General features: G+C 36.6%; 2 protein-coding genes across 4 annotated transcripts; both read right to left on the bottom strand.

Annotated features, from left to right (window-relative positions):
• Positions 1-20,240: 20,240 nt before the first annotated feature.
• LOC103707713 (photosystem II 5 kDa protein, chloroplastic-like) lies at positions 20,241-20,851 on the bottom strand. The gene has a single exon (XM_008792310.6). The coding sequence runs from the start codon at positions 20,763-20,765 to the stop codon at positions 20,424-20,426; it is 342 nt and encodes a 113-aa protein (XP_008790532.4). The 5' UTR covers positions 20,766-20,851; the 3' UTR covers positions 20,241-20,423.
• Positions 20,852-27,300: 6,449 nt separating this feature from the next.
• LOC103707829 (folate-sensitive fragile site protein) lies at positions 27,301-67,729 on the bottom strand. Of its 3 annotated transcripts, XM_039119649.3 has the most exons (11): positions 67,510-67,729; positions 67,355-67,422; positions 60,598-60,679; positions 58,468-58,551; positions 55,984-56,023; positions 52,976-53,021; positions 45,719-45,777; positions 39,386-39,453; positions 30,620-30,703; positions 30,427-30,494; positions 27,301-27,573 (listed from the first exon to the last, which is right to left on the bottom strand). In XM_039119649.3, exons 1-11 carry the CDS (start codon positions 67,563-67,565, stop codon positions 27,491-27,493), a joined length of 738 nt encoding a protein of 245 aa, XP_038975577.1. In that variant the 5' UTR covers positions 67,566-67,729; the 3' UTR covers positions 27,301-27,490. The 3 variants fall into 3 exon arrangements, with proteins under 3 accessions (XP_038975577.1, XP_038975578.1, XP_038975579.1); XM_039119650.3 differs by lacking the exon at positions 52,976-53,021 and having other exon boundaries at positions 45,719-45,772; XM_039119651.3 differs by lacking the exon at positions 55,984-56,023 and having other exon boundaries at positions 58,500-58,551.
• Between the last annotated feature and the right edge of the window lie 4,360 nt (positions 67,730-72,089).

Here is a 72,089-nt window from a genome sequence, read left to right as displayed (position 1 = left end):
ATCTTTATCTCTTCTTTTGGCTAACAAGGAGGGGCGTGCGCCCCTCCTCTTTCTCCCACGCACACCCCAAGGGGAGGGGCGTGGGCCCCTCCCTCAAGTTCATTTAAATCTACTATTTAAATAAATTAAAGGGAGTTTTAATTTGGGTCTAGAGCATGAGTCCAATCCTAGTCAAAATAGGACTTGTATGGACCTATTTCAATTTCCTCCCAATCCTAATCTAATTAGGACTTAATTGAACCATAACTCTATTGAACTCTTCAATCCTAATCCAATTAGGAGTCATAAAATTAATTAGATTAAATTTAAAATTAATTAGGACTTAAGAAAATCCTAATCTAATCAGGACTTATTCAAATTTCAGCCCTAAGACAATTAGCACATTAGAAATCCTATTCCAAATAGGATTCTAATTTAATTTGAAATCCTAATCCAATTAGGACTCTAAGGATCCTACTCCAAGTAGGACTCGTGATCAAGTCCAATTAATTAAATTTAATTAATTAAATTAAATTGCAATTCGATTGCAATTGTTCCTTCTTCCAACCACTAACTCTTAGCGGGTTATCCATTTATCAATCGAATTGATTATTTGTGATTCCTAATCACATTCAACCATCGGATCGGTCAATACCTCTAATGTGTGTGACCCCATAGGTTCTATTCTGATTGGTAGTGAGAAATATTGCGATCTCTATCACAATATCATTGAAAACTCCTTTCAATGGGTTGAAACAATTTCAACTCAACTCATCAGGGTTTATCGACCATCAAGATGATCCCTGTGAGTCTCACCATCCACCAGTGACACCTAACAGTATGTAGTGGCCATCCAGCAGAATAGAATGATGAACCTCTAGGTGCAGTTATCGTATGATACAGTCCTTCTATCGTGGATCCCTACAGACCGGAAGTCATGGATAACTCGTCAAACCCCGTCGTCTGTCATATGTCTAGATTTATTCGACTTGAGTTCGATAGTGGAAAACTCTTTCTCCACTTTATATTACTGCCCTGGCCAAGGTCTTAGAACTCAGTCTAATAAATCACATAGGATCACTCCTCTTCTATCAAGGTCGATAGATTCCATGTAAGTGCATACCCTACTCCTACAGTGAACTTACTGCAGCCAATCTACACTACAAGGACCCATATGGCTAGAGACCATGTATACGTGTAGTCAAACTACAATAACCTCACTGTGAGTAGCCGAAGTACCGCAGGTCAAAGGACCAGTCATACTACTGCAACATCAAGCAAGTCACTGACGAGTGGATAGACATCCAAGTGACTTCTTGTCTTGGTCACGCTCAGTACCCTTGTTCTCTAACAAGCACCTGCACTATCACTTCAGTGTTCCTACACTGTGGACTCGAGTCTCGTCCATCCAGAAGAATAGTGATCTGTGCACTGATCGGATCGATCACCGTCCTCGTGATGATCCATTGATCTGGAGCATTTAGAAATTAATCACCAATGATACATGGCTCAAATTCTCAACTCTTGAGAATATGTATCATCATCTTATTAATTCCTTGGACGATTCATAGACACATAAACAATATGAATGAAAAAGATGCCCATTTATTATTCAATAACAATAAAGTCAAGTACAAATTTATGTCCTAGAATTAATAATGTGTCCGCCAGATTGGCTTCTAGGGCATACATCTAACAATCTCCCACTTGCACTAAAGCCAATCAGACATATATCTAAGTCCCATCTTCTCAAGGTGGGCTTCTGTCTTCTGCTGATTTAACTGCTTAGTGAGTGGGTCTGCCACGTTGTCCGCGGAGTCTACTCTCTGCACCTCGACATATTTCTTCTCGAGGTATTCGCGTATGAGGTGAAAGCGCCGCTCTATGTGCTTGGACTTCTGATGAGAACTTGGCTCCTTAGCAAGAGCTATGGCGCCATTATTATCGCAGTAGAGTGTGATGGCATCCGATGGCATTACATCTAGCTCTGCAATGAATTTGTTGAACCAGAAGGCTTCCTTTGCAGCTTCAGAGGCGGCGATATACTCAGCTTCCATGGTAGAATCAGCAATGATCGGTTGTTTGGAACTCTTCCAATTTACCGTACCACCATTGCACAAGAACACATATCCAGATGTAGACTTTCTATCATCAATATCTGTCATAAAGTTTGAATCTGTGTATCCTTCTACCTTTAACTTTGATGCTCCTCCAAAGACCAAGAACAAATCTTTAGTTCTTCTTAAGTACTTAAGAATGTTCTTCACAGCAGTCCAGTGCCCTTCACCTGGATTCGACTGATATCTGCTAGTGACACTCACAACAAGGGCTATATCAGGTCGTGTACACAGCATGGCATACATGAGGCTTCCTATTGCAGAAGCATAAGGAATCCTGCTCATGTGTTGAATCTCTTCAGATGTGTTGGGGCACATCTTTTTGGAGAGATGAATCCCATGTCTAAGGGGTAATAGACCCCTCTTGGAGTTTTCCATACTGAACCTCTTCAGTACCTCCTCTATGTACATCTTTTGTGATAGGCCAAGCATCCTTTTAGATCTATCCCTATAGACCTTTATCCCCAAAATGTAGGATGCTTCCCCAAGGTCTTTCATGGAGAACTCTTTTGATAACCAGACCTTGACCGAGGTTAGCATAGGAATATCATTTCCTATCAGGAGGATGTCATCCACGTACAGTACGAGGAACACAACAACACTCCCACTAACCTTCTTGTAAACACACGGTTCCTCTTCGTTCTTGATGAACTTAAACGATTTGATCGCATCATTAAAACGAGTGTTCCAACTCCGGGATGCTTGCTTTAGTCCATAGATGGACCTTTGCAGCTTGCAAACCTTGTGATCACCATCACTAGAAGTGAAACCCAAAGGCTGCTCCATATAGATATCTTCATCAAGATATCCATTCAGGAAAGCAGTTTTCACATCCATCTGCCATATTTCATAATCATGAAATGCTGCAATGGCAAGCAATGTTCGAATGGATTTCAGCATGGCTACAGGTGAAAAGGTCTCCTGATAGTCAATGCCTTCGCGCTGACTATACCCTTTCGCTACTAGCCTTGCCTTATAGGTCTCTACCTTTCCATCCGAACCTATCTTCCTTTTATAGATCCATTTACATCCAATAGGTACTATACCTTCTGGTGGATCTACTAAGGTCCAGACTTGGTTGGAATACATGGAGTCCATCTCTGACTTCATGGCTTCCAGTCATTTCTCGGAATCGATATCAGATATCGCCTCATCGTAGGTATTGGGATCCTGTACATGTTCCCTATCTCCCATGAGAAACATTTCCTCGGTGTCCTCTACTAGTATACCTAAGTATCTATCGGGAGGATGGGAGACCCTACTAGATCTACGAGGTGGAGGAGGTACTACGTGTACTGGCTCTGTATGAATAGGTTCTATAGGATCCATGACTCGTTGCTTTTCAGAGACTCTCTCTTCAAGCTCAATTTTTCTCCCACTGCCTCTATCAAGGATAAACTGTTTTTTCAGAAAGAAGGCATGTCGGCTCACAAACACATTGTGATCCTCTGAGATGTAAAAATTGTATCCTAATGACTCTTTAGGATATCCAATGAAACGAGCACTTATGGTCCAAGGCTCTAACTTGTCCGCCTGTAGTTGCTTGACGTGGGCCGGACATCTCCAAATCTTGAGATGACCAAGACTCGGCTTCTTACCATGCCATATCTCATACGGTGTGGTAGGAACGGATTTAGAGGGAACTCTATTCAATAAATAAATTGCGGATAATAAGGCATCTCCCCAAAGAAACATAGGTAGATCAGTGAAGCTCATCATGGATCGGACCATATCCAATAGAGTCCGATTCCTCCTTTCTGACACCCCGTTGAGTTGAGGTGTACCCGGATGTGTCCATTGTGAGACTATGCCATTTTTCTTGAGATAATCCCGGAATTCCCCACTAAGGTATTCTCCTCCTCGATCTGATCGAAGAACCTTAAGGGTTTTTCCAGTCTGTTTTTCTACTTCATTTCTGAACTCTTTGAACTTTTCAAAAGACTCAGATTTGTATCTCATAAGATACACATACCCATATCGTGAATAGTCATCGGTAAAGGTAATGAAGTATGAATAACGACCCCTGGCTAGCACATCGAATGGGCCACACACATCAGTGTGTACCAGGGTAAGTATTTCAGTGGTCCTCTCCCCATGTCCTACAAAGGGTAACCTAGCCATTTTTCCTTGAAGACAGGACTCACAAACTGGATATGACTCAGAAGTCAATGGGCCGAGAAGCCCATCTTTCTCCAATTTGTTCATTCTGTCCTCTCCAATATGGCCAAGCCTGAGGTGCCACAAATACTTCTGGTTTATCTCATCTCTCGATCTTTTAGATCCTATGGCATCCACTACTTGCTCAGACACATTCACAGACACATCAATATGCAAGTGATAGAGACTGTCAATCATGAAACCACATGCAACTAATTTATTTCTGAAATAAATAGAACAGCAGTCTTCGTCAAAAGTCAAAACATGACCATCCTGTGCTAAACACGAAACAGAAATCAAATTCCTGCTAGCAGCAGGGACATAATAACAGTCTCTAAGCAATAAACTAAATCCAGACGGTAATCGCAGAGGGTAGGTGCCCACAGCTACAGCAGCAACTCTTGCCCCGTTGCCAACCCGAAGGGTCACTGCACCTTCCGCCAGCCTCCTACTTTCCTTTAGACCCTGCATAGTAGTGCACAAATGAGCACTAGAACCAGAATCTATAACCCAACTAGAAGTAGAAGAAACCGTAAGGTTAGTTTCAATCACGAGCAAGTCTAGCATACCTTCAGAAGGTGTGTCCTTTTTGTTCTTCAGGCTCTCGAGGTATGAAGGGCAGTTCCTTTTCCAGTGGCCGTTGACGTTGCAGTGGAAACATTTTCCTTTGTCATCAGCCCTTTTCTTATGAACTTCTTTCTTAGGCTTTTTGTCTTTCTTGTGCTTCTTTGCAGGCTTCTTTTTCTTCCAAGTAGACTTTCTCTTGGAACTAGAAGTCAGCTCAGCAGCCAGAACAGAGCCCCTTGAACCTTTCAAGGCCCCTTCAGCAGTTACCAACATATTCAACAATTCGGTCTTTGCGCATTCAATTTTATTCATATGGTAGTTTACTATAAACTGACCAAATGAATCAGGAAGGGATTGCAGGATCAGATCTATCTGCAGTTCCTTATGCATGGACATACTGAGCTTCTCAAGCTCCTCGAGGTTCTTGATCATAGTCAGACAATGATCGTGGACAGACTGCCCCTCACGCATCTTTGCCTTGAAGAGCCTCTTGGACACTTCAAAGCGTGCAGTGCGGCTCTGCTCACCATACAACTCTTGCAGATGAGCCAGTATTTCCCTAGCAGTCTTTATGTTCTCATGCTGGCATTGAAGTTCGTTAGTCATGGATGCCATGATGTAGCACTTGACCCTAATGTCGTCATCAGTCCACTTCTGATGCGTCTCACGCTGATCATCAGTAGGACGTGCTGGTAGCCTAGGGATATCATTCTCGAGCACATACCCTATTTTCTCACAATTCAGAATAATTTTCAGGTTTCTAAGCCAGTCTTTATAGTTGGTTTCGGTCAGTCTGTTGGTCTCAAGGATTCGGGTCAAAGGGTTTGAAGCTGACATTGTGATCTGTAGAGAGTAAAGATTTTAGTTAGACTTTGTACTTGAACTTAATTTGTTCTAGTGACTTTTAAAACAAATATGCTCCCACTATTTTCTCGAATCCCTCATACTCCCCTGATGGAGAAACGAAAACCCTACGCGACTAGGATTTTTAGTGGGTACTGCGGTCTCACCGATTTACATGCCGCCTCACCTAACAGTTATTGGTGACATATAAATGGATGAGTGTACAACTCTTGTACAATGCTTCTCAAGCAAATTGCAGTGGTACTTGGTCTCTAAGTCATGAAGACCTCACCTAACAGTTATTGGCCCCATTACTTAGTTAAGTCAGACCCACCATATAACCGCAGAAATAAAGTCGTCATTGGGTCCTCACCTAACAGTTATTGGTGCCCAACCCCACCTTTACCCCACAACATCTCATGTCTAATAGAGAGGTCCAGTCCCCCGATGCAACTTGCCCACTGTGTCCAGCCGAGACAAATCAACGCCGGAAAGACCTTAGCAACTCTACTACGGTGGAAGACCTATGGACTTAATATTGCATAATCAAGTCTTAGTGTTTGCAACTTGAGTTCTTCATAAGAGGTAATCGAACAATTGGCCAGGTAAGCAGGTGGGAGGCTCCCCTTACTCAGAGAATAAGGTCCTAATTAAGTAACCACCTTATAGGCTTGCCTAGACACCAATTAGATCAATTAATCTAATATGACTAACTCATGTTGGTTCACCCTCGACTGATTAGGGAGGTTTCGATTTAGGTCTCACTCGATCGCGTATTCACATCTCATGCAAATATAAGTCTACCCGCATAATCATAAGCATTAAACATCCAGGCATTTATCAAAAATAAAATTAAATGGTGATGATCATGGATCCAAGATGGGGTCATTTTACAAGCACATGCACGTCAATTGGTTTGATCGTCTTCAACTCTTGACTCGATCTTGATCCTCTAGGTCCAATTGTGATCAACTCCTTGATCCATCTTCAATCAACCCTTGATCTTGATCCGCGCATGTTGAGCTTGTTGATGTACATATCGATCAACCATCGACGTGCAACACACATCACAGTTTACATCCCAGATTGCTTTAAAAATTAAATAAAAATAAAAATAAAATTACAACCCTTTTCATTGAGACACGCAGGTCTCTAATACATGAATTTAAGATGCACGCAGGCATCTAAAAATTAAAACTACATGCATCACAGAACATCACAGAACATCGCAGAACATTTCAGCACATTCAAAGGGTCCATCCATGATCATCACCATACGCATCACATGCATAAAAAATTATTTTCAGATCTGTAATTTAACTGATTATATCATCTCATGACTTGCTGATCATGCATGATTTGATTCTAAACATTTGTAATCACATTATTAATGCATTAGAATCATTAATCTAAGCATCCATTAATTAGTATGCAGAAAAAACAGCAAGCTGAAAATTCTGCATACTTAATTTTCAGCAAGCATAATCCCTTAAATTTCAGATCTAAAATGCCTTGAAAAATTTAATTCTAATCTTAATCTACATAACCTGGCTCTGATACCACTGTTAGCATCCCACATATGCCATGAAAATTTCGAATAATTTTCAGATTGCAGCGGAAAAACTATGCGGGATCCGTTCATCGCATGAACGTATTTTAAAACCATTCGTTTGTAGATAGATTAGAATTAAATTATTTTAAACCATTTTAAAATCATTAAGAAGATCAGATCTTCACCTTGTGCGGGTAGATGGTCTCCGCAAATCTGATTTACATGGTATTTGATCAAGGCTCAGTGGAAGCCGCACACGCGTCCGGCCTCTACAGGTATCCACACGAAGTACTGACTCGATCGAAGCCTTTGGATCTCACCGGGGTGCTAGCTCCCTTGCAGAGATGGCTATGGATGGCTGAAGTCCTCTCCTTTGAATCAACCTTTGATTGGATTGAGAGGAAGAAGAAGAAGGATGGATTTAGGAAGAAGAAAACAAGACCCGCAGCCTTTCTCTTTTTCTTCCTTTTGGAACCAAGATGAAGAAGGAAGAGGGCATCCCAAGCTTTTCTTTTTCTTCTCTTGATTGTGGCTCAAAGGAGGAAGATGGAGGAGGGTGCTCACGGCTGGAATGAGGAGAAAACATTCATTTTTTTTTTTTCGAAATTCCATGCTCCCTTTTAATTAGTTAAGAGATAAGGATGAGTTCCTATTTTTTAGGAACTCATCTTTATCTCTTCTTTTGGCTAACAAGGAGGGGCGTGCGCCCCTCCTCTTTCTCCCACACACACCCCAAGGGGAGGGGCGTGGGCCCCTCCCTCAAGTTCATTTAAATCTACTATTTAAATAAATTAAAGGGAGTTTTAATTTGGGTCTAGAGCATGAGTCCAATCCTAGTCAAAATAGGACTTGTATGGACCTATTTCAATTTCCTCCCAATCCTAATCTAATTAGGACTTAATTGAACCATAACTCTATTGAACTCTTCAATCCTAATCCAATTAGGAGTCATGAAATTAATTAGATTAAATTTAAAATTAATTAGGACTTAAGAAAATCCTAATCTAATCAGGACTTGTTCAAATTTCAGCCCTAAGACAATTAGGACATTAGAAATCCTATTCCAAATAGGATTCTAATTTAATTTGAAATCCTAATCCAATTAGGACTCTAAGGATCCTACTCCAAGTAGGACTCGTGATCAAGTCCAATTAATTAAATTTAATTAATTAAATTAAATTGCAATTCGATTGCAATTGTTCCTTCTTCCAACCACTAACTCTTAGCGGGTTATCCATTTATCAATCTAATTGATTATTTGTGATTCCTAATCACATTCAACCATCGGATCGGTCAATACCTCTAATGTGTGTGACCCCATAGGTTCTATTCTGATTGGTAGTGAGAAATATTGCGATCTCTATCACAATATCATTGAAAACTCCTTTCAATGGGTTGAAACAATTTCAACTCAACTCATCAGGGTTTATCGACCATCAAGATGATCCCTGTGAGTCTCACCATCCACCAGTGACACCTAGCAGTATGTAGTGGCCACCCAGCAGAATAGAATGATGAACCTCTAGGTGCAGTTATCGTATGATACAGTCCTTCTATCGTGGATCCCTACAGACCGGAAGTCATGGATAACTCGTCAAACCCCGTCGTCTGTCATATGTCTAGATTTATTCGACTTGAGTTCGATAGTGGAAAACTCTTTCTCCACTTTATATTACTGCCCTGGCCAAGGTCTTAGAACTCAGTCTAATAAATCACATAGGATCACTCCTCTTCTATCAAGGTCGATAGATTCCATGTAAGTGCATACCCTACTCCTACAGTGAACTTACTGCAGCCAATCTACACTACAAGGACCCATATGGCTAGAGACCATGTATACGTGTAGTCAAACTACAATAACCTCACTGTGAGTAGCCGAAGTACCGCAGGTCAAAGGACCAGTCATACTACTGCAACATCAAGCAAGTCACTGACGAGTGGATAGACATCCAAGTGACTTCTTGTCTTGGTCACGCTCAGTACCCTTGTTCTCTAACAAGCACCTGCACTATCACTTCAGTGTCCCTACACTGTGGACTCGAGTCTCGTCCATCCAGAAGAATAGTGATCTGTGCACTGATCGGATCGATCACCATCCTCGTGATGATCCATTGATCAGGAGCATTTAGAAATTAATCACCAATGATACATGGCTCAAATTCTCAACTCTTGAGAATATGTATCATCATCTTATTAATTCCTTGGACGATTCATAGACACATAAACAATATGAATGAAAAAGATGCCCATTTATTATTCAATAACAATAAAGTCAAGTACAAATTTATGTCCTAGAATTAATAATGTGTCCGCCAGATTGGCTTCTAGGGCATACATCTAACATGGAGTCGACTCGTGTTCTTTATGGGTCGACTTGCCAATATGATAAAATTTACAGTTTTTTGTCTGTTCTCTGTGGCCATTTAAAGGTCGACTTATTTGATTCTAGGATCGACTCTTATCTGATTAGAGTTGGCTCATGTTCTTCATGCGTCAACTCACCAATAGGATAAAATTAATAGCATTTCATCTTTTCTCTAAGACTATTCTAGGGTTGTCTCGTGATCTACTGGAGTCGACTTATGAGAGCGTATCAGTTTGTGTCAGTATGCTGGGGTTAAATCATTGCAATTTAAAGGTCGACTATAGAGATAGCCCAAGCCAGAATTCTTTCTATTGTATGTGAGCATTCAAGGGTTGCTTCAAAGTTTTTTTGCAGTTGCATTTTTTATGTAGAGCTTCAGATAAACAATCTTTATTTAAGAGTTACTGAAGGCTTTCTGCTAACGTTCAAGCATACTCAAGGCAACTGATTAGTAAACTTTTTACTTAATTATTTTGCATTATCAAAATCAAACCATTAGGATGAACAATCTTCTCCTTTTGGATGTTGACAAAATCTTTGAGTTTTAAAAGAGAATAGTATAAACAAAGATAACATCTTTTGAAACTGAAAAAATATTTGCAAAATTTACTTTCAATCTTAATTGAATTTACTTCTACCACAAAGTTGGCTTTATAAGTAGTTCTCCCCCTTTTTGATATACATATTGAATCTTTCAAAATAGTTTTCAAATTATCATTTTTAGAGATTTTATATTTACTTCTCTTGCTTCCATATTTCCATAAGTAGTTTTAGAGATTTTATATTTGCCTCTCTTGCTTTCATATGTCTATAAGCAGTTCTCTCATTTGATGTATGCTATTTCTTTATATTATAATTTTATTCTTGTTTTCCATTTATTCTCCTTTGGTTGAACTTTTCTCCCCCTTTTTGTCATGATCAAAAAGGAAATGTAAGAGAGAAACATTTCACAAGATAAACATGGGGAACACTTGAACGTCCAAACTAAAATATTCATACATTAAAGAAAATTACGGCATTCAAGCATATTACAAAAGGATGGATAAAACATGTCACTTAATATGAACTTAAACTATAAATTTTCATTAAGTAATATAATACATAACAAGGTAGGGATAAGTTACAAAAAAAAAAAAAACAAGAACCAAACAAAGCATAACATTGATGAAAGGCAAAGAAGAGATCTCTAATCTTTGTCAGACGAAGAGGAGACATTAGTATAAGTTGGCATGCTTGATGATGCACCAGCTCGACGACTTCTTGTTCTACTAGAAAGTTCAGTGGTAGTGAAGGGACGAAAGAGTTTAGAAGAAGTGGACGGATAAAATGGCTGATCAGATTGGGTAGGAGGTTTAGCAGAGGTGGTAGCTCTAGAAATAGTAGAAGTGGAAGCAGTTTTAAGTTGCCCAATCAATCTTCCCATGGCCTGAAGAAGAGATTATACCCAAGGAAACTGTGGTTGTAGTGCCATGTATCTCTTCTTCTAGTAATTGGATTCCAAACTCAATTCTTTCTATAAATCTTCTAGCCTCCAAGGCTACTTCAGATATCTACAAGTTCTCCTCATTCAAAGCCTAAGCCAATCTACCTTATTCAATCTTTGCTTCTAAAGAAGCCACCCTTTCATTCAGATTGGTGATAGAGTTTTAAATAAGCGACATTTTTGCATTATGCTCTGTCATCAACCGAACCAAGTCTAATAAAGATGTAGTGTGAGGATTTCTTATGTTATCCTCCAATTTAGGAATCTTAGCTGCTAGATGAATTGCAACGGCCTGTTCAGAAATTGTCTTGAGCTCATCATCATGCAACCAGATATAAATGTGTTGCTAGCTGCCTTCAAATGGATTAGCGAAGTCTTGGCTTGATGAAAATTGTTCAATTGCAAATTGCTTCTAAGATCTTTCTCTAGCAGAAGAAGGTCCAGCTGTGGCTTCTAAGATCCTTCTCTAACAAAAGAAGGTCCTTCTTCCTCATGTTTAGCTCCTCCCTTGGTTCTCACCCAATGACCATTTTTCATGTTGTAACACGTGCAATGTAGGGGTCAGAATAAGTTATCTTACAAGTTATCTCACCAACTAAATTTACATTAAAATTTTTGAATACTTCCATGAGCATCATACCATAGGGTAAAGGAGCCTTAGTTCAAGAGACCGCTTCATGCATCCTTTGGATCATCAGAGCTGGGAGATTCATAGGGATTTCTTTGATGATATGAAATATGATGCACAACTCCCACTTAGTTACACACTCAAATCTTCCAAATTTTGGAAAAAAGATCATGCTGATAATGTGATGCAGCAATCTCATTTCTATATTGAGTTAGCTTTCTTCAACTTTGAGATTTATATCCACATCTTCTCTCTCTAGAATGCATTAAAGGGCAATCAGCCATTCCTCAAGTTTGTCTACAGGAGCGCCATGACTAGGCATCTGAAGAATACGGCCAATTACATATTCATCTAGCTCAATTACCACATTCCTCACTATTGAAGACACGTTTTCCATTTTGAACTTGAGATTCTAATAGAACTTGGAAAGGTATGGATAAATTGGTCCTCTAAGCTTGCAAAAATATTTCAATCATTGGCTTTCGATTAGCTCACCGATTGTAAAATGCTCGCTTTCCAAGAAGTAGGAATCCACGTTTCTTCTGGAAGCAATATTTCTAGAGGCAAAGGGTAGCATATTTGGGATCTTTAAAGAGGATGATTGCACAAGAAGAAGTGAAATGCGAGCACCCAAATGTTGTTGGATAGGAGATATTTTTCTATCATTTCTTCCTTCTTGTTCTTCTTTAGAACACTTTCTTCTCCGAGGGAGCATCTTCCTTGGGGCCATCAAGGGGGATTAAAGGCCATGAAACTTGGTGAGTGGGAGAGAGCGATGAAAGCAGAAGAAAGGTGAGGAAGTTTCGAACAGCAGAGCACAAGGCGAAGGTAAATTTGGAAGAGATGAAGTAGGAAAAAAAGAAAGGTCGGCTCGATTTAAAAGAAATTAGGTCCTTAGGTGTTGACCTAAAAGATTGACCAACAGTCTAGAGTTGACTTGTCATTAGATATGAGTCAGCTCCTCCATAGCATATAGAACTTTGAGATAACTCTCGAGTCGACTTAAAAACCCTCTTACAACAAGGGATCGACTTCTCTTTATCTAGAGTCGACTCCTCAGACTAAGAGTTGGCTCACCATGAAAAGTGATACATGATTTTCATTAAAATTAGAATAAAATTAAAATTAAATTAATTCAACAAAATAATCTGAAGTTTAATAGAAAGATTTTAACACAAAGGATTAGAAACTCCAAGTTCACCCCTAATCAAATATTTTAACAGAAAAGATTAGAAACTCCAAGTTCACCCCTAATCAAACAAAACATGTCTTCACTAAAGGGTTTAGTAAAGATATCAACTAATTATTTTTTAGAGCAAATAAAATCGATCATCATATCATTATTTAAACATGATCTCTTATGGAATGATGTCTTATTTCAATGTGTTAGTTCTTGAGTGTTGTATAGAGTTTTTAGTTAAATTGATAGCACTTGTGTTATTGCATCTTATGAATATTTTATCAAGTTTTATACCATAATCCTCAACTTGTTGCTTAATCCATAAGATTTGAGTATGACAACTTTCGACTGCTGCGTCTTCAGCTTCAGCTGTAAACAAAGCTACCAAATTTTGTTTTTTACTAAATCAAGAGATTAAGTTAACTCTAAAAAATTAGTAAATTCTACTAGTGCTTTTTCTCTCAATTTTACAACAACAAAATCTACATCTGAACACCTCATTAGGCTGATTGAGGATTATTTAGAGTACCATAAGCCTAGGTTTTGTATTCCATTTAAGCATCTTAAGATTCTTTTAACAGTTGTTAAGTGTGACTCTTTAGGATTAGATTAATATCTAGTATACAAACAAACACAAATTATGATATCAAGTCTACTAGCAGTAAGATATAATAGTGTACCTATCATGCCTTGATAAAGTTTTAAATCAATACTCTTACCATGCTCAGCTTTATTTAATTTACAAAAGAGGCTCATCTGGGTACCACATGTGCTTGGCTTTCTTCATGCCAAATTTATTTAAGATTTCTCTTGTATAGTTGCTTTGGCTAACAAAAATTCCATATTTAGTTTGTTTAGTTTGGATTCTGAGAAAAAATGTGAGTTCATCCATCATACTCATCTTGAATTCTTTCTGTATAAGCTTAGTAAAATTTTGACATAGAGCTTCATTAGTGGCACTAAAAATAATATTATCAACATATATTTGAACAATCAAATCATCATCATTTTTTCTTTTTATAAAAAGGTTTTAACCACAATTCCTCTTGAAAAGTTGTTTTCTATAAAAAATTTGCTTAGTGTTTTATACCAAGCTCTAGGAGCTTGCTTTAGACCATATAAAGTCTCATTTAATTTGAAGACATGATTTAAAAATTTATGATTTTTAAATTCAGGAGGTTGCTCCACGTAAACTTTCTCTGCAATAAGTTTGTTTAGAAAAGCATTCTTAACATCTATTTAAAATAATTTAAAATTTATGTAGCAAGCAAACGCAAGTAACAATCTAATAGCTTCTAATCTTGCTACAGAAGCAAAAGTTTCATCAAAAACAATACCTTCTTCTTGATTATATACTTTAGCAACTAATCTAGCTTTGTTTTTTATAATATTTTCATCTTCATTTATTTTGTTTCTATATACCCATTTTGTTCCTATCACATGATAATCTTTGGGTCAACTTACAAGCTTCCAAAAATTATTTCTTTCAAATTGGTCTTCTTGCATGGCAATTATGCAGTTATGATTTTGTTTAGCTTCTTGTGTAGATTTAGGTTCAATTTGAGATACAAAGGCTAAATGATTGCATGCATTTTTAATGGAGGACCTAGTTCTTACTCCATGCGATGGATCACCAATGATAAGTTTTTTTTAGTAATTATGAACATACCTCCATTCTTTAGGTAAGTCATGTCTATCTTGAGATTGTTGTTTTGTCTGATCCTCTTCTTCTTGATCATCTCGATTATCTTTTTCTTCAAGGCCTATTGCATCTTGTGTAGACGTGTTATTCAAGCTAAGATCCTTTATTTCCTTGTCTAATGAATCTGCATCATCATCAATAGCTTTTTCTTTCTTGATGGAAGATCATTAGTCTCATCAAACATAATATTTATAGATTCTTCTACTACTAGGATTCTTTTATTGAATACTCTATATATCTTGCTACAAGATGAGTATCGAAAAAAATAGCCTCATCAGATTTGGCCTTAAATTTTTCTAATTTGTCTTTATCATTATTGAGTACAAAACATTTGCAATAAAAAATATCGAAATATCCAATATTAGATTTTTTATTTTTCGAAAGCTCATAGGTTATTTTCTTTAATAATGATCTAATTGAAACTCTATTTAGAATGTGACATGCTATGTTGATTGTCTCAGCTCAAAAATATCTTGGAAGATGACTTTCACACAGCATAGTTCTAGCTATTTTTTCAAAGGTTTTATTTTTTCTTTCTATCACCCTATTTATTTGAGGTGTCTTAAGTTCAAATAAATTATGTTCAATGTCATTTTCATTACAAAATATTTTAAAATTTTGATTTTCAAATTCAGTTCTATGATCACTTCTAATTTAAGAACTTGCATGCCCTTTTCATTTGAAATTCTTTTATGAATTTTGAAAATGAAAAAAATGCTTCATTTTTATGTGCTAGAAATAAACCTCGTATAAATCTTGACAAGTCATCAATGATGTCGAAACTAAAATGTTTGCCACCTTGACTTGTAGCTCTAGTTAGCCCAAATAAATTCATCTGCAAAATAGTTCTAAAGGCCTAAAAGTTTAAACCATATTCTTTGATTTAAAAGAGACTCTAGTTTGTTTCCTAATTAGCATGCATCACAAATTTTATCTTTTTTAAAACTTAATTTGGGCAAAACTATAACTAAATTTTTTCGAGCTAATTTTGAAATAAGATCTATGCTTGCATGAGCTAATCTAAAATGCCATAACTAACTAGTCTCACTGATTTTGGCATTCATTACAACTAAGCATTGTATGTTTTTCAGAAACAAATGGTCTAGATTGACTAAGTATATATTTCCATGCCATCATCATTGGGACTAGAAACATTGCATATAAAAGATTCAAATACCACTTTCAAATCTTTGTCACATAGTTGACTAATGCTAAGTAGATTATGTTTAAGGCCATCAATTAATAGAACATTCTCAATAGAGGTAGAGGGAGTGATACCAATGCTATCAATTTCAATGATCTTCTCTTTGTTGTTATCGCTAAAGATGACCACCTCTCCTTTTTTGTTTAAGAGAAATGAATTGTGATTCATCTCTTATTATGTGTCTAGAGCATCTGCTATCCAAATACCATCTTCTATTTAATCCATGGGCCGTTAGACACACCTACACCACATAAATCAAGTTTTTGTCTTGGATACCCAAGCTTTCTTGAATCCCTAACTATTAGGTCAATGAGAGGCTTGAGTGGCAAGGCTCTAATACCACTTGTTGCATAGTTATATATCCCAAGAGGGGGCTGAATTGGACGTTTCGAAAACTTTAAGTGAAATGCAGTGGAATAAAACTCGATGAGTGAATGTAAGTTGTAATGAGTAATTAATAAGTAAAAATGCAAGTGATCATTGTAGACAATTTATGCAACACAAATACATTAAAATTTATAGTGGTTTGGTGCTAACCCTGCACCTACGTCCACTCTCCAAGACATCCTTTTTGAGAATTTTTACTATAATCTTTCTAAGATTATAGTCCAATTATTTTACGAGGGCTCACAATCAACCTAGTTGATTTCATTGACAATCAACAAAAACCATAATCAAGCCTATCTCCAGGCTCAATACATTCCAATTCAAGATTTGGATGGACTTTTCTCTAAGTTTCAATCTCTGAAACTTGTCACAATATAGTATAAAAAATAATATTTTAAACATAATAAAGTATTGCTCCTTAAAAATAAATAAAATAAAATAATGGAGCTTTGACTCAATTGATTGGCCTTAATTGAACTTGAATGCATCTCACCAACTCTCTTAGATGTGAACTTGCAGCTCTTAATAAATGCACTTAAATATTTTTCTCTTTGAAGCTCTCTTCTTTTTTTGGCTCTTAAATTCATTCTATTTTGCTTTTTTTTTTTTCTTTTGTTGTTCTCATGCATTTATACTACTTAGGAGTGGTTGGAAGACTCTCCTAGCTGTTAAACAGGTCGAAAGTGCTGTTGTGAGATAAAAATGGCCATTTGGATATACAAAAAAAAAATAGCCGTTACTATTGTTAGGTGCAAAGGGATTGATTCGTGATCTCTAGGAGCCGACTCATAATCTTCAAGGGTCGACTCAAACTTATTGTTGTTTTTTCTGCACTCTATCTTTCTCCTACGACTATTGTGGAGTCAACACTTTTAGTTTAGTGGTCGACATGTCTAGTGACAAAGGTCAACTCGATATCTTTATGGGTTGACTCTTCAACAGATTGAATTTTACTACTTTTTGTCTTTTTCCTATGGCCGTTCAGAAGTCGACTTGCTTTCTTCTAGGGTTGACTGTTTTTTGATTGGAGTTGGCTCGTGTTCTTCATGGGTCAACTTACCAATATGATGAAATTTACAGCTACTTGTCTATTCTTTGTGGCTATTTAGGGGTCGATTCGTTTGCTTCTAGGATCAACTCTTGTCTGATTAGAGTCGGCTCATGTTCTTCATGGGTTAACTCATCAATATGGTAAAATTTACAGCTTTCTATCTTTTCTCTAAGACTATTCTAGGTCAACTTGTGATCTGCTGGAGTCGACTTGTGAGGTGTATCAGTCTATGTCAGTGTGCCAAGGTCGACTCATTACAATCTAAGGGTCAACTTTTGAGATAGCCCAAGCTAGAATTCTCTGTATTTGCCTATGAGCATTCAAAGATTGCTTCAAGGTGTTTTTGGAGTTGTTTTTCTTTGTGCAAAACTTTGGATAAATAATCTTCATTTGAGAGTTACTAAAGGCTTTCTTTAGAGCTTTCTGTAAACATTTAAGCATACTCAAGTCAACTGATTAGTGAATTTTTTACTTAATTATTTTGCATCATCAAAATCAGACCTTTAGAGTCAACAATATCAATCTCCAAAAGTTATCACTCAAACCAAAATATGCTCATTCATAATCAGGACAAACATGCCTGGGGCAATTGTCCTTGAAAGGCAAGATCTCAAGTTTATCATTAGGAACAATATGTTGGAAGCCTAAGGTTTGTATGATTGCATACTAGCCAATGGTTAATAAGTGGAGGAAAAAGAAGAAAAAAAAAAAGCTCCCATCTCAGGGTTCTTTCAAGTTTGTCCGTGCACTTGTTAGCATGCACATAAATATTGAAACAATGTATTTTGAAAAATTACAGTAAAGCCTTAGGTTAGAGGTTCAATTTTCTTTATGGTTACTCCTAACTTACATATTCGACTAGTCTTTGAAATTTTTATATGAACTTAAATTTATGGATTGTACTCTGGACCTATTGACCCATGGCAATTCATCGTGGTAACTAATCATGAGTTTACAATTTGATTGCAAGTCAATTATGAGTCGACTTCTCCATTTTCTAAGATATTTTTCTTCCCTCAAAGACCACATTTTCTTTCTTTTGCCATTAAGGAGTTTTGATGCGAGGATTTCAAGATTCAATAGAGAGGAAAAGAGAGGAGGCGAGAGATGCCCATTGACAAAACTTCTCTTATTTCTATTTTTTATGGTACTAGTTCAAAGTTGGGAGACAAACACTAGAGGTTCTTCATATTAGGACTTGACATTAGAATTAAGATTAGTGTTTCTCCTTTAAAGGGAATGCAGAAGGTTGTAGAGTAAGAAGTAGGAGAATGTACGTATGATATAAATTGATGACAAGATCTAGTGAGAGGAACATACACCATGTGCATTAGAATTAGCCAACGAGATTGCTAGAGGTATGATCCTTTTTGACTAAGTTGATCAATACCAAGGGTGCCAATATAGAAAACATCCACCTTATTGAAGAGGCAATCTATGAGACTATGGAGGAAGGGCTCCTCTTTTCGCCAAAAGCATTGCTGAGTACATTGGCCATAGAACACATAGGTCTCCACAAAGGAGAGGAAAGGAAAGAAAAGGTAGAGGCATCGTATTGGGTCTTTCCCCCTTTAGTTATTTAATTGAAATGTTAAATTAGGTGATTCAAATAATTTGAGTGGTTGGACCCATCGGACGCCATACTGTACCGAATCGGATGGTACGAGGCATACCCTACCATACCGGTGCAATACCGATATATGGTATGGGGTCGTATTGACACTCGGTACACCAAACTAGTCTCTATATTGGGCGTACAAATAGAGTGATAGAGTGGCACCAGTACGGAGTCCCGTACTAAGATGGCATGTCTTGTTTGAACTATATATTCAAGGTTTCTAAACATTTTTTTATTAAAACTGTTTTTGGACCAATGCAACCCATATTTCTTGTTAGATTTAACAAGTTGAACTATTTAGACCTAGATGGGTCTCAAACACTAGTCATGGCAAGTGGATGTATATATTTACATTGCCTTTAATGTTTGTATGAGAAGAATATGCCATGCCCGTCAAGCTCTAACTTTGTCATTGCCATGCTTCAATGTCATTAGTAGGAAAACGAAGTCATTAACAACACTAAGTGAGTATTTGTGTGCTCAACAAAGTACGGATAAGAGAGAACAAAATCCTGCTCCTAAATCATCCTTTTTTTCTCTCTCTTTTTTGTTATTTTTTCCTTTAAAATGAGCCACCGAAAGAACTGCATTATTCCTCACCCAGATGATGATTGTGGATAATCATCCACTTGATTAACTATAAATGTGTGCCAATCACCCTAGTCTACTTTGACAACTCCGCCCTCCCATCAAAATCCCATAAGATCTTCCGGCATCTGCTTTTGTTTTCTTAAATACACTGCAATCAAAATTGATTGGAAATGAATTTTCAGCTGCAGAGGTAACAAAACACTAGAAAATAGGGATAGTTAATCCATTTCTCAAGATGATTTAACTTTCCTCCGGCTTCCCCATCTCTATGAAATACTCCGGCAACTCCAACTCTCCGGTGTATTTTCATTAGAGAGGCCTCATCAGAAGACCTTATGGAGGCTGCTAAGAACTTCCAACATCCAAACAGACCCGTAGCAAACTCACCATCCTGCATGCAAGGTAACTCCAGAAGCAACTTTAAGGGAGAAAAATCGACACCAATGTAGTGGGCTCTCACTCAACCCATTTACTAACCCAACGGGACCTAAACGGGTGAGCCACAAGGAGGGATTTGGTCTCCATTAGTAAATATATTCACCCGTAGTCAGCTTTTACTTTAAGAGAGAGAACTTTCCTTTAAAAAAACTGTTAAGAGAGAATAAAGAATCTCACCTCCTAAAATTAAGTGAATAAATCAAATTAAATAAAAAATTATTAGAATCTCTTATGACAGGAATCGCAGCTATACTAACTCTGAACTTTTTTTTAAAAAAAAAAATCCGATTGACCAAATCCATCCATCATTATATTTCAAGATCCAGTTTATTAAATAGAAGAAAAAAGAAAAATCATCTTCCCAAGAACAACAATGTCTTGATAGATAAGCAAACATTACTGAAGTTCAATATATGTGACAACATACTGAGCCATTCTTAAGTGAACGAGTCCCACAAAGCCTCAGCTCATATTTGACTAAAAGATACACATATACTACAAACAATGGAGCCTTATGATCACATGCCCACCCGATCAACCACACGGCGTGAAAGAAGTGCCTCACTTGTGGCAAATCCTCGCCGTCGGCATGGTCACGCAGATCGGAGCGTAGAGCTTCCTAGCCTCTGGTGTTCCCCGCTTCGGTTCCTCGCCGGCGATCGCCGTGCCTTGACTGGTCCCAATAGCACATACTGCGGCAGCGGCGACCGCAAGCATCGCAGCCCTCCTACTGCTTCCCTTGTCGTCACGGCCATCGCAGCCGGCCGGCTTTGCCATCTCTTGGCCTTGGGCCTTGGCGGCCGCCTTGGTCACGACGAGGTTCCGGCGATGGCTGACCGACGGGGGCAGGTCAGCTACGCTGACGCCGCCCAAGAAAGAAGCCATCATCGTGAGTGATGCCATCTCCTCTCCTCCTCCTGTTGCAGACTCTCTAACAAACTAAGAAGGAGTGGGTCGAGGGTTCTGATCACAAATGGTTGATGGATCCACGCTTGCTTGGGTTAAGAAGTGCATGCAGCCACTGGAAGGTGGGGCTGAGAGAATGCCACCTGTTATCTTATCCTTATTACGCTTAATCTATCCAATGGATGGAAGCCACGTGGCATTTCATTGGCCTTTTTTGTATCGTGGTGGGATAAGACTTAAGAGGCGTTGGAGGATAACATGATAATAGAGTCCCAATGAGTTGGAGTCGGCCTGTTCTTGAAACAAGCCCAACCTGTTTATGGGCTACTTCGTTGTTCTACAAGTCAGACGTCACTTGTTGAACGAGCCCACTTAGGATAAGGCCCACATTTGCTACCAAAGCAGGAGGGCGAATTGGATATGATTTTGGACCTCTATGAGGTCTCAAAGGTTTAGCGTTTAGATATGCAGGCTAATTGTTAGGTTCATTTGCTCATGGAGATGCGCTGGATTCAACTCAACGGCACCACTGCATAGTTTGTGGAAGTTTCTTTTGAAAACTTTAACAATTTAGAATCTGTTTAGATATTCATAAAAAAGCAGGCTGAAAATTATGTAGAAATTATGTAGCCCAACTCCTCCAACCAAACATGCCTAACTAGTATAAAGAACAATATGCTACTCGATGTAGATCAATCATGCTGGCCTATGACACATAGCAAACACTAAATAAATCAAGCAACAATAGTGAAAGAAAAAATTTGGAAAGGAAAAACATATTTATTCGAAAAAATGCCAAAATAATGAATACAGTTCTTCTCTCAAAGAAGCCTCACATCTCTCTCAAAAAAAAAAATTCTCCCAATCGCTTCATGTAACTCTCCTCCCCTCTTAATAAAACCGTTCATTCTCTTCTACTACAAAATAAAAATAACATCTTTTACTAAAAGATAGAGACATCATAATTCCAAAAAATAAACTCAAATATATTAAGCCTAAGGCTCAATGTAACTTAACATGGACCTGAATCCTAAAATTATTAGAACTAATGGCTAACTAATAAAAATTCTAATACGATTACGACTTGGCAATAAATCTTAATAGTCTCTCTCATTGCAAAGTTTATATCGATAATGTTACACTTATCGATAGCATGAAATAATACAGTAGCCATTGCTATTATTACTGTTGTAACAGCTATATGTAACAACTTATCAAAACAATAATTGAATATTAAAACTTCTTTATTAGCTTGAACAATAATTTTTTTATCGGCTTGCTCCCTTTGATGCATATGTTGAAATTGATGATATCCTCCAAGACTTTCTACCGTCACTATGCTGAGATTTCATAAAGCATCTAGTTCATCCCAATAAATATCAAGTTGCCAACTATAAACACTTAAGTATTGGCCATTACCTGTACATAAATAAAATCAGGAATAAAACTTTTGCGTTATCTACATGTCCATGTATCTGCATAAAGTTGGCTCCTATACTTGAAATCAAATCCTCATATATAATCTTCTATTTGTTTCAAATTTAGAGTAGCTTCAAAATTAACTAATGTACCATGAGTCATGTCAAATACCAAAAGACAATATGAATCATTCATATCAAGCATATCTTCTTACTTTTCGTTCTTCAAAACTACAAAATTAGTCAGCTCTTTGTCCTCATGCCTAACCAAATCTCTCCATGAAACATCCACATCTTGAATAGATTCAGCATAAGGTTTTTCTGCATGATTTGATTCCTCAGTATAAAATAACTATAGCATCTTTTGACTCTTTTTGAGCTACCTCAACATTACATGATTCTTCAATTACGATATCTTCTGAACTTGATACGGTATCTATCTAATGAAGCTCCTCCTACTCCAGATCATTATCTTGACAATTGATTTTTTGAGTTAATCAACATTGTCATGATTTACAATTTCTTCTACACTTGATCTAGCCTCTAACTAATTATGTTCTCCCTGCTTCAAATCTGTCTTTGAACCAATTATGCTCTTCCTTGGAATTTTTGGAGAAGTCTAGAACCAAAACTTACTCTTTAGGCAATTTTTATTTGAGATGTCTCACCTTGTTGGAACTTGAGTGGGCAGCTGCAAGAATATCCCACATTTTCTTTGTCTCCTCTATATCTTGAATATGCTAATAATTATCTTCATCCACATTGGCTATAGGTGGCATCACCATATTCCTCCCGTTCACAATCTCTTATAAATCTTACCTGGTAAATAATACTTGATGCAGGCCTTCCAATATGCATAATAGATGTTTAATTTTTAATCCCAATGCTAGAGATGATAGTAGTATCAACCATAATGATTCACTTTTTGAATCACAAATAAAAGTACATACACTTGTACCATCGCACAATGAATTATGGCCAGCTCTTCAAACTACAGCAAATTACTAACATACGAACCACCAATCTCAAACATATGATTCTAATATTATGTAGAACGGCATGCTACTTGCTGTAGATCAAATGTGCATGCCTAGGATATAGAACAAACACCAAATACATCAAACAACAATAGTGGAAGAAAAATTTGGAAGAGAAAAATAAATTTATTCAAAAGAAAATAAAGATCGAAACAATGAGTTTACCTTCTCCCACAAAAAAGCCTCATATCTTGACTCAAAACTTTCTCCTAATCTCTCTTTACATAACTCTTTCCCTTTCTTAATAAAACCACTTATGCTTTCTCCCACTACAAGATAAAAATATCACTATCTTTTGTTAAAAGATAAAAACATCACTATTTTACTTCAACAAAAGAAAAGAAAACTCAAATACCACCAAGGTGGTAGCCCAGTTGGAACGGGGCGTTTGCTTCCAACCAAGTGGTTCCAGGTTCGAAACGCGCGGGCGTCGATTAAATTCGGGGACCGGATGCCCCACGCCTGGACACGGGGTCTGGAAGCGCTACTGGTCGGCTGGTAGCCTGGGTGGTGCCAGGTGTGACGTACTCACACGGAGGGTCGGGTCGGATAAAACTGAGCCGGCCCACGGGTGGGGAGGGTATGAGTAAAATAGGTCGGAGTGCCCAACACACGACTCGGTCTACCCGCATCGAACATTCTCCTGGCGGGGTGGGGGCCCAGTGGTCGGGGCTGCTACGCGGGGGTGGGGCTTGTCCCTTCCTCCCCCCTTCCCCTTTTTTTTTTTTTTTTTTTTTAGCAAAAAAAAAAAAGAAAAAAAAAAAAAGAAAACTCAAATAAGATTTAAAGCACAACTTAACTTAATATGGATCTTAATCAATTAGGATTTAGCAATGAATCTCAACAAAGTGGATGCTTAAAGCAGTGCAATAATTGGCTAAGTGTGTCCCTTTTGTTAGTAATGGTATGGCCACCAATGCAACTCAAAGTGAATTGGACCGAAGTGGACCCTCGGTGAGATAACGATATGACATCACCATTGAGCAAAGGGTTGTTGATTGAGTCAAAACTTTGCCATTAAGACCTCCATGCTAAATGTTCAAAACCAGATGGTTTGTCTATAAAAGAAACCTAAGGTAACACGACGAAATGTTAACTCTCCAATAGAGCATAACACAATTGTCAAATATTATCTACTAGCAAGATCTGAGGCTCCACCCTCCTCTTTTATCCAATGGTACGACCCATTTCAGACAAGCCACTTTCACCTGATCTCAACTGCACGACCTTAAGATAGGAGAAATTATACATTATACCGTATGCACCATGTGGCCATGCACCACACCAATCAACTCATCTCTTTTTTATAAGCTCCATTCATCATGCGCTCGTCTCGATTATTGGCATGGTGCACAGCTACATTGGTGCAAATAGAATAGGGTGTAATTTGCCCCAAGACAAATATTGCTTGACTTCTTGCAATAATCGAGAGGTTTTTAAACTATAATTCCTTGCTATGATCTGTTAATAGTTACCAGTTTTTGCTCATGTGGGCCTCTTTCCAGGCTACCTACTCAAGCAACTTTTAGTTAATAAATGGAAAAGTTGAAGGTTGTAGAGCTCCAACGGATGGGCTATAAAAGGGGTTCTGTTTTGTCTTTCTCATACCTAGTCTCGTAGTGCTGATCTTATATTACCTAGTCTCATAGATTTTCACCTCCTTACTCAGATAATAAATAATCTATTTCTTTGTTTCCAGCCTCATCACACTGACCTAATACACATCCTATCATAGGCTTTATAAAAAACCATCATTTTCTCATTATCTACCTATAATGCTCTATAAGTTTTTCATGAAGTAGTTCATTTCATTATTGATTTTGCAAGATTTTTTTAGGGCATGTTTGGCTGGGGTGGAGTTGGGCTCCGGAATCAGAATGGGAATGAGTGACTCCCATTCCATCCATTTGGTGGGAGTAGTCTTGATATACCTCGGAACATACCTCTCCAGACATAGCAAATCGACCAATGAAGGCTCACCACCTAACTGCAAGTTAACAATTCAAAATTTGCCACATGGCCGATCCAAAAGGCATGTGAGAGTTTTCTGCATTTCAAACTCTCTCCCCAGCTAGCAACAACTCGATCGTGCTCGCTAACTTTTTCCTTTACAAAGCAACACCCGAGCAAATCCCTATGATCAAGAAGAATGGGCTAGATATACAGTTTGTCATCAACTAGCATATAGCCTCGACTACTTGGTGGCAGGATCCGGCCCTCGCTTACATATTGCATTCTCGAGGGTGCTCCGGGTACATTTTCTTTCGACCCTCTTATGCTACCTCTTTGCCCCTTTTAGGCTTTCTCCTATTTTTTGAGAGTTATGTTGGACTTAGGCATCAAAGGATCCTTCGAACACGCTCCAATGGATGGACTTCTTAGTTTTTATTGTTTCATGTCGAAGCCAACATTGGAGCATCGGTCAAAGATGTTCCTTTACCATCCAACGCCAATTGATGGGTGCTCAAAATTAGGATTATCTCCAATCAAGTGCAGCGACCACTGGACCATCGCCATGGACGCGTGCACGCCGTGCAGTGACTCCATCCGATCTCTCTGATCCGAATAACAGATGAGCTGAGATCTCCAGTGAACCTGTTAACTCTATGTTTGAGTTGGGCCGGTTCCCAACGATAAGAAATCCTATTCTCATTCCGATTCTAAGGAGAATGGGAGTCCCTCAATCCCCAAAATCTAATTCCTATTCTCCTCTAGTATTCAAATTTCATTCCGATTCCAAATTCCGATCACGAACTAAACACATCAAGAGATATCGTCATTTCAATTCCCATTACAATCCATTCCAATTTCAATTCCAGTCGCAAAGCAAATATATTAGGGTACATTTAGTTCGCGATGGAAATTGAAATCAGAATGAATTGGAATGAAAATCGGAATGGCTATATCTCTTGATGTATTTGGTTCGTGGTTAGAATTAGAATGGAAATGAAATTTGAATACTAGGGAAGAGCAATGATTAGGTTTTGGAGGATTGAAGCATTTCCATTCTCTTTTGAAATCAAAATGGAAATGAAACTTTCTCCAACCAAACATGCCTTTAGTTTTTACAGAATGATACACATTTAGGAGTTTCTTGATGATTTCTCCCCTGAATTTAACTCCAAGGCAACCAATGCACAAAACTCCTGATTTACTAAATACCTTGTACATCCAATGCACACATTTTAATTATCTAGGACAAAACCATTGCAAGACCGCTAAATGTGTATCCATGCAAAAGAAAATCTGATCTTTTATTTCAAAGAATAATTACTTCATTTTTTTTAATGCAAAAACCAGTTATGTGGATCATATAATGAGATTATGGGAACTTGAGAATAATGGATGTCATTTGACATTTTCAGCGTCCCTTAAACGTGAGGGGCATTATATTTAAACAACAAAGTACTAGTTTGGCTGGTTAGATTATTTAGGGTCCTGACAACAATGATGTTACAAAGCCACCAGTGGCTGGTACCAGTAGCTTGGTTTCAAGTCTGCAATAAGAGTTGGTGAAGCTCTGCATTCGTCCCTCTTAAAGTATCAAAAAGAGAACAAGACCGTCCCCACCATAACCCTCAAACAAGTTTCATTGCCCCGCTAACATGGAAACACAGCACACATTTCCTTGGATCGTGGATTAGAACACATCCATAACAAAAACCACGAAAACTGTACCAACCATTGGAGGAACGTTTTATAAATCCTTGCTTGTTAGTTCTCTCTTGATATTCATGAAAGTCTTCCAAACCCTTAGCCATAACTTCCATTACATTAACTTAAATAGTGAATTAAAACCATTAAATTAAAGAATTATTTATTAAAAATCGTTTCAATACGAAAGCTAATTTCATGTCACAGTTTACAACAGCACTTTAGAATCCCTTCATGGACCTGAATTTGATGATATCATTTTGACATGTTTTAATTGATGAGTATGTTAACGTTATTTCCAAATTTTTCACATTTTTCTTTTGTATTTGTAAACTTTTTGCTCCCTGAAATTCCGAAGCTAACCTCATCCTCACTTCTGTTTTTTCATAATCAAAGGCAAATAGCACAGACTACACAAAGACATGCTGAAACTGTAAGTAACATTGCTGCACCCAAATTTTACAACAAATTAGAAAAGATTCTATGCTTGGGGTATTGTTGGACACATACTGGAGTATATAATACAAGACTCATTGATTAGTTAAAATCAGACTTTTAAATGTTAAGGATATAGTACAAGCCACTCTTCTACCGGGACAGTAGATTGACCCAATCACGGGAACATCCCCTCAAGAAACTCTTCAAAATTATCTTCATCAGTCCTCCCATCATTTGCTGAAGATGAAGTCTTCTGACCTGCACACATCTAGAAGTTAGAATCTTTTTTACTTCATAGAGTGGAGAAATAGGCCTGGCAGCTCTTAGTAAAGTAACCATGAAGAGAAGATCACTCTGAAACTTCTCACTGAGGCTCAATAAAGGCTGCTTAATTGGTCTCATTTGGCTGATATCCTAATACAAGAGAGATGGTATCCTTAATACTAAATTATCCCAAAGACCAATTGTTGGATAACCTGTTATTGATACCATTATAAAATGATATAAAATTGAGACTTATGGTGATGGCTCTAAAACTCTGAACTCAGCTTTTGATAAGTGTTCGACATATAATCTTCGCATCATCCAAGATGGCATTGAAGAACATCTCTTTTAAATACTTTAACCATCTTAATGCAAAGAAAACTAGTAATTTCCTTTTGTTAAAGGGAATTGCTTCATATTAACAACAGGCCCCAGCATTAACAATCAATTTGCAGTATCAAGATCTGGAAGGATATAAGTTAGAAAATTGAAGAATTTTGCTCTTTTTGATGCAAGAAATCAATTGCTCCTATCAATAAAACAGGAAACAAAAAAAAAATAGGACAAATGTTTCACCTTCCGCTTCCTATAACTATATCACAACAGAGTTTGCTTATAATGGGAGGAAGAATTGATGGGTGTGAATCTCCATCTGATTAAATATTTTATTGTTTATGTAATTTAATAAGTACAAACACATTTTGGCTGGTTTACTTGTTTCCCTCTGAACAGAACAAGGGGCACGCTTATAGAATAATAAATGCTTGGAGTGTGCCAATGTGTGGAGTTGGTCATCAGGGAACAATAGAGAAACACTTTGGTCCTGTACGAAACCTTAGCTTCTTATGAAAAACCATGTGTTGTATCCTGCTTTAAGACAAATAAAGGGGTGCCCACTCAAAACAACCTGTCAGCATTAATGAAGTCATAAGATGTTACAGCATATGCCCTTATGCTCGGAAAGGGGTGACCAAGCTCCTCCCTCAGGGCATAAGAAGTACAAAAGGAAGTTCAATAGTCCCCTTTCTATTCTGTAACAAGATTCATATCTTTCCATGCATATGATTCTCTAGTGACTTGAGAGTTATAGAAAAAAAAAAAAGGCGAGAAGCACAGAAATTATAGAGAGAATACCTTAAATGCTTCAAGACTAAATGTCTACAACAATAAAAAGGAAAGTTTGTAATATAGAAATGGGAATGGTCAACTGTCCTTGAGCTAAATGAAAAGAAGCTCAATGGAAGAATATGAAAACTACCACAAGCACTCTCAAAATCTTTTGCTTTGTCTGTTAAATACACCTTTGAGTTCAGGAAGTTAATGATTCTAATTTTTAATCCATCTGCCATTGATATGCTGCCACCAACACATGCATTGTTATGAAGATGGACATAGACTTCTGCTGCAGGGATAGCACCTGCCAACTTTATGTGATTTTATAAAAAAGAAATACTAGCTTGACTAAACAAAAGTCCTTCTATTCGTTAACTGTCTTGCCTTTCTACACATTCATTAGTAGGGGTATGCCAACCTTAGGTAAATATGATCTGCAAATACATTGACATTGGGGAGGCAAAGCACAGAACAGTGTACAACTATGGTCACTGAAGCATTTGGAGGAACCATAGAGAAATATATGAGCTCATTAATCAGACATAGCAGTGTAAAAAGAATTATGACTATAGGTTGAGAACTTTCATTCTAAGTTTGTGGACTAGAAATTTTATTAGTTAAGGCACATGGATTGCGTCATTGCATAAACCTTGATTGACCAAAGGTAACTGCACAATAATGGCATCATCATTCTATAGTTAATTTATGGGTACTCTGTTAAACATCATAGCAGTATTGTTGAAAAATGTCCACCACAATGTCAGTAGTACCTACAAAAGATAACCAAAGGGGCATGACTCTTGGTTGGCACACTAGGGGAGATCATGGAACTTCAAAGAAAAAGCCAATACCCAGTTATGGTCCAAACAATCCAGGGTCCTGAGATGGGCAGACTAGAGAAAGACCTAACCTTTGGCATTTTTTACACAAAGTGGCTGCTCTAGGACCTGAACCCACACCACTACGTTTGTCAACCAAAGCCTTTACCATTGTACCAAGCAATGGCCCCTAGGAGGTCATGGTATTTGAATCCCATAAAAGGTGTTCCCAAGATTTTGGAATTTAGTGATTGCAGGCAGCATGTGTGTTTTTTTGGGCGCTTTACTAGTATCGTGTATACCTGTGATAATATGGATGGCATGGTACAAGTGTGTTAAAAAAATGGACCAGTCAGCTTAGATATAAGTGGAACAAGTTTAGGATACACTATATGGCATGCTTTTACCTACCACAAACTAATTGTCCATTGATTTATAGAGCCATGGTGACAGATTGGAATTTCATTTTATCTAGTTTAGTAAGTGAAAAATAGCTATAAAGTTGAACCTTGAAGGAGGAGATCCTTGCAATATAAAATTCTATATACTAAATCTATTATTAGGTTCCATGGTCACATGAACATGCAGAAATGATGATACATGCAACAGTAGCCAGAATAGTGATCAAATAAATTTTAAACTTTTATGCTTAATCTTTTTCTTATTCCAATTACAAAAATTGTTTTGAGTTCCATTTTCTACAAGTCATCAGGTGCTGTTGATTTCATCCATGATGTCTTGGTTCCTAGGGCTGGGCAAAATGTTTCCCAAAACTAAAATCTCAGCTTCAATAGGAAAAGAACAATGAGAAGAATAATCTAGATAATTATACCAAAAATTTCTATTAAGACAAAAAACCTTAAGATATTTACCAATCAATAGCAATGAGTTACAAAAGAAGCAAATAGAGGCAAACCTTTTCTGCTTCTGTTGGTACTCTTGTCATATTCATCATCTGTGCTATCACCATCCCTGCTTCTTTCTCTACATTAATGGAAACAGAGCTAAATATCAGACTCTAACAACAGCTGATAATCCAAAACACCTTGCTCTTGGTATCAAAAAGGAATCAAGGGGGAAAAAACTAGGAAAGATGCTTCAAGTCTCACCTCTTTCTTTTGTACTTCTCTTTCTCTCTAACTGGGGAGTGCTCCTTCTCTTTCTTCCTCTTATACACGAGCTTTTCTGAACATCTTTAAGATAGAAGTTCATCAAGACAAATATTGAATTAGTGCATCTCCATGGAAACTAAATTGCTCAAATCATGTGATGAAGGTTAAAATCAGAGATAGTAAACTCCTAGGTTCTAACTTCCACCAACATAATAATGATAACAAAAACAAGGAACATCAGAAACATAAAACAAAATTCTTTCTTGTAGCATTATTGCAAGACAAACAAAAATGCAAATCCCAAAGAAACGAACTTGTAGGAATAAAATAAAACAAAGAAAAAGAAAAGTCAAACCACACTAACTAAACTGGTAAGCACTTAATTAGGACACATACCTCCACAAATATTTCTTCCTGCATCTTTAGTTGTTTATGATAGAGTAATAACCACATAAAAGTATACCAACTTAGGTTTGTTGAACAAGGACATGGAGCTCAGGAATAAGTGTACTTTTGATGGCTGACATCTAGTAAATGAGACCTAGGTCAAGGAATTCTTTGATATTCACAATCTATCAAATGACACTTTTTTCGTGGCACCATTTTCTAGAAACAACTCATTGTCAAGACGGAAAAATCTAAAAATTATACTCTGGTGACTATTAGATGCAAGAAGAACAAGTGATAATCTGTGATCATAACTATGTTACATGGACACTGATACCTCCATCAGGTATGGTTCGATCTATTCAATGTTTAAAAGTTTCTTATGGAGCCGTGTCTAAGTTCATTGTATATAGATACTGCAACATTTTTTGGTTATTTGTGCATTTCTAGAATTCTGAAATGCAATTTTATAAGATGACATAGTTCAAAATTTTGAGATGATTTGGAAACATTTTGATGTTTGTTTTAGAAAATAAAAAATCACAGGAAATTATTTTCCTGACATATTTGAATATTTTGAGCTCAAACTTTATCCTGTTGTTATACTGTCATCAAACAATAAAATTACATGTAAGTCAGATACAATTTGTTTAACATTTTTATGTTTCTAAAGTATTTAAATTGTTTATCTATAGTTCCAAATGAAGCAATACTACAATAGTACCAAAACAATATTAAAATTATTCTCTTGACTTAATTTACAGTTTCTTTATTTTCTATTCTATAGCTGACATCACTATAATTACAAAACTCAAATTGCATTGATCTCTATCAAACTCTGAATAGCAGGACCAGATCTCTCCATTATTAGAGCCAGTAACCTGGGTCTTTGGTAAATCCTATGCATGCTGATCTTTCTTTCCTTTTCCCCTTTTCCCCTTTTCCATTTTCTTCATGCTTTTAATTTTCAGAAAGTGTAAATTATATTGCAGTGAGATGCAACTTCTTTCCTTGTGTTAATCTGACATCAATTTTAAGTTACTACTGAAAAAACAGCAACTTTGGTTCATCAAATATTGTTCTCCCGATCATGATAATTGAGAATATTTTAGGCGCATAAAATATGTATGTGATTTTCACCAACACTCAACTACATATAAGTATTTGTTTTATCTTTCTCCATTTTTCGTTTGTGATGCTTATAGGCATGCAGCTAAATCAATCAAAGGGAGCAAGAGCGAGACTAGACACTGATCAGAAACAGGCACTGCACACTAGAATCTAAGGATTAATACCTCTGAAGCACTTCATAATTAATGTTTCTAAAGTGAATAAGTAGCTAAAGAATAATTAATAGAATGAAATATCTAAAAGATACCTCGATGACAGTCGATGACCTCCAAAATATAAAATTAGATTCACATGCTGTGTCATCTTTTCTTGTTTACTGACCATTATCCTGTATTTAAATTGTGGCTAAGTGGCAATAAACATCAGCACTAACAGTTTCTATATAGAGGTATGTTGAGTAGTAGTTTTGGTTCTAGTCATATTGGTCACAGGTTCCTTATCTAATTCTGGAAAATCCTTTAGGAGTCAATACTTGATGACGTAAATAGAAATTTTTTAGTTAATTTTTATGTTGAACATACTGGCATTATATAAATCTGAGCTTGCGATGCTAAAAGGAAACTCAGTACTTCAAACCAATTATAGATCAATTAGTAGGATTTATTTAAGTTAGTTATCATGCTACTTGAACCAAGATCTAGAAAAATGCAACACAGTCCCTCCAAATAGCCTCCTTAATCAGTTTGCAATACTAGTATCAGACCTAAGACTGATGGGATTATTGGACACCCAAATCCAATTGACAGATGCTGTCCATGCAGAATGGTTAGGGCAGTGGGTGGCAGAAAACAAGGTGCAGAAACTTCATATCTTGTTTGGTCAGACATTATGTCTTTGTATTGCAGCAGTTCTGCAGTTTTAACAAATCTGATTTTAATTTCAGCAGATTTGGTTTCTAAGTATGAAAAAAAAGAAACTTCTTAATCAAGATTAGAAAAAAATATAAAACAATAATGAATATATAATAAATCAAAAAAGTTAATTTGACATCATTTTTTTACATATCTTAAATTGTTGAAGTACTTCGGATGTATCCTTTCAATGGTTTAACATTGAAACAATCAAAAATTTATTTTAAAAAATAGAAGTTTAAAAATTACATTTATAGTGAAATAGATCACTTTATAATTTGAAGACAAAGCAATATATGACATATAAATCTGATCTCACATTTCTTGGTTCGCAGGAAATATGAGCACAAGTTTATGCTTTGAAAACTCTTCTGAAGTATAATGGAGAAAGAAGAAAAGAAGACGGAAGGGAAATACAAGAAAGATTAGGTTAAAAAAAGGGAAAAGGTTTGAGGGGAAGAAGAAGACACGAAACATAAAGGGGGGAAGAGATAGCCAGATCTGGTCCAAGAGATGTTGTTTCCTTCATTTAAACAAGTAGAAACAACAGTAAGACCTAAAAGAAGGCCTTAAGCCAATACAGAAGTAGCTTATTCAAAACAGTCAACCTTACTTTTCTCTTTTGGTCTGAGCAGAAAAGAGGGATGAGACAGAAGATGTAGATAGACAGCAATTTGTGCCACCTATTTTAAAGTACAGTCAAGAAAATGTAGAGATTCAATAGCAGATTGATTCTATCCAAGATGCTCTGAACAAAGTCCAACCAAATTGCTAGGGTGTAAACTTAAAAGGCAATATCATCATCTTCCCTCTTGCATACTTTTTGTCATCTTTCTCAAGCTTCTCTTCCTTTTTTAGTTATTTTTGTTGCCAGATTTGGTAACCTTGAATAACCTTTTCCAATTCTTTAAGCATGGGTGTGGTAATGAGACCTTGTAGGGAGTCAAACATTAAACAGAGCCAAAATTTAGACAGTGGGACCCTGATTATTCATCAAATTCTTATAAAAAACTTACTCTAGTCAAATGTTTTCATTGAGTTTGAGAAAACAATATTAGTTTCAATGAAGAATGGCATTTGATGGAAACAAACTCAATTGATGCACCTCATCTCACCTGAGCTACTCCAGGAATCTAAATGAGAAAGCATGACTCTTAAGAGTGTGAATGTGTTTTTCTGATTGTTGTAATTTCTACAGAAAAAATTTGGAAGGAGAATTGAATTAATATTAGTTTTCTGTTGTTGAACTTTCTTCATTACACTATGAGAGTTTTGAATGAAAGGATGAAAGCACTAGTTATCAACACACCATATCTTATGTATACTATAACATGCCCTAGTTGGAAAATGACCATTAATATTTCATTAATAAACATACATTGATCCATATGGAGTAAATATCTGACTACCTTGCTATACTACATTCCAGCAAGATATGGTAGTCTTTGATTAACATATATCAACCTGGATCAAGACATCTTCAACTAGTGGTGCAATACATAAAGGTAAAAAATTGGTAAATATTGTATACGAATAGTCAATTGATTTCTACAAGCAAGGTTCGCCATCTCGGTACCAAACCCGGTAACAGTATCATCCTATTACCTTATCGGTATGCGATACGGTACGAGACAGTGAGGCATACTGAGTGTCGATACAATACGAGATTGCGTATCGGTTTGGTACGGTACCAACCAGTACGGCAAAGAAAATGAGTCAATTGATTAACTTTTCAGCCCTTTTCAAATTATTTACTTTCACTAACAAAATGTTTCATATATGCCACTTTCTCTCTCTTACGCTTTCAAAAAGAGGGCAAAGAACTTGATCAAGAGAAAAAGCTGGTGAGAAAATCTTTTATATCTTCTCATTTAAATGTCAGAAATTCAGCTTTCTCTTTGAAAAATGAAAAGTGAAATTGGCATAAATGGAAAGACCTCTAGTAGTTTTTTTGCATTATTGCCTTGAGGGTATCCAAACAGATACAAATCCTTTATTATCTTTTCTATTCTCCTTTTATTGCTTTTAAGTTTTCTTATAAAATATGGTGAAGAAAGTTAAAACAGAAATTACATGCAAATGTTGCATGCAAGTTAATCTTGATTTTTTTTAAAAAAAAAAAAAGTAAGGCACCATTGCTTTAAAATATATTAGTCATGAATTCTAAGTATAATGTCAGCATGCTCAAACCATGAAAGTAGGACTTATTAACAACTACAAGATAACAAGGTCAATCAAGCAGCTTCTGACAAGTAATAATCAAAAAGAAGTGACTAAAAGATTGGCTCATATAAATACTCTTTTATTATCAAAAGCACAAAGGAAAAAAAAGAAGGAAGATAAACCTGGAAGAGTACTTTATCATGGAGCAATAACATTTCACTTGTTGTTATTGGAAATCTTGTTATGAAATGATGACAGAAGATATCACAACTTTGGAAATTTAAGTATTATGAGAATTGACAACATAAAGATTTTGATGTAATTCAGCAACAATTGAAGATCGCCTGTTACAGATGAAGGGAGGATGTAATCAATGAAGAAACCAACTCATAGGCTTCTTGATCAATGCTTGAAGCAATGGAGGGCTGGAATCACATGTCATCAATATATGAAGGTGCCATGTCTATTCAACTGATCTAATTGTGGAGCAAAATGAGGCATAAAGTCAATAGATGGTTCCCAGATTTAGTTTCTCTTAACTTGATTTTTGTCTTTATTTGAGCCTAGGAGTAACGTAAGAAGTGTTTTTTAATCAAAAAGGAATTTCCTGTTCAGCAATGTTCATGCTACAGTACTGGGGAGAGTGGTGTGCCGTAAACTCTTTCTTTTTGCTTATTATTGTTGTCCAACTTTATGTCAGTTAGGTGTAAGTTATTAGCTGCTGTTATTGAGGCCCTAATTGGATTTAAACTAGGAAAGGTTAGTGAGCTGATTGGCTTATATAATGGCCTCTTTGGGTGTCCATAAGCAGTGATCTACATTGGTTTTCCTTTATAATGAAAAGAGGTGCCAGGTTTGGGCTGCTGGTCCTCCACTTTCCTTTTTGTGTCTTTTTATTAGCTTCTCTCTGTCCCTTCTTATCTTCTTTTAGTTCTTCTTTACTACTGCTTATAATCTAATATACCACCAGATTTCCTTCCTCTTTGATTGTTGTTGAGATACTTCATTGATGATTATATTTATATCTGTTAATTTTAATTTATGCTGAACCAATAATTTACTTGAAGAGCAGAAAATTTTGTGTCAATTATTGTTACTTCGCTAAGATCTATTCTTGTGTCACTCACTTGACTTCTAATCTGCTTTGTTTTGATTATAAGATCATCACAGATCCCCTAATTAAGCTTTGATCTCTTTTGGTTATTGTGTCTACTCTCTCCTAGAGAAACCCTAAAACAGATATTTCTGGATTATCTACTGCCGTTGATTTTCAGTTTCACTATTATCTGTCACTGTCTCATTAACAGATCTTAGAAAGAAGCAACACAGCTGCATTTGTCCCAACATGTATCGTAGGCCATCTCTAGGTTGTCCTGCATGAATTGCTGATAAGGATTGGAAGAAATAGTGTTGCACAAGTATGTTCAATGTAGATTGCCAAGTAAGGCTAGTAGATCCATTATTAATATTCAACTAATGATTCTAATTGAACTAGTTAAGGTTGGTAGAATCGGTAGCAACAGGCATGCTAGCCAATGACCAGTATGATATGATACTAGTCATACCATATAGAATCGCAGCATACCGAAACCACAAGGAGGCAGAGGAAGAGGGCTGGAGAGGAGGAGAGGGGGAGAGCGAGAGAAGGGGAGAGAGAATAAGAGGCAGGCGGAGAGAGAGGGAGGGTGGGAGAGGGGGACTCACCTGGCCGGGAGGGCTTTGAATGGAGTCGGCAGAGCCGGAGGGGCTTCGAATGGCATCAGAAGAACCAGAGAGAGAGAGAGGGGAGGGGAGTGGGAGCTTCAAACGATGGCATGAGAGCTAGAAGGGCTTCAAACGATGTCGAGAGAGCTAAAGGGGTTTCAAACGACGGCAGAAGAATTGGGAAGAGAGAGAGAGTGAGGGGGGGGGGGGGAGGGGGACTCACCTGGCTAGGAGGGCTTCGAATGGTATCGAGAGAGCCAAAGGAGCTTTGCCTTTGAGCCTTCATTTCAGAGTTGAGGGTTTTGGAATGGGAGACTGATGAACCGCCTCGATGTGATAAATCGTGCCGATAACCGACCGATCCAGATCAGTTCGCCTTAACTTGGCCAACTCTGCTCTCCCAAAACTGGCCAATTCGGCATGGTTCAGCCAACACTAAAGTTGAAGTTTATTGGCACATTAGAAATCCAATGTTGAATACAAAGGTTTTAAATACCGGTGGTAAATCAGGGCATTCTAGAATCTCAAGTTAGAGACAAGATAATGTCGTAAATTCATTGAATTCATAATCAAGTGCCTAGAGCTCCTAATGGGCTAGGGTCAACCTGTGGTCAATCATGTTAGACCAAGCTAGAAAGAAATAGGCTATGTGCTTGAGATGAATCTCAAATTTAGGATCGAAATGATTTTGGATTGGAACTATTCAAAGCTTGGTTCAACCTAGGCTTGGGCCTAGCCTAAAGCACTTTTGCTTTTGGCCAAGTTTTGGATAAACTTGGCCTAGCTCAAAGCAATATAAACACATACATATACATATACATATAAATATACACATACAAATATATCACTCATGTGACTCCTAAATGTTTAAATGAAATGGAATATCCACAAAAGATGGATGACCCATATCAAAGATGGTCATAAATTTAACTATCTCAATTCCGACATTCCTCAAAGACCATGGAAGCCAAGTAAAGCTTCTTCCTAGCCTACATTGAAAGTGTTGCCTTGCCTTGTTGCTATCACTGAGTACCTCTCTAACTCCCCAAACTACCTTTCGTTCATTAATGCACAAGTACGATTAGTTTTCCTTGGCTCCACTATTGTTGATGGCCATTTCCTATCATCACCAAGGTTTGCTCCAACTCCCTAAGACCTATCCAATTCCAATGATGACATTACTCTCATCTCTCCCCTGGCAAGCATGTTGTTGCCACACCCAATTGCTCATCACGACCACTCCAACTCCACTTTGATGTCCATTGTTTATACATTAAAAGCTCCAAGGTTTGCTCCAACCCCTGTCATATTGTTTATACATTAAAAGCTTGCATGTTTGAATTGACTGAAACAAGGTATTGAAGTACCATCTATGTACCAGAGAATAGAAAGGAAGAACATATAACTGGATAATGTGGAAAAGTACTTCTTGTTCACACAACCTTCTTTATATTTTTCACTTTTGCACAAACACCTCATTCACTTGTTTGCCAATGGTGCAATTCAAATTGGGCCCTCTACTGTGGAAGAGCATGCCTCTGCCACTGCGCCAACCAGCCAGAGAGCATAATCCCCATGTCTTTGCATTCTTTTCTTATTATTGAACAAAGGTTTTATTAGTGCATGTATGACCTCAATTTTAGATGACGAATGCACAGAAGACATCACCAAGCCACATATGGGCAGCCTTTAATCCAAATTATTTAAAAAATAGATTGTTTTTCTGAAATATCACCTGAGCATGTTCCACCTGTTTTATCATGACTTACTGGTAAAGTTACTATAAAAATTAATAGCACCTGTTCATTGATCAAGACTCCATAAACATGTAAGCTTCTTTGTTTCTTCCACACGCGATATCATGCAATTTTGTAATTTCTACCAACAAGGGTACATAACTCTTCCTCAAATTCTCCTAAATTCCATCTTTTAAACATATTTTGATCGCCATTTTTCAATGATCTGCCAAATGGAAGGGTATGGACAGTTGGCAACATGATTAATCAAAAAAAGTCTCTCAGTTAGCAATCCAAAGTCCAAAGAAAGGCATGTTTTTTAATGTAAACTTAATTTTGTAAACTACAAAACATATGCACATCTATGTTACTCAGATCCTTCAATTAAGTCCAATGAACCCACATGGCCACACCCAACACTAAAACACAATTACTGGTATGAGTGTATGACACTTGGACATGGCTCCATAAGAATGAGTTCTTATTGGAAGTATCCGATGCTTAGACATGCACTGCACACTTCACACTTGTCCAAATCCATCTAACATAGATGTACATCCAGCACTTGTATAATTTCATATATCTTTACCTCTAAATTAGAGAAGAAATGTCAGAAGTTTAATACTGTCCAGCCAAGTCTCATGTTGCAGATACAGCGAAGATTACTAGAAAAAGTTACATGAGGGTAATGCCATTTTGATTTATCTATTAACAACAGGAAGCTAAGGCCACAGCATGACATGATTTCTCTAAAACAGCCAACGCATAGAAGATGCAATAAAACAACAAACCTCTTGCAAGCTACCAATTTCACGAGAGCCTGTTTACTTTCTCCTGCTTCCGTGTAAGAAAAATTCACCTGCAGAGAAACCATTTTAAGTGTAATACAACAAAAATGAGTGCATCTCAAAGTAAAATAACACAATAAACCAATAATAAGTTGAGTATTCTTCACACATGATTTTTATCGAATACTGATTAAATTAATTTTTACTCTTTATCATCCTCTTTTTTCTGATATGCAAGTATACAGGGTTCCTTCACACAGGAGAAAAGTAAAGAGTGAGTTTTTTGTAGCTCTATGTTTTGGTAATACACTAATAATGAAGAAGCAGAACTTAATTTTAAATGCAGAATCAAAATAAAGAAGGCTGAAAAAGGAAAAAACTATGAAGGATTCAGTTTGAAGTACTTTCCACTGTCCCTGCACTAATAGCCCTCTTAAATGATTTTCCTGTTTATCTCCATTATAGATTTTTCTAAATGAACAAGTAGGATATCAAACCATTGATTGGACTCATTTTTCATCAACTTGTCCTACAAAGTGCAGACAGAGATGATTTTAGGTGGAAAAACAGTAGAAGGAAGAAGAAACATGCAGCAGTCTGCGAGGTGCCATTTATAATAAAGGAACAATCTTAACATCATCCAATGCAATGATGCATGAGTAGTGTTCAGATTTGGGGAAGCATCAACTTTTGTAGCAGTGATAAGAGATTATTAAGTAGGAAAAAAAATGTATTCAACAGAAACTGCACTAAAGAGGCAAATCATGATTAAGTTTACATATGATGATCCCAAGAAGCAGAACTATATGACATTCAGGCATCCTAGGACACCCTTGAATTAGAACAGATCTCTGTTCTCATTTTGCGCTGGTCCTAGAGTAGATTATAGAGATGAGACTCCAGAGGCTCACAAGAAGTTTGGTGCATTTATTACAGTTGTGAGTTGTTTCATGAAGATTCATGTAGACAATAATAAATTCTACAGGAAGGGACTTGCAGGATGCAAAGTGACTGGCCCCTTTTTTTTATTAAGAAGCAGTGTCATCTATTGTCACCCAACAAGTAGACAATCTTTTTGGGCTCATGTTTTCATCACTATGTCTAACCTGAATCTGATGTGATTCTCCAAAGCAACTCATTTTTGGACTATGCCATTAAAGGTTTCTACTGCTGCCATGTAAACAAGGCAGAAACCAACTACAAAAAGAAAGAATCAAATTAAATCTGCCAATACCAAACATAGATGCAAGAATATATTTATATCCACTGTGGTAGGTTTAGGTATAAATTCAAAAGGAAAGAAAATGCTGAAACAGTCAGATTTAATTTTTCAAGTGTTATCTTTACACTTTTCAAATATTCAACTTGATAATTTAACCTATAAACCTCGATAAGCCTTTCGAAGTGGGTCAAGAGACAGACTGGCAAAAGGGCCAAGAGGAGTTAAGCAATAGAATTTTAGCAGTTTAGAATTAAAGTCTTCAGAGAAGGAGAGGGAATTGGAAAGAAATCTGATTTGTTGATGGGGAATGATTTGATGGTGAAGAGTACTAAGAGTAGTGCTTATAAAGGTTATCCATGCTTCATACTGTCAGAAGGAAATCAACCTTTCTTGAGCAAATTGTGAAGGTCAAAAGTGCTTCGGTAACAAAATAGATGAAGAGAGTATATACCATGATGGAGTTTAAAGGGCTATTAACTTTGTACAAATTGTATTGGTCCATTCCAACCATCCTCGATTGGAGCAATGGGACACTAGGACCTCGGATGGGTTCAGGACATTAGTACATGTATGACTGGGCCATCCTAGCTAGTAACAAGGTCCAAAAACTTGTGACACGCTCTCAACTTGCCTTATACTAATTTTTTGACTTGTACAAGTCAACTTGGCGACTTGGATGAGTCATGTATCCTATATATATATATATATATATATATATGGAATTCATGAATCTATAAATTATTAAAAAATATTTTATTGATCTAAATATCTATAAAAAATTTGAATTCAATATGCTGAAACAAGGTATGCGATACCGGTACCGACATCCATAATGGTTAGCTAGCGGTATGGTACCGTACCGTGCCATGCCATTCTAGCATGTACCAACAAAGGAAAACCAGAGAGAGAAAAAGAGAGAGAGAGAGGGAGAGGGAGAGGGAGAGAGAGGAACGGGGGGAGAGAAGGAGGGGGGGGGAGAGAGAGAGGTCGAGAGGAAGGCCGGAGGAAGGGGCCTTATTTCGTTTGAAACAGGGAGGAAAGGCCCTCCCTCTCCACCTCTCTCCCTCTTCCTCCCTTCCTCTCCCTCTCCCTTTCTCTCTCTCTCTTTTCCTCTCTCTCCCTCTCCCCTGTTTTGCTGGATTTCTTGAATCCAGGTCTGGAACCATGCCAGTCCACCCCCGGTACGACTCTATACACTCTGAGCCAGATAGTTCGGGATGGTATAACATTCTGTGTGCTCAAACCTTCTAACAACAATGAAGACTAGAAGATGTCATAGTCTTAATATTGGCCACTATATGCAAGACTAATAGGATTATTAAAATGTCATCTAATATTCCAAGTTGTCAAAATCAATAATGTCCAAGCTATTTCATCCAAAAATTATACAAATTCTATACTAACACAAAAAAGAGAAACACTAAAGCTTTTTTAATCTTCTTGCTTATTACTTGTGATTAACTAGTAATTTATACGCATACAAAGGGATCACATCCATCTCTAGCCATTACTGGCAGAAGAACAAGATCCTTCTTCCAGATCACTTTCTTGATCCTTAACTCTCATAAACTCGGCAATGGCTCGGTATAACTTGGCGACAACTCGGTCTAACTGGGCAATGACTCGGCCTATCATGTTAAAGTCTTGAATAAACAAAAACTAAAAACATGACTCGGCCATTTTCTTTGTCTCATTGATTCAACCTAGTCATGAAAGTCTCGATGGGACTCAACAGGGACTTGCTTTTTTTAACACTACCCGAGCTATCTTGACTTTTGTTATTATGCATTGGTTGGGATTCAGCACAATGCTAAAGTTGGATTCATTTTTTATTTGTAACTTCATGTTTTAATCTCATCCAACCACTCTTCATTTAGGGAATACCAACATGACTAAAGCTGCCAATGAAGTGTTCATGCTCAAAGCAAGCAAAATACAGATGGACATATTTTGAACCCATCAAGCACTTCACAACATCCTCGATACTAATATATTTATTAACTGTTACTGTGTGACCATACCATTCCAGCGATTGACACCTTAAGCAAAAGGCATCATATAACACTATAAGTCATGATATAGTTATTATGCTATGGTGCATAGATCTGACTAGATATTTATTATGCCAGTAGTCAACACCTTTATCAAAAAACATGTCTAATGCTACAACAAGCATCTTAATTACATAGCACTACGGTGCACTAGCCCAACCGATTACTCAATACACGACACGGGCAAGAACATGTCGAGGTTTTCTGAAGTTAAAATATTAGTATCTTTTAAACACCTCGGCACTACAACAAGCACACGGTTGCAGGAGCCCACTTAGAATTGATGCAAGCACATCAAATATGCCCACTTAAAGGGCAGATCAGAGCTCTTCTAGCATGCCACATGTCAAGCACTAGACGTGCCATGTCATTTTTTTTGGTTAGCAACATGGAGAGGGAAGAAGGGCACTTGCCCTGTCCTGCATGCCATCACGAAGAGGGGATGCCTCTTCTGCCACATACGCCGCCCTCTTTTGGCAAAGTGGAGAGGGAGGGGACAGAGATCAACACCTCCACCATAGCTCGTACTCCATTCTTCCCCTTCCCAGCATTTTTTTCCCTTTTACACAGTGTGCATAGCACGTCAAAGCGGAAGAATATCTGTACACCATCCCTCACCGCATCGCACGCTGCTAGGAAGAGGGTAGATGAACACCCCCACCATTCCTCTATATCTCGCTCTCTCAATGTCAATCGGAAGGTGAGGAGACTGGGTATGCCGCAGTCAGGTCGGCATGGGCAAGGCAAGGGATGTTGCCACCTCCCTTCCCTATTTCTCCCCTTCCTCCGGTCATATGTCCCCCCTCATCTGCTTGACCTTTGACCTCCCTCTCCCCATCTTTCTTTGCCGGTGGCTGTGCCAGGCATCACCACCTAGTCTGCCGGCCACCTGACCATGCCAGAGCAGCAGCTAGTCTATCTCCCACTTTTCTTCTTTCCATGGTTGACCGAACACCACCACCAAAACCCCTACTCCCCTTTCTCTCCTAAGAGCAGCTTAAATCCACGAAGCCTGGGTAGTTTGAGATGATTTAAAGAAGAATATGAGAGATTAAGAAGAGGAAAATGGGTAGGATGGACCTTTTGGATTACTAATTCCACGATATCAGGCTTGACAGCACCGTTCTCTCTCTCTATGGGGAGAGTAGCCTCTATACAATGGAGAGGGCCTTTTGGTACAAAAAGGTCCGTCCTATCCAGCCCAACTTCTAATTCCACTATTTTTGGCACTGTCATCGCCCGAGGTGGAAGAAGGGGTGGTGGCATGGTCGTTGCCGAACAACACCAAGGACAGCATCGGCAGCGACGAGGGGAGTAGTGGTTGTTGCCTAGAGTGACGTGGAGGTGGAGAGGGCCTCCCCAAGAGCCAGCAACGAGGAGGAGAACAAGATTGTAAGGAAGAAGCTCCCCTCTTCAAGGAGCAGTCCGCCTTTCTTGAAGAAAGCTTTAACGAACGCAACAAACTCAACCCGGTTGATCTCATCGCCACACCTTATAAATATTATCAAAAGAAAAAGACAAAAAATATTGAAAAATACCTGAATCTTTGATAGAAATCTAAACTTTTTCCAAAAACCCTATTAAATTTCTGTTTTTTCTCATCTTTCAGGAGCAAAAGCTTGTTTTGGCTAAACAACTAAATCTTCAACCCCGGCACATGAAAGTCTGGTTTTAAAACAGATGAGCCAGGTTTTTTCTTTTTTCACTTTCTTCTTAACTTTTTTTAATTTTTCAAGGTTTTCTGTGACGGCTTTCTTTTTCATTTTTCCATCCCATATTTCCTTTGGTGTTCAGTGAGTCAATCATCCCATGCTGGAAGAGCTGTGAGCCTCTCTCTTTGTTTTTTTCTTTTTAAAATTTCTATTTAGTACATAAATTCAAGAAAAAAGCAAAGTTGCATCGAGCTGTAAGAGCATTATTTATATAGCATGCCAAGCTTGGTATTTACCCACCCAAATAGACTGTTTGACCATACGAGGGCATCATCGACTTTAATATATGAGAAATTCTTGCAGGATTCAATACTTCGTTATTTTCAGCTAATAGCATTAATATTAATCATGGTCCAGAGTGAGTGCTCTTCAAGGAGTCTACATGTACATGCATTATATAATACCAGAAAATGTTGTTCAATTTGTTTTTTCTAAATATTTATTAAATCGTCAAAGGGTGTTTCACTGTGAAGTTATTTCAAAACAATATGGTAAAGGTAGCCTCCAAATTAACTTTTCCCATAATTTTTTCTCTTTACAGCCCTTGGACAAAGATTTTTGGTGTCAGCTGTCAGTTTGAACATGTTACTTTTTCTCGTTCAGCAACTCTATGGGGAGATATCCCAAGAATGAAAACTTGACTGTCATGAGATTGTAGATGGGATGGTGTGTCCTCTATATCATTAATGTCACTAGACATGGTTTCTTGATATGGATTTGTTCACCCTTTTCTTTTGAGAGATTTGTTCACTCTTTTTTTTTATTTTCTCCTCTTCTTTCTTTCTTTCCTTTCTGATGTAGTTGGGTAAATATTTTTGGTTGACTGACAAAGAATATGATATCATGATGAAATCGGGATCGCTATTCGCAGTTGTGGAGTTGAGCAGGCATAGTTATCATCATCACCATCATTTAAATATGGAGGGGCTAACAATGATGTATTAGTTTGTTGTTGCTTTTAATCTTTTATGTATTCGTTTGCTAGATGCTGGTAAGAAATTTATCAACTTATGATTTACTAATTTTTTCTGCTATTTAATTACATCCAGCTGCATGGCGTGGGTTACTTGCTAATGAATATATGAAGATGCAGCGTAGTATCTTCCCTTTCTTTTTAATATAGTGGCATTATAAAGACTTCATTCTTCCCAGCAAAATATGTAGTGCAGTTGGTTCAAAAAGCATCTATTATAGAAATTTAGTGCAAAAATCCTAGTCCAATAACAATAAAAAATATTGTCAGATAGTTGGCAAGTCATGACAATTCTCTGGTAAAGAGAAACATATACATCCTCTAGCTAGTTTAGTCATTAAATATATGGGAAGATAAGATAAGAAAAAATAATCATGCCTCATAACTTCCCAAGGATTCCTTTTCGTTGCATGCCCTGTTACCACAGATGAACTGTCCTGTCACACAAGATAATGAGTTAATGCTGAAATTTTGATGTATGAAAACATTCTTCAAGCTTTGAAATGAACATTAATTAAAAGTATAATGATGATAGGGAAACATGTATGTCTTCAATAAATTAGACATGTAGAAAATAACATAACGCTATGTTATAACAATTAACATAATAAACAGAGGAAAACAGATGTTTCAAAAACATGTATAGACTAGTAGCTACTCAAAAGGAAAAGCTAGAAGATGTTATACGAATTTGAATTTGTAATGTGGTTTACATAAAGGCAAGATATATTCATAGCTTTTGAATAAATTCAATGCATCCAAGGCGTTAAATATTCACTGAATGAGAGGAGCCTTAAGATGCTTTTTTTGCGATTGATGATATGAGCCACATTTCTTCAGATCAAGGTCCTAGCTATTCTTGGACAATTATCTACTTTTTTTATATCACAAGATGCAGTTTGTTTGCTGCACCTTCTTGTTACCACCAACTATCACCATCTTGTTACCATCTCAAAGAGCACTCCAACATTTTCATTACCACCAACGAGCTACCAAAATACAGAACAATCAGTGCCACCACTATAGGCACCATCACAACATCATCATCCCACTACAGATTTGATACCCCAGCAACATTTGTTACGACTTACGTCCTCTAACAAACAACTACCAGAACTACAATCACTATGATGTCTGACAGCATGGTCTGTCCACCTTGACAGCATGATCCCTCCACCACTACTATTGCTCAAAGGATTGAAATTTTCATGTATACCATACTAAATGCTACACAGCTCTGATGGAGAGCCAGGAGCCTGGTACAATAATTTTTAAGTAGCCCAGTACAATATGGAAGATATATATTTGGACATCAATGATTTTAGCTTCTATCACAATATCATTGATGCAATACATAGCAGTATGGGTTATTAAGTAACAATATAGGTACATATATGTAAAAAAATGAAAAAAAAACATTTATGCTTGTTGATTATTCCGCTATCAATAATTATTATCTCTAGAGAAGTTTCACATATATTAAAGCTCTTAAACAAAATTTGAAACTATTTTCTTTGTTATTAATTGTTTGATCTAATAAATTGTCAGTTGAAGCAGATTGCATTTGCAACATGGTTACCAAATCTCCAGTTACCTTCTTCCATGCAGCTGCCAAATGCTCACCTCTCCTCTTACCATGCCGGGGCCACCATTACTGAACCTCCGTCTCCTCCTCCCATGGTGCTATCTCCAAAGTCCGAAGCATAGTTTTCTCAACGACATCCACTCCGATGTTGTGAGTCACTTTGTTTTCTCAATCCTAGGGTGATTTTGGGTCTTGGACTGAACTCCAGCTGAGCTCGAGACTATGAGACTATGGTTGGGCTATGCTTGGGCCTAAGTTTTCTGATTGAAAATGGGCCAGGCCTGGACATATTGCAAATAGTTTTGAGCTAGGCATGGCTTAAGAGGTGTCGGCCTAGGCCCAACCATTTATCAATCTTAACTCCATGGATTTATTTCCTAGGCAACCCAAATTCTACTTGAATTAAATAAAAATGATTTTTTTAAAATAATCACATCACAAGTACAAAAATGTCAATGAAAGCCTCTTGAAGGCACATTAATTTTCCATGTGACTACTTAATGGCTAATCTACCAATCCTATAAACTTATTTGGAGTCTTCTTTTTTAGGAAAAATATTGCATATGTACGGTCTGTAGAAAAGCAAAATATCAGTTTTGTTTTATAAAAATCAACTATTGATACATTATCTTGGATGGTACACACTTAGCAAGCCAAAACTGACCAGTTTGATATTAATCAAAATTTCCGTCTTTTGGTCAGTTTCAATTGGCTTCAGTTGGTTTTGGCTGGTTTTGACTAGTTTTGGCCAGTTACAATACTTTTGGCTAATTCTGGCCAACTTCAGCGATCTCAAACAAAACTGACCGAAAACTATTTTTTTTGTTTAACAAGTAAACGAGTTTAATTTTTTCCTTTGATTATTCGTTTCTTTTAGATTTCTTTACTAATTAGAAACAAAAGTAGTATTTAAAATGAAGTAATAAAATAAGATGATCTTTTGTTTATAAGGTTTTTTTTTTCAAGCTTAGATGAGTTATTAAAATGATATATGCTTAGATTGTTCTTTCTTGCTTAGATGTGTAATAAATGAAATAGAATGGAATATAGTTAGTCGGGAAAAGGCTTGATGACTGTGAGGATGATTATGATTAAGAGAATGAGACATAATTAGATGACTTTCCCTTGCTTAGTTGGGTTATTAATTTTATAATCATGTCATATTGCATAGGTATATGTAATCAATTTTATACTATTTGCCATGCTAGCTTATGCTTAATTGAGTGATATTTGGTACCTACATGTAATAAATGATATTACTGTGAGTCTGTGACCTACTTAATGCATTAGGCTTTAATGCAGTTCAATTTCAACCTAACGTTACTCAAATTACACAAATCATGGTCTATTTTTTCCTTAATAACTTGTCATGAATTCTATTTCTTCCTTAATTTTTCTATTTTCATATTTTTCTGATTTTTTTGCCTAACCTCCAAACAAAACAAAACTATCAAAATTTCTGAAACTAAAACTCTCTCCAAGGCATGGAAGGAAAAAGAATTTTACGTTCTTTCTTTTGGGAAGGAAGGATTAGGGAAATCCCATTGGTTGATGCTTTCTCTAGACCTCCGAGGAAAGCATTAAAAAAAGGCTGGAATAGTACGATCCCTCCATCACCCCAGGATGAAAAAAGTGATCTCATAGTTCTTGGTCTGTGAGGATGCGTTGTTAGGTGCTCCAATTTTTCATTAAGGCCGAACCTAAACCTATGCTCGAGAGATAGTTGTCTATACACTGATAAGATGTATAGATTCTAGAAAAAAGAGGAGTCGTGGTGGTACCCACAGGCCAAGTTTGGTTGCCTAATTCGATTAGTTCATCAAAGTCAGCAAGTATGATGGTTCAAATGAAGATCTTGCACATATTTCATGTATATCTCACAGGTGGATTTAAAAAACCCCATGAATTAACTTGGGTTGCATTTGTGGTTTTAGCTATATTGACTGCATCTTTTGGTGTTGCTGGTTATTTCTTACCTCTGCACCAAATTGGTTGTGAAACCAAGTTTTAAAACATTGCTTTAAGTTTAGAAAATTGTAAAAAATGGGTAATTATTATAGATCTTTGTATAAAAATTCAGTAATGTTAGGATCATAAGAGATATCATTAGGATTCCCAAAAGATATAAATAGGTCATATTTAGCACAATATTCAGTTCGGCATTGGTTCACCGCTCACTTGATAACTAATTAAGCCGAACCCAAGTTGGGATTTTAATTTCAAAAATAAACAAGCCTAGCTAAGTCTAAGTTGCTCATGTGTGGCTCAATATAGCTTGAAATAAAAATAAGTAATTCATATAAAATACATTATGCAATAAACTATTATTCAAGATAATATTTTATAATACTATTAAACTACAATGCTTTTTAATTAAGGATATACATCAGCTGTCAGATTTTGATTTAAAAGTTACCCTAACTATAATGTCATGGCTAACAAGGTAAAGAGATAGGTACAACCATAAAGGTACATTGCATACCACCAGTCACAATATATAAGGTCACAAATAAATAAATAAATACACATACACACACATCATATATGTGTGTGTAGTATGTATTTATATAAGATGCGCTAAGGAAGCAGATTCTATAGCAATTTTTTTGACAGATTCAGAAGTGTGCAACACCCTAGGTAGAAGATCCATACTAGGTTGCTACCAACGGTTCGATGTATTATCCCATCGTGGTATGCAAATGGACCTGAACCACAAAACCATCCGATTTGGGGTTTACCAACTGGGACCAATGTGGTATCACGTCCAAAAGGCAAGTTGAGGTGGTTTAGCCCTTTACCACCCTGATAATAGAGGAGCAGGCATCCCGTGGCCTCCTCATCTCTTCTCTTCAAAATTGGAGTGGATATTGTGAGGAAAATTCAGGAAAAAGGTAAAGACTTACCGATTTTGAGCCTAAATCCAAGCCAAATTTGGTATAATCCACACCCTTCTCTTCATTCCTCTCATTTTTTTTATTTTTACATCTAAAATAGGTCGAAAATCAGTAAAATCAGGAGAAATCATGCTGAAATGTTGTTATACCCTTGGTAGGATTCTACAGTAATCTGAATTAAAATTATTTTTTTAGATATTTTGTAACTTAGAGTGCACATATAGAACATGATCCCTAATTCAAGCATTAAGCCCAGTACAAAATCATAAAACATGCTAGAATTATTCAACTACAAATACAAAAAGTCGGCTAAACAATCTTCCATGGAAAATTTATAGGAAAATCCAGCAAAACCTTTGAACCCTAATCGCTTGCATGCTTGCTCATAGGATGGAAATAAAATCAGATATTCACTTGTTGAAGTCTTCATCACGAATCCTCTGGTTTAGCTAGACCAATGCCTCTACTGTGGATGCTGATTGTAAATCAAGCATGGAGATTAGAGAGACATATAGAGAGGTGCAACCATAAGCCCAAGAGCAAGACAACAACTAGATCTTTGGGAATATGTCCACCTATATATCAAGATAATATAGCCTGTGTCAATCTATGAAATGAAGGCAAAAACAATAGAGTTAAGAGTAAGAGGAGGATGACAAAAGTCGAAGAAAGTAATGTAGCCTATCCCTCCCCGGTGAGACGAGTCGGTACGGGTTCATGCCATGCCGTGCCGTGCTGGACCGCCGACATAGTAGAAGAGGCAGGAAAGAAGGAGAACGAGAGAGAAAAAGAGAGAGCGGGGGAGGGAGAGAGGCCGGCGAAGGATGGCGGAGGCCGAAGCCAGGGCAGCAAGGGGAAGCTGCGACCGTTCCCCTGTTTCATTCAAAACAGGGGTCCGACCGTTTTTTTTAATTTTGCAATTATTGGCCCCCTATTTTATAATTATTTGGGAGTATTCTCTCTTTTTAAACTTTTTCTATAAATTTAAGTATAATTTGATTTTTTAATATTTTTTTGATTTTTTTGGATATTTTTTGATGTTTTTATGATCACAATTTAAGCTAAATGATGCATCTTCATATTTTAAAATAATACAAATCATAAAATGAACAACATAAAATATCTTCAAATCAAGATACAATCAATTACATACTTTTAAAGTGCTCTTGGATATCTAAAATCGGATCGAGTGGCGATGTTTTTCATAGATATCCAGATCATCAGTATAATAAGACGGCAGATTAACCTACCCCTCTAATCAAGCGACGTTGTAGTCTTGTATGCTCAATCCCTAAGGAACGCGCGCCGAGTTATAAAAACTCTCGAATCTCTCGCTGAAGCTTTGGCGCTGAGAAGTGTCCTCTGGCTGATAATGACTGTGGAGGGATCCATCCGAATATGCCGGCAGCAAAATCCGACCCGAGAGATGCTCCAGGCTGCATAGGATAGTAGCCACCAGAAGATGTCTCAGATGCACCATATCCATATCCGTATTCGTATGGATCCTGTGGCTGCGGATAATATGATCCAGTATAGGACTCGGAATCTGATACGTATATAGATCCTACTCCACGTGCGAGATCTTCTGCAGCTACATCTGGTCCTCCTGAATGACGTTGAGGAGTCCGTCTTCTATATACAATCGTATCCTCACGGGCTCTACCAGATCGTCTACTATGGTTCCTATCTTGTGTAGCATGCGTAAACTAGGACTCACCAGTGTATCTAACACCAGCCTCCGGCTGTGTCTCATAAACAGTGGTCTCTTGTCCTTCACTCTCTTCATGGCTAGCAGATCCACCAAAACCATCATTACTGCTGCTTCAGACTCCTCGACACTCTCCATTGGGGCATTTTGTTTTTCCTTTTTGGTTTGTTGGACGCTGCTTTCTTACCCTTCGTGCCCCTCTCTGCCTAGCTATGTCGCCCTCCTGACCGAGTTGACCGGATACTGTAGTGTCCTCGTGTAAGCCTCTCTCGATCATTTCTCTGAGAGAATGTCTCAAACGAGAAAAAAGTAGGTAACGAGCTTTCCTGTGGCTGTGGCTGATCAATTATGGAAAGGTGTAGAATATTGCTCTCAGCCCATTGCTCTGCATTGACTCTAGCCTCTCTGGCTATGAAGCTAGCCGGTCGTGGAGGCGATCCTAGCTCGTCAAGTTCGGGCTCTTACTGCTAGCCCACAAAACAACCGATCATAGGATCATCGTCATCATCGACGAAAGCCCTATGGATCAGATCTGCATACTTGAGCTCCACTTTCTCCTGAATGTATTTTAGCCTCAACCACAATTGTAGTGGACATATACAAAGTCATTGAAGCGCTTTTGTATCAAACGGTTCCTCTGCTTACTGTAGATGAGGGCGAAGGTGGACCGATTGCGCTTACAGCCACTCGAGGAGACCGTCTGGAAAAAAATCCGAATAGCTAGCTGCTTAAGGTTTTTCGCGGACAGCCCAAATGAATCCACCATTCGGCTACAGAAACATCAGAAAGCCAAAGTGCGCGGCCTTTTCAGAAAGCCACAACGCCCACGCGCTGTGGCTTTGGGCCGCCAAAAGCCCAACAGCAAACAGAATTGGTGCGAACCGGACGGAACCGGACCGATTCCGGCCCGGTAACACTGTAGTTCCGACCCCATAGGGCCGGACCATTTTGTATAGCTGAACTGAACCGATCAACGTCGGTACCGGTTCGGTACGTGCGGAACCAGCCAGTACGGGCCGATTCAGCATATCTTGATCTAGCATCAACTTGATGCTTGTAAAATTTAAGAGAAATAAATGTGCAAAGTATTTGGATAGGTATGATAATGCAATAAGTTCCCATAATTTAGATACAGCTTCAAGTACTAGAACTAAGTCATGCTATTTGTGATATGGCCACTGCTAGTGCCAATAATAATGCATCAGTTGTTTTAGCATAAACGAGGAAAGTGCCTGACCATTTAAAGAGTCAATAATTCAAACATTTCTAGCAGTACTTTCAAGATAACATTGTTCTAAGAGTATGTATCAAACATGGCAGTTTTCAGAAAAGATTTTTCCAAAACCATAGAACAAGATTTATAAATTATTTAATAAAATATAGATGTAAACAGAAGGAGCCGAAAGTTGTTCTTAAGGAGGAAGGTTATGGCATGGTCATGTGGGAACCTTTTCCAGATATGACTTCTTTTTCTGTTCTCCATCTTAGGCCAATCTGAGCAGCAGAAATCCAATTCTTAGAAAGAATCTTTTTTGATTTTCTGGTAATATGCACAATGCTACCGAGCAAAACGTCGAATCGAAAGAATATGATGAAAGGTCAGAACAAGTATAAATTGCAGTTAAAACAACAATTTTATCTATACCACACCAAAACCAAGGAATCAATTAACAACTAATGAAGCACATAAATCAATGTGAAGTGCAGAATATTCTGGGAAATTCAGATAAGACCATGTATGAAAAATCAGTACAATTTACAACAGTGAATAAGCTGATTAAAAAAATAATAATCCACATTTCAGCAATGGTATGGCTGGGGATCCAAAATGATGATCTATAATCACCCATACTTATGACAAAAAAATTACAAGATTTAATAAATTTAAGCAGTTTTCATTGTTTCCTTTTAGCATTTCTCTAAAGTCCTTTTCTAATTACGAGTAAACAATTAAAATGTTATGAAAACTATAGAAGCAATTAAAATGGATGTACCATGCTCGAGTTCTACTTAATTTAATCCAGTTAAGCATCAGTTCATTTGTATGGATCACGTGCTGAGCCCAAGCCAAGCCCTAGTATCCACTATTCCACTTAATTTTGCAAACCAAGGAATCTTCTGGCCAAGTACAAAAATACTAATGCTTTTCAAATCACAGGTTGGGAAGGTATGGTAATGTAGCATACATGTGCTAGCCACATGCCCGACAACATGCCTAAGAATGAGGTCATGTCAGACCAGTTAGTTCCAGTCTACACCCACTGCCACGCATTGGCATGAAGATATACAAACTGGAACAGATCAATAGGCATGAATCTGAAGAATTTACACCTTGTTTTGCATCTGAACCTCACTACTGTGGTGCATCACATATGGCATGGACAAGCACGATAGATTAGTAGGATACATTGTTTGGAATTGGCTTGTTTATAGTCCGGGATTTAAGCTGCAGCATGAGCTCAACTTGTTTCCTAGTCAAACAAGTCTAAACAAGCCTGCTAATGAACCAAGCCTAAATTATCCATAAACAACTTGGTTCATTTGCAAACCTATGTGTAGAACTCATATGGAATTCATATTTTCTGAAATGAAAGAATGGAAACTGAGAACACAAGACAGATACTGTAACTGTTCCATAATAGTCACACATGCCTTACTGTATATTGGCTTCAGTGAGTTTCCTTACCATCAAAAGATGGCTTACATGCACTAACTCTCACCTACTGTTTAAAATCTATTTCTATCCTCCAATGAAGATGGATTAAACTTCCTCAAACAAATGTTGTTGGTCCAGAAGCATATCTTTGCTCCCAGTGGCTCATAACAGTTCCACCTAACTTCCAGTATTGAACTTTTCTTTTGAAACTTTACAAATCAAGCTTGCTAATCTAAGGCTTGATTTCCAGCCAACTACATCATTGCTCTCATCCTCTTCAAACTCATTTTCAAGCCCTAGATGATGTTCACTTCAGTTAATGCCAATATGTTCATCATATCATTTAGCAAATGGCGATAAATTTCTTTTGCTTTTTAATATCTTGAGAAAGGCATATGCTATGAAGGCAAGACAGACCATTTAAAGATCTTTTGCCAGAACATTCTTACTCAGATCCACATAATGTAATTTGGTATCAACATATTATCTGATCTCATAAACTTTGTCATGACTTGAAAAGTTGAATTGAACATAATGAACATGTGGTGAAAGTGGGTCGGATAAATCTAAATTTGACTTGTATCTGGCCTATATATGTAATGCGAAGCCATTGGTCAGATTGGACTCAGACTGAGTGTACAACTCCAATCAGGTTTGTTATCGATCAGTTCTATTCGTCCACACACACCCACAAGTACCCAATCAAAGTAATTAATTGATAAATTTGGTCTAAACATAGATACACCCTGAACCCAGCACATCACATGATAGGATTGGAGGTGAATCTTTTTTTTCGGGGCAAAGAGGTGAATCGAAATTGCAAACCCTAGAGCTAGTCTCAACCGGCTTGGGTATAATTAGGGCCTAAACTCAGGTCCACCAATGAATACTCCCCAACTCCTTGGTGTGAGATTGAGTACCTGGAAAAATGTTTCAGCTCAAAGTATATGAAATCAAATTACTAATAAAAGATAAATATATTTTTTTCAGAAATTCATTTGGGAAAGCAGCATGGTTTAAAAGGTCTTTGTTGACAAAATTACCCACATTCACAAAATACCTTGGACATTGGATCCATAGCACAACAAGACAGGTTCTTTCAATTTCCACCCACCAATTATCCTTTAAAGAACCACCACTAGAAAATCCCCTTGCTGTCCTGTACACTCTTCTATTATGTAAATTAGCTTTCTGAAAACCATTTTAATGCATGATTAATACGTTCAAGAATTAGCCAGTAATCAAATTAATGTGGCACCAGGAAACATGGTATAGGGAGCATAACAGCAAGCCAACATAAGGCTCACTTCTACACAGATCTTTATCATCACATAAATCATATATTGACTCAAACACTAAACAAAAGTAAACAAAACTGATGTAGCTTCACCACAATTTACTTGCCTCCACAAGTCTAATTGGGTTACTATTCGGAATTGTGATCATCCTCATTTACCAACATCTATAGCATGCACTTAGCATGAATTTTGTACCAAATTTTCAGCTATATTCATTAGAATTTAGATCATATATTGCATACTCTCTCTCTCTCTCTCTCACTTGCTCTCATGTGTTGTGTTTTGTTATCATAAGTATCAAGTCACTATGTTCAGATACTTAGAACTTTAAGCATCATTATCTTAGAGAATATAAGCAAAGCACCACCAAAACAAGAGAAAAGTAATTAAGACAGAATAAATTAAAAGATATTATTTGAAGGACATGGCAAGAATGTTAGCAGACATTCTTCGGTATAGAATCAAGGGATACACTTTTTCAGCACAAAGTATTCATTCTTACCTTGCCCATTTTGTACTGTGACATGTCAGCAATGCAATATCTTTCACAGGTTAAGGTTTCCAAATGGGAAAAAGTACTCTTGCTTCAATTTAAAAGAGCTAAAAAGAAAACAGGAAAGGAAAGGAAAGGGAAAAAACACTTCAAAGTTCAAACTATGAAATCGAGATACAGTTGAAAAATATACAGACAATTAAAGCCATATAAGCATTATGACTAGATGAAAATGCATAAAGCAGTGTGATTAGATGAAAATGTAACTTGTGAAGTAGAATATAAATGGACAAAAGCATTTACTAATGTCTTACAAGAAAGAAATTTCTTATGAAGCTCGTTCCCTAAGTAGTCAAATGTTGATTTGTCTTGGTGATTCTTATATGGAGTAAAGATGCGCTCATGTGATCTTTGCAACAACATGGTTCTGTTCAGGAGGCATTGCTACAGTGTGACCAGTAAAATTAAGTAGACTGAACAAGTACGACAGAAGTAAAGAGCCCAAATAGGAGGAAGGGAAAACAATGGAAACTCAGATGCAGAAGCTTCTCATAAAGAGTATGTGCAGAATTAAAGTGCTATAGCTGTGGAGAACTAGCAAACAGCAAGTCTAGTTCAGCAGTTGAAATTCGTGAACCTCATTTGTTCAGGTTGATTGGGTTTCATTGGAACATTTGGTCAAGCTACAATTCATCTATTGTCATATTTTCACTTTTCAAATTTTGATGATAATCCTAATCTAAGTGTGTTGCCATGGAATTTGTTTAATTTTCCCTTCATTTATTTGGAATTAATTCAAATAAATCCTTTAAACTACTTAAAATAAAGAAATACAGCTTGTAACATTAACCTTAATAAGACAGGTCTTTTCAACTTGACAGACCAAGAATTAATAGTATGATACTTAAAAGTTCGACAATGTTTTACCCCCTGCTCTCCAGCAGACAAGAATCCTCTTTATTGGTTCCTGAAAGAAGCAACTTTTTCCAAGAGAGACCTGGAAGGCTAGTGGGGATGTAAGTACCTACCATTTTGGTTGATAGTTTGGGCACATGTAACATGAGCAAGTCTACAACATTTTCCCGAAAGTCTAGATGAAGAGAGAACAATGCAAGGTTAGATATATGGGATCATATTCATCTGTAAAGAACATAAATTGATTTGGAAAGCCTACAAGACATGAAATATGCATGCCAGCTTCTGCTACAACTGCAATTTAGGTACCAAGGATGTGAGACAATCTACACCAGATTTTTCTTTAATCCTGGCCTGCAGGCTTAAGCATCTACATATATCAACCTTGTAGCAAAATCATGATTTGGTTTAATTATCAGAAATGAAAAGAATAAATAAAAAGAAACAAAAAATGTTTCCGGTGAAATAGAAAATGACTGGAAATCCAGGGAAACAAGTATTTGGTTCAATAGAAAGGCTAGACAAGGTTCTACTTCTCTTGAATTTAGATTAACAGTAAAGGTATCAAAAAAGGCCACGAGTATATAAAAGATAATCAAATTCATGCTCAAAAGACATGCCCAACGCAAAAATCAGCTTTCGTTCTTCCATTAATTTAGTGCTAAAAATAGAAATGATTATTTTCTGTTTTTTAATCTATATTATTTTGGAGGCATGCTTAAAAAGAAAAATATAACTTGCTTGGTAACACCTCCCTTTTCTAGTTTCTCTTAAAATACAGAGAAAACAACAGCCTAAACTTGTCCAACGGTTTTATTTTATATTCCTAACAAAAATTTTTAAAATGCTCAATAATTTCAGTAGGAGAAAATTTATGCTTCCAAAATTTTTCTTAATGTTTTGTTTTGTTTTTGGAAAGCTAGCATGACAGCCACTGCACCCACCACCACCACAAGCACTGCAATCATTGTCATCATCAGTTGACACCACATGGACTATTTAAGTAAAGATGGAAAGTTGATAACTGCACTTTTAATCCTGTATCTTCATTACAATCTCACAACTTGAGCATCATAATCCTTTGATTATTCTCTCCCAAATATGAGACCTCTTTCCACATGTAGTTTAAAAGGATGCAAGGTCCTTTAATCTCTTCAGAAAGTATGAAGTTGGATCTTTAATGTTGCATGAAAATTTGGTCTAATGTGCATGCCAATACTACTCACCCGGGCATTTGGTGGGAGCATAACCTGAAAAAAATTGATGAAAGATAAGCAACCTGCACCAGGAGGTGATGGGTATGCACACAGGTTGACACTGTTTCTGCTAACATTAAATGAATATCTCACTATATCCAACTTTTCTTATCCCAGAATATATAAGTCTCCTCTCCTACGTAACCAAGCATTTTGGGTCTGCCTTATGAACCATGTTATGTAATATTCACAATCAAAAGACATCAAGCTTCTTGTTACAAATGTAATAAACAGCATATGATTGAACAGTCCAGAATATCTTTTCTTAATAAAATAATTTTGAAAAAAAAATCCCAGGTAGAACATTTTCACACAAGGATACTCCTTAAAGAGCTTGTCATAGTAACGCTTTACCAGCCTCTTCTCCCAAGTGGAATCCATGTCATCGTCTTCAGAAATAATGAACCTGCATAAGAATGTAGCTGTACCTTCTCATGGGAATTGACAACAGTTGATTGCTGATCAAATAGACAACCCTTATGTCCATGGTAATATGAACATAAAAGAAAAAAGGGAAAGAACAAGAAGAAAATCAGAAATAAAATGAAGTGCAAAGTGTTTCAAAGTCAAGTGCAAGTTCAGGCTGGCTCCATTATAACAAGGGCAGACTTAAGCAGTCATACCTTGTGAGTATAATTATGTATCTGAAGATCAGGACTTGCACAACTAACTCAAAAATGAGATCATACAAAGAAGAAACTGAAGGTTGATATATTAAGACAGCATGAGACAGGAAGATAGATATGCATGACAGTAATTATCACATCAAATACAAAGTGAATGACCCATTCAAAATGAGATGAAATAAGGTGTGTTTAGTTGGGAGGAATTGGCAGAAGCATAAAGTCACCTTCCAGAACTTGATATTGGCCCACTCCTGCTGAGATCAAAGGCATCATTTTGCAGAAATAGACTTTGGAATCCAAACTTGACCCCACCTTCAATGAACAAAACTTGCAGAGTAATGACAGCCAGAATTCAAGTTCAGGGATGCCACTTCCAACCGAACACACCCAAGTATTATGACCTAGAGGTCCACAGGTACTTACATATTTTTCTAGTAAGAGCTACAAATTTAATTCATGAAAAAGTGACGGTCTCATACTGCATTGTCTAAAAATCAGCTAAAAACATAACTGGACAGAATAACCAAAGTTGAAAGTGGAACACATAATCCAACATCTAAGGTTGCCCCCTTAAAGGCTAGTTAAACATTTTTGAATATGGTCTGAGAGGAACCTCATGTTTGCCATCATCCTCAGGACCTCAGTTTTGGTGGCAACTCAACTTCTCTCAGATTTGCAATGACAGCAGGCCGTTTAATCCCGTTGCAGTTATCGGATGGTAGGTTACAGAATACTTTGATAGTTGTACTCCTGTAGAAAAGCTTCGATGCTTGAATATTATTTTTAATGCGCATCCAATAGGTACCTAGGCATGAATATTTGCTTCTTTTGTCCCTAAAAATCGACTCCATCAAAGCCACCCCATCAGAGGCTTGAACAATCCACCTTTTTCTTAAACTCATCCATCACTGGAGGTTATCCTCTTTCAAATTTAATTGCCAATTCCAAATGATTTGGTACATAGTTTACAGTTTCATTCAAAAATGTTTTGATTTTTTTATGGAGATAACTGAAACAAATCATAACAACACCTAAAAGGCAAATTCAACCAAAATATTTACATATCAACTTGTTTGTTTTTCTAGATTTTATTTATATAAATTTTATTTCAAATGTGTTTGGCAATATTAAGGGTGTGAATGGTTAAGCGAGCTCGACTTACCAAGCTTTCACTTAGATAGGCTTGTGAACCAAGCCCAACTATTTGTTCAGGCTTGGTTAGCAAAATAAGCCTAAAGTGATGTAGACTACACTCAATGCAAATTTGCATTTGGCTTCATTTGTGTATCTATTAAACATAAAAAAGCTACTACATGAATGGACTTAATAGTGATGGAACACCAAACATGCATATTTTTTATAAGAATAAATAATAAATAAATATTCGTTTCCCTCTCCTAATTGGAGGGGGAAATACTCGTCCTTCAACTTTGGTGAAGGGATGATCCTTCCATGGCATGGTGCAGCTCCTGAGCATCCTCAATTTTGACTTAGCTTCAGAACCTATGATGTATGACAAAATCTAACTGGTGTGAAATCATCATCACATGCATATCTTTTATGTTATATCTCCTAAGAGCTCTTACTAAAGTACATCCATTTACAAGTTGCAGGTTTTCAAAATTTTCAAACATGTTGCTACTTGTGAACTAGCACACAACCTCAATAAACCACAACAAAAAGAATGCTAATGATGATGCAACTATATTAAAGAAACAAGAGAAGAAACAAAATCTTAATGTAGGGTTAGAAGGGTAGGCATTCTAGGGTAGTATAACATTTCTTATTTTTTATTTAGTCTACGAGCACCAAATAATGCATCATACCTGTAGCCTTCTCTAATTGTGTCTTGATCAGTTTTGATGGGCATATCATTATGCACATTCTTTGTATTCCCGTAAAATTGAACTGAGCAAAATACATAAGTTATCAAAAATAAGAAAATCTTCATATTCAAAAAAAATTTAGAGCAAACATGATACAAATAAATAGATATAAATATACATATTTATGTACTAAGAGATAGACTATACTCAGAAAAAAGAGCAAACACTTTCTTCTTAACTTCTCCATTGCATGATCAAAGTTTAGATCAAGGTTTTAAAAAGCGGCCACAATATTCAAACAATTGAGATACCTTATAGCATAAATGCATTATGCAGGCACATAAGTGGATTCTCATGTGAGTGGTTTTTATATATATTTAAAAATTAAGTGGAATTTATGTATTCAATTTTTTAAAAATATTGAAAAAATAAGAATTTAAAACATATACTTTCATCCTCATTTGAGACCCTCTTTTTAGTGTAGCTTGAAATGTTAGTTAATAATAATTATATTTCTCCACAAACAATGCTCAAAATTCATGTACTCTAATTTTCAAAAGGACCACTCAAAAGTCAATCATCTTTTTTAAGAAGTGACTTATCATCCATTTTCATCACAATCTATATGTGTCGGGGCTGCATACCTAAGCCATTTCGGCCTATGTAAGCATCCGATTAATCTTTGTATGGCCCAACCTCAATATGGTGCAGTCAACAGGCTGGAAATGTATACGTGGGTTCATATGCAGCAGCATCATTTACATTTTAAAACACCGACTTTGGATTGATAAGATTGGTTAGCCTTTTTTTTATAGTCCACTTTCTTCATGTTCCTCCTCATTCTATTCCTAAATCAATCAGACCTTACCCCTATGCTCCTCCCACCCTTCCATTCCCATCCCACCCTCAGCTAATCTCCTTCCTCATGCTCCTCCACTACCCCTATCCTCTTCTTTCATTATTTTCCACCTATCTCACACCTCTCACCAAGGTTCGCCGTCTCGGTACCGAACCCCGTACCGGGACTATACTAGCATAGTATTAGTATGGTACGGTACTAAATTTTTTGGCATATAGAGTGTCGGTATGCCATCCGTACCAGATACTGGTACTAAGCTAGTACGGTATGGTATACTCTATATCGCCCGGTTCGGGCAGGTACGGTGTGCCATGCCTCCCACACCACTTCTTAGCAAAATTTGCTATACCGGTACTGGACCCCGTACCGGTGCCACACTATCATAGTGTTGGTACGATACGGTATGCGGTACGCCACTGGTACCGGATCGATATGGTACAGTATGCCTGATACCATTCGGTACGGTATGGTATAGCATACCATACTTCCTACCCATCCCTAGCCTCCACCACCCCTACGCTTGTCAATTATCCTTCCCTTGTACCAATGTTCCTAGCTTATCCCACCACATCCCTCCACCGCTACTACACCCTTCATCCACAACCATTAAACATCCTACCTACAATCCTTGGTCTTCTAGTACATTTCACCAACCTTGAGTAGAGGCTAGGGATCTGTTTTATTTGAATAGGGCAAGAGAGAAACAAAGGATTAAGGGGGTGTGTACAAGGAGAAAAACTACCGTTTACTTGGAGATCCAATAGCTCTCGTCAATCCGGGATTTGATCATATGGCAGAGAGATTTAGAGGAGGGATTTCCTCCCATCTTAGAACAAGCATAGCCCATTTCATTATCAATGTTTGTGTAACATATGTGCATCAAATGTTTATTTACTTTAGGACCATATGATGCACTATTAGGAAATTTTCAAAACTTTGAGTTTTGGTATCTAGTCATTTTAAATGTTGTAGATCTATTTAATGTTGTAGATTTACAATTATAGATGTTTCATAGTTCATCATACATAGGCAGGATTAATGTTTTCACTAATCAGAAGAATACTACCTCATTTTTTTATGTATGCAAATATAACAAGTTTCATACATATCTAATATATAAATAGATACATAGATGCATACATATACATACATACATATATGCATACACATGTATATATATGTATGTATGTATAGACTCATGTCCTTGTGCATACATACTCAAGCATGCACATATTGCGAGAAAACAAATACATAATAATAATTTTGTGCATAACTAGTGCAAAGACATATCCAATGATGAACATTAGTTCTTTGTACAATAAAAAATAACTACAACAACTAGATAAGTAACAGAGACAAACATGTATAGAGCAAATGGGATGGGACAAAATCATAGCAAAATGGATGAAAACGTAGGAAAGTAATGGTTATTATATCCATTTAACCAAACTGTTGTTATATCGGGGGCAAACAATCAATGGAAACAGAAGTAGTAATAATATTTGATAAAGCACAATAAGAAGGAAAATGTAGCTGCCATGTAAATAGTATCAAAATCATCAACCATTATTTGCCATAACATTGCATCATCGTACTTGGCGGTGCAATATGAAGGCTACAAATATACAGCGAAGGTGCAATTTAAAGGATGTAGATTACAGTGATGGAGTAATTGGAGGCTAGTTGTCTGAAATTTAGAAAAATAAGGTTCGTCCTCTCGATACCGGACTCCATACCGCTGCCACACTAGCACAATGTCGGTACGGTATGATACGAAATTATTTTGGCGTACCAAATGTCAATACGCTACCCGTACCAGATATCGATACCGAACTGGCACAATACGGTACATCCTATACCATCCGATTTGGGACGGTACAGCGTACTTTGGGCCTAACAAAAGGTTAGAAAAGCTCATAACCATAACCATAAGCATCCAGCCATGATCAAATAATTGTGATCAGCTTTATGAATCATCATGTGACATTTTGAGTTTAAGGCTCCCTCTAATGTTCAAATAGGGTTGCCCACAAAGTCACAAAGACTGAGTTAGGATCCTTTCACACTAACATGTTTTTTTTAACTACTTGCCAACCGAAGGTCAATCTTCCACCTTTTCCCTTAAGGCTTGGAACTTGCATCAATGGTGTTGAAGCAAACGTGTATGTCTTGATACTAATCAAAAGAAAAGTTTAAGTTATTCTTGCTGATTTAGATCATAGAATATACAACTAAAAAATAAGTCAAAAAATGGGAATCATGTTTGTCATGACCATGTGAAAGAGTGGACCATATTCATAAGGTTGATCTTTTTGGTAATAAATGGATTATGGATGGCTGAAGAAGCACGTGAGAATGATAAGATGGCCATAGCTTAAGATTGGGAAGATAGTTTCACCGAAACATTGTGCTCCGATGTAGAAATGCATGTAGCTCCCTAACTCTTTCTTTGGAGGGACTGTTCATCATCTGTTTTTGCTCTAGGAGACAGGAGACAGCAAATAAATAGCTTATTTTATGCATTCTTCCCAGAGTCCATTTTACTTTTATTTAGAGCCAACATCATGTTCTTTTCCATTATTTAGCTTAATCATGGCCTCAAAAATTTATGTAAGGGATAGAATGATCACAAGTATAAGTTTTTGAATTCATGTATAGGCATCAACAGCTTCAAAAGATATGTGTAAGGAAAGGGATAGAATTTCAGTTTAATTTTATCACCACCTGGTTGCTTCAGTTAAAAGGAATACCTCTCTAACTCAGAACAGCTGGCTAGAACCATGCAGTAAGTATGCATCAGTTTGAATATGTTAACTTTAGAAAGGAAGAAAAAAAGATTGATTTTCAAATGACAAGCACTTAATTGTAATTATGTAGCCATTAAAAGGCACTATTTGACAAGAAAAAGGATATAGTTTTGCTGCTAGACAAAGGTTGGGTCAAGAGATATATCAGCTTGAATAAGAATAGATATCCAGAGCATGAAACAGCTAGTTTACAAAAATTATTTGAGGGAAGACAAAGACAACTTTATGATCTAAATGCATTTATGGATATGCATTGACCATGGGGAGTGTTTCAATGTCTTTAGCAAGAATGTAGGAGAGAATTCTTATTCAACACCTATGTCATGGCAGGTTTAAATGTGGACATACATTTGTGAATGCCCAAAATAACTTGGAATTGCAATAAGAAGAGCTTGGCTGTCTACCACAAATAAAGGAAGGGAGCCGACCAAATAAAAGTTGTATCAAAACTTTTATAGAATATGCTCATGACAGATAGGATTTAGTGGAAGCTAATTAAATAGGAATGGGCATGAAAAACTGAGTGAGGGTTCGGAGTAGAGGAAGAGATTTTGAAACAAAACAGGACATAATGAGTGAGCAATATGACTTTTATTTAACCTTCAACCATCACTTCTGTGCTTCAATTAAAAAGGTCCTCCTTAAAAGTATAAAGTCCTTAAATTAAAACAATCTTCCTTTTAATTGATAAAACATATGTGCCATTTTGATTCCAAAAAGTAACACAAAATGTCACCCAACTCTGTGGGGTTATTGACAATCCAGGTTTTAGCTTTCTATCTAGTCAAGGATTTTACCATTAATCTACCCTTAAGGCAACCTTACTTTTAATTGGTAAAACATCTTTATTATATTGATTCTGAGAAGTAGCAAAAAATCCCACCCACCTCTATGGGGATTTTTTACAAACCTGATTTTAGCTTTATATCTAGTCAAGGATTCTACCATTAGTCTACCCATTTATGAGTTCATTTTCATATTTCCATCAACTTATTTAGTTATAATCTCATCATGCCTCCACATGAAGGGGGCCTCAAATTGCAGGGCACATGTTCTAGCTAAAAGAAGGGCTTGAAAATCACTTAGTATTAATCTTCTTACTGCACACTACAACAATAATCTACCTCTTCACTTACCCAAATTATTGGTTTTCTCTCAAGAAATAGGCAGTTTCTGCAAAAGGATGGAGAACCACCTTAAATAATACAATAAGATCCCCTTTATCTAGGCAGTATCTAAGCTGATATGTGCATAAAGGAAACAAACAATAAGAAATGAACTTAGAATTATCAACTAGTGAAGTCCCTTCAGATGGATCTTTGGTTCCTATTTGATCAAAGAATGCACACATTAGCACAAACTACCAAAAATATGATAACTGATACTACACTAACATAATGCTCTATTTGTTTAGTTAATGGCTCTATGGACAAAACACATGACCAGTCTTCATGTCATAACAAACTGTTGATAAGCAAAATATTATCTTTAAATTCTGTTTTTTAACATATTGCTGCCATGTTGCAACAGAGGCATCATTAGCAGCTCTAACAGAACACAATGGCTTATTACAACATAACAGCATCGAAAAAAGTGCAGATAAAATGGTATAAAGGTTTTTCAAACAGTTGCATTGTAGATCTATTTAGAGCAGTAGATGTGTTTCTTTTGGCTCTTTGGTTTATTGCATCATTGAGATATATTCAGCTCTCTATGTTAAATTTGATCATTTTACCTCTTTGTCTAGATTATTGGCATGTCGAAGGGAACTTTGGAGGATAGTCCCTCAGTTTCATGACTATGGCCAATAATGTAGATTCTCCTACACACCAACTAGATATATAGGTTTCATGCATGGCCCTCTCTCACCTAAATTTTTGTTGGCCAGTAACTTTGCACCAATTTCTAGAGGATTGACAAGTTCCAACCGCCAGTTGTAAAAGACTCTCAATCTTTTTATGGAGCCTTCTCAACTTTTCGCAGTGTTCTAAATCCAACCCAATATAAAACAGGAAGACATGGATGCTAACAATGATTAATATGTTTTTAAGAAAATTTATTTAAAGTATTAGTACTAAATTTTGAAAGAAGATGCTTTCAGATAATTGATCTTATAACCAACAAATAAGGTTGTTATCAAGCTCAAATAAATAACAGCCCTTATTGTAAGTCTTTGTTTATGTTGACAAAATAATGATATATATCAAAACTACCATAACTACAGCTAGTATGATGTTACAAAGGTCACTATTAGTTACAGAGCCTTGGCACTACCATTTATACCTGGAAGCACTACCTGCCTTCTTATTTCTCATAGAAAAGATACACTTGCAATACCCATTTCTAAAACAACAGAACCCAAAATATATAAATATAGTCTCTATATATAACATGAACTCGAGGGGTCCATCTCTGCCCTGGAGTTCAACTCCATTTTTCTTCCAATTCAGAGAATTTTGAATGCCCCTCTATGCCCTCTTTTTCCTTCTCAAGAAGCGGTTTCCTTCTCCATGATGACCAGTCAACTGTCAAGTGATAGACTCCATGTAGGCCCTAAGCATGCAGCCTTTCCAAAATTACCCCCTCTTAAGGAATCTAGCCCAGCCTTTATTAAGACACAACTAATAAATATAAAATATGAATGGGGAAGAGCTCAAATCATTTAAAGCTAAGGTTTCTTTACTTCCTTTTTTTTCTTTTTTAGAAACATGGTGAGGTGCCACCATCCGATGTTGAACTCAGGACCTCTTTGCCGAGGAAAGGAGTTTCAACCAGCTGAGCTATCTGTACATAATCTCTTCCACTTCATCACAAATCTGACAAAATTCTCGGTAAACCCATCAATGGTTAACCAAATCATGTAAGAAGATATTCTCTTTTTTTCCCTCAGCTGTGTTATAGAAGAAGGAATAGACTTAGAAGCAGCATCAATAATTGAAGCTAATTTATGACAAAACAAAGATCACCATGTCATGCATCAATTACAAGAACATTGCTGTTTAATTTCTTTTAGGTGGTGGTGGTGGTTCTCTTAAAATAGTCTTGTCATTTCAAGTTTTTTGATGAAAAAGTAACTGCGTGGAAAAGGTACCATAGTCGTTCATGAATTTTTTGTGCCGGTCGTAGGCGTTGAGCCCTCTAATGTGAGATTGGTATTGCCTGCAAGGATCAAATCCATGAATTAATCGGTCTGCCCACAAGTGATCGGAAACAGAAAAAGAATTTAATCGGAAGGATCAAACTTACATCTTCCTCTCCTCTCTATGAAAGACTGCGGACTTCAATGACCCGAGCGACGCCATTAAGCCTTCCCCTTCTTCTTCTTCTTTATGGAACCCTAGAACTCGAATTCTCGCTTATATGGATGGGAATTCGGGATGAAGGATTCCTTCCGGTTATAGGTTATTAATTTATTATACACCTTTTTCCCCTTTTTTTTTCAGAATTTCCAACCTTTGGCGGCCGTGAACAGGGGTTATCGAGTGGGCAAGCCCATGATGAGTTCTCGCGTGATGAAAATGGGCCGGGCCATAGTTCTATTTGTTAGACTAGTTCTTTGAAAGTTGCAAACCTAGCCCATTTTTATCAAGTGTTCAAAGCTGACGTACCGATATGATCTGCATTCTCCAAACCCTGAAATTAGAATGAGCAAAATTTTAAAAAACTCCAATATACTTCGATATCTCAGCCAATACATCCTAATCCTAAATTCGAGTGCCAATGCTTAATCCGAATTTTTTTTCTATTTTGAAATATGTTAGTAGTTCCATCTATAAACTTATATTATATAAAAGCGGATGATCAAAGGGAGTTTGCTTCTCATGTCTTCGACCATCCCCAAGAAGCATTGGACTTAGTGTGTAGGCCCTCCGCCTTCGCTTATCAGCAGCCTTTATATTGACCAGCGAGGAGGCTTTGCTTGGAACGTAAAAAATATTAAATTTTAATTAGGCCAAGCCCAAGTTCAACTAAAAAAAAATAGTTTAGGCCCAAGACTCAGCCCATGATCAGCTCTACTTGGACCCTCATGAAGTGCCTTCATCAATTTGCCTCCCCCTCTGTTTTACTAGAGCAATTTCCTGATTTTATCCACATGGCCAACTCGCACCTTGCTACACATTGCATCAATAAAAATTAGTAATGTATTTTAATTATTATATTATTTAAATAAGAGGTTCAACTAACAGGATAAAATAGTCTTCATTTCGATAAAAGAATAGGATACATTAATTTGAAAATACATTTTACGGTTAATTGACAAAAATGATAAATAAATAGCAAATGTCATTTACATTATAGCATATTAAAATAATGTCTAAATAAAAAGTATTTTTATTTTTTTTATTATTATGTAGATGGTGAGTAGTCATTTGAGCAAGTAGCATCGTTTGTTCTCCATTAGCATCCTAGATTTTTGGATTGATTAATTTTTGGAAATAGCGATTATACAAAAGTTATAAATAATGATAAAAACTTTTGGATAATATCATTCTTAATATAATATTTTATTTTCTAAGTTGGTACGAAGATTTGAATAATACAATTTGTTTAATCCATACGATCTAGATTATTTAGCCATTTATTGCTTTTACAGATCACTAGGCTAAATTGAAAAATAACCCTTGTCGAGTTCTCTTATTACATAATGTAGTTTAACGGAATCCTTTTTCAAATATTTATGACATTCGATGGTTTCAAAATAATGTAGTTTTAAAATTTAATAAGCATATTATGTTCTTGATATACCATTTATTCATTGAATATAGAAAAATAGATGGGACAAATTTATTTGTGCTAAAGCATCACGTAGACCTGGATAGGAGCCATATCTTTTTTGCTCATATCGAGTGAGCCAAGATTTAATAATCATTTTTGTTCCATAAAAATTATTATTTTATTCCCATGCATGCATAGTTTTTAATTGAATTTCGCAAACAATGGTCGTCAGTTTTGTTATAACAGTAAGTAATGGTTTCAAAAAGAGACCTGTTATTGTAATAATACAGATATATTAGTATAAAATGTTATAATCTACTTGCAAAATAAAATTAAGTAAGACTCATATGACCATTGTATAGTATGTTATTACAAAAAATTAATGTAAATACATTATTCTTAGATTATTTATCTCTTATGCTAAATCGATATTTATATTTATATAATAAATGTATTTCTTGGATTAATTTTTTTAAAAAAACATTGTATTTGAGAGCGAATAAGAGAACTGCAAGTGCAATGCATATGTAGTGGAACAAGTTGTATTAAAATTCAAATTTGTAGATGCATCAAAATTTTCCTTGTAAAATACATTAGTGTTTTGATTTTTATGGAATTTCAAATTTGTAAGTGGACCATAGTTTTCCTCCACTTTGGTCTACATGGTTCTTTGCTTGTTGAGTTTGGTAGGATGGATAACCTCACCAACTCCTACTACCTTGTTATCTATTACATGTTCTTTCTTCTGAACTTCCAAGCTTGGTCAAACTCTTTTTACCATTGGTGGCTCAAAGAGTTTGGGATTTTGGTTTCACCGTAAACGGATTCTTGGCCCGTAGAGCAACTTATGGAAATATTTTAAGGGGTGGCCAATCTAAACAATTAGACTAGTCTAAAAGTAACATTAAAATTCTAAAGGTTTGTTTGAATATACTAGAGTGGAATTCTAAAGATTAAAATTTTCTGAAATTAAGATGTTGATTTCTATATTCAAATTCAACTATTACAAATTGAAAATTTCAAGTATATTCATTATAATAATTATTGTTAATTAACCATTATCAAAATAGCTATTGGTAATTGGACACTAAAAAATAACTGTTGTAACTAACTATTAATAACTAGTCATTATAACTGGCCATTAAAAAAACTAGTTGTTGGTAATTAACCATTGAAAAAAGTAATCATCAACAACTAGCTATTAAAACTAGCATAGCAACCAAAGTTGAGGGGGTAAAAAAGCCATTTGAAACTAACAATTAAAGCAAAAGCTTGAAAATCTATTTATATGCATCATCTCCTTCCACAAATATATCATCTTCTATGGTAATAAATTTCACCAAATTCTACCTCCCGCAAAAGTTTCCTACAGACAATATGGATATCAGTTGCTAGTGAGAAGTACATGAAGTAGATGACAAAGTGATTCATGTTATTCTTCCCAGTCTAGCTCAGAGCTTATTAATTTCAATCTCAACTGGTGCTATGTACAGAAAAAGGTTCATAAAGGCTACAAGACTTGTAGCAAAAGAGAGTCTCATGTAGAACTCATATTTTTCAAGCACTAATATATTTCTTTAAGGAGAAATATTTTCTTTATCGTACTAGCTAGATGTGTCATCATCAATGTCCACCCGACTGGGAAGGTTATTTTTCGGAGGAGAAACTATTTGATTTTGGGATCTTCGTAAGCTGAAACAATTAGAGAGTTTCGATTGATCCTTTTCATGCACTCTATTAAGAAATGCAAGCAATCGTGTGTGCAAGAGCAATTCCAGTATTTAAGTATAACTATTAGTTGATATTTTAGGCAAGCCTTGAATTCTATCATGCAACTTTTAGGCAACATGTTCCACCAACTATTGCCTCTCCAAGAATTTAAAACAAGTTTAGTTTTTTCATATTCTGTGATAGTTATTTACTTAAAGTAATTTTTAATTCTAATATACTATGGCAATCTTTTTTTTTTGTTGTTGTTGCTGTAAAATTGCATTCGTACCGTTATTAGAACATATATCCCGTAAAGATATCAAGAGACAACCAAGATCCATATCATAATCAAAAAAAAAAAAAAAAAAAAACTTTATCTCAAAATAATATGGTTGCATTTGATTTTGACTTGCTTTCTTTACGTGTAATTAAGAAGATTCAACATCCAGTACTAGACTGTTGGGAGATGAACTGGAGCAAGGTTTCATGTTCCATATATATGATAACACTATTTAGTGGATGTAGGTTATGCAAGCACACTGAATTTTATTTCTAGAAATTCGAGTATCTAACACTAGAGCAAGCACACTGAATTTTATTATTTAGAAGGTTTTATATCCGAGTCTATCCGAATATACATAGAAATTCGAGTATCTAACTAATATTCGTATCTATATTCATATTCATTAAAGAAAAATGGATATGGATATTGATAGACAACTACCTCATTCATATCCAAACATTTGATTGTATTTGTAACCCTTTTTAATTTTATATAACATTAATAAATTTGTAATAAAAATATATAACCATATTAGTAAGTTATTGACTAAATTTATCATTCACTTAATATTATCTTTGATTTTATGATTATAAAGTTTAATTATCTGACTTACATACATATTTATATCTATATTTTTAATATCCAAATTTTATCTTTAAAACAAATATTGTTAAAAAATTTTATATCCAAATAATATTTATATTTATATTTATTTTATTTAATAATTATATATATGAATATGAATATATTGGTATTCAATTTTTTCTTTTCATATATTTTTGTTATGGCATGTTTATCAAGCTCGCTTCCATGCGACGACGAGTGACACTACAAATTAACACTGCTCCCATTGACAATGTATCAACATATGTAAACATCTTTCTTCACCTTTGAGCTGCGTATACTGATACCCAACATGTCAAGATTATACAGCAACTCTTCTAATCTATTTATGTTATATCAAAAGGTGCTGCTATATTTTCTCAATACATCACCTTATGGAATTGGTGTGAACTCAGTTTTTGGGTATCAAATATGTGGACAGGTAATTTATTTAGAGCCAAGATATCAACATTGCCCCAGATGGTTTCGAAAGTCATGATTTGAACAAGTTTTG

Source organism: Phoenix dactylifera, chromosome 7, assembly GCF_051530095.1.
Source record: "Phoenix dactylifera cultivar Ajwa chromosome 7, Ajwa_hap1_PhDact_Kaust_v1.1, whole genome shotgun sequence".
In the NCBI taxonomy this organism is placed as follows: Eukaryota; Viridiplantae; Streptophyta; class Magnoliopsida; order Arecales; family Arecaceae; genus Phoenix; species Phoenix dactylifera.
Note: the sequence above shows the minus strand (reverse complement) of the source record. Positions and strands in the feature narration are given on the sequence as shown.

Excerpts from the sequence above, each read along its gene's own strand:
- LOC103707713 (XM_008792310.6), bottom strand. The coding sequence starts at position 20,765 with ATGGCATCACTCACGATGATGGCTTCTTTCTTGGGCGGCGTCAGCGTA.
- LOC103707829 (XM_039119649.3), bottom strand. The coding sequence starts at position 67,565 with ATGGCGTCGCTCGGGTCATTGAAGTCCGCAGTCTTTCATAGAGAGGAG. Across the intron at positions 39,454-45,718 it reads AATCCTTGGGAAGTTATGAG|GTGAATTTTTCTTACACGGA; the intron begins GCATGATTATTT and ends GTTTCTCTGCAG. Across the intron at positions 30,495-30,619 it reads GAGAAGTACAAAAGAAAGAG|AGAAAGAAGCAGGGATGGTG; the intron begins GTGAGACTTGAA and ends CCATTAATGTAG.